Source organism: Quercus robur, chromosome 9, assembly GCF_932294415.1.
Source record: "Quercus robur chromosome 9, dhQueRobu3.1, whole genome shotgun sequence".
NCBI lineage: Eukaryota > Viridiplantae > Streptophyta > Magnoliopsida > Fagales > Fagaceae > Quercus > Quercus robur.
In genome coordinates this window covers 11003854-11073279 of record NC_065542.1, presented here as the reverse complement: position 1 = coordinate 11073279, position 69426 = coordinate 11003854, and the positions used below count along the sequence as shown (strand labels likewise).

The following is a 69426-nucleotide window of genomic DNA, read 5'->3' as shown; positions in this document are numbered from 1 at the left end:
TTACTATTTCTTTTCTCTTTTGTTCTTTCTTGCATATTTGAACAAGTTGAAGAATTAAAAAAAAAATTAAAAATTAAAAAAAAAAAATACTAGTTGAAGAAGACCAGGATATATATATATATATATATATATATATATATATATAGATTTGGGACTGTGACTGTTTGACTTTGACCATGCACCAGCACCACGTTCATTGGCTGAAGCACAAATGTAGGCAAGTGCAAGGAAACCGTAATAAAAACAGTGACTGGAAAAGAAGAGAGCATGCAGAAAATAATCTTAACATTGCTACCTGCCAAGTGCCTAGCTAGACAATTTAGCAACCGTGCATGGCTTTATTTATTTACATAGTAGTCTAGTATTACAAATTATTTCACAATTTTTTTGTTATAATTTTGACATGACAGATTATGAGTGGTTAACTATTATTTACACATGATTTTACTATTTTTTTTTCACCAATTAAATTCTGTCACATCACAGTTGTGGCAAAAAGTTATAAAAAATTTTGTGGTCTAGAATTTTTCTTATTTACATCATCACCCTTGCTTTCCTTAGACCCAATATCCACCACATGATTTAGGTTTGAAAAATTGAGATATATTCAAGCTTTCACACTCCACTAATTAATGGTTTTTATTAGATTCTTTAAAACCCCACCAGAATTTTCAATTTTCTAGTCAAAGAATCCAAGTAGTTTGTGATGGATTTTGAACCCTCTATATCACCTTTGTGAATATGCTTGTTTACTAAACCTCCCGGATATGATAGGTAAGAGCCAAGATATGGGACCTTTGAAGTGAAGTGGCCTTGATTAAGTCCCATATTTGCAATGAGCAAATTTCTAGTTTAGGAAGGAACATTGCTGCTAAAGAAAAACCTGAAGGTTAATAAAAATTTATAAGTTTAAATTTTCTTAAATGGAATGAGCATCTTTCTCAAATGCATGAGCAAACATAATTTTCTGTGCCATAATATTATTATTTATCTTTAATATTTCTACATAGACATCTCATTTTGTAACGACTAATGACATAGAACCACAACTACAATGATGAAATTATATCTATTTTCAAAATGGAAAGGGATAATCACTCTTAGTAAGCCCAAAACAAAAATGACTCATCAAGAGAACTCAATCAGAAAAGCAATGTGGAAAATTCAAGATATACACAGTCAAGCACATATCATTCCACGTTTAGATACAACTCACCTTGATTTCATTATAATATTGACCAATGTCATGTACGGAATGGAGGCCCCCCTCTTATCTTAGCACACTACTTTTTGTCTAGAATAGTATGCTTACAATAGGCTCTAAGCATTCTCATTAAGAATTGTAAATGCTAAATTTTAACATCAAGTTTGTAAAAAGCATATTCCATCAAGAATTGTAAATCCTATTAATTTGCAATCTAGCTATAGTGGGCTGCTATCTCTAGCAGCCCGCTAAAGCAAGATTGTAAAGTGATTTGTTTAATGGTAGTTGCTGAGTACAAAAAACATTATATGAATGGTAGTTATTTGAAAACATAAAGAAAGAATAAAAAAGAATATTTAAATAAAGTGGTAAAATAATAGAACCTTTGATATTTGGTGTATTGTAAAGTGAGATGTTAAAATGAATAAAGTAATTTTTTGAGATGCTAAATGCTAAATTTTTTACAATTCTTAATGAGAATGAAACCTAAGGTTTTTTTTTCTAATTATACTAGGCTACTCTCATGGTTAATTACTTGCCTATTAGGCCAAACACTGTGTATGCATTTGTGGGCAAAAAACTCTAAAACCACTTCCTATATAAGAAAACAATAAGCCAAAATAATGGGAGACCATGATTTTCTAAGGTATTTTGGGGAATGCAAGTTCTTCACCAAGCCACAAATGTCAAAGATTGTCAAGAACTTCTAATGTTACTTGTGTCATTCAATCACACTTTCACATCTTATGGACTGCAAAAAAACCCCCTAATTAAGTCAAACCAAATGTTAGAGACAATAACCAAAAACCTCCGCTAAACTTTTGTCTTTCAAAGCCCTTTTTTTCACCCATTAAGGTTTGCATAAAACTCTTAGAGCACGTTTGGTATACTGAATGTAGATTACAACAGGAATGGTAATCTTTATTACCACGAATAAAATATGTTGTAATGAAATAACTAAACCTATTCATTAGTTTGGTTGTGAGTTGTAATATTAGAATAAAATTTATGATCTATTTTAGGAAATATTTCACTCATACAATTATATTTCCTAAAAAACAATATATTTTAAATTTTAGAGAGATGAGTTATTTTTTTATGATTTTTTATTTCCATAATTGTTAAGTGGATATGGAAAGTTTATTTATTTGGAAATATATTAATGTTAGAAATTATTACATCTACTAAAGAATAGCTATTACAACCCTTTTAGAGAGGAATAGTTATTCCTCATTTTAAAGAATAACTATTCATAAGGAATAACTATTCCTTGTAATAAAAACATAACCAAACTATTTGTAAGAACCAAGTACAAGAACTCTGGGCCTTAGATCCCTTGGGCTCACAATTTATTTGTAGTGGGTTTAAGGATTTCCTACAATGGGTCGTTCTCGGCAGAGAGACTCAAAGCAGCATTCAGTTGAAAAGCTCTCTCCTTGACTATTTTCTCTCCATTTTTCTGAACCCCCTCTTCTCCCAACTTTCTTCTATTTATAGTCAAGGCTAGTGGGGAGATCATGATTACAATCACCGTTAGTGCTACTAAGGGTCCAGTATTATCTGGTTAAAGTGGCCGTTTAGGTGGAAGGGCGGTGCAGCATTTATGATCTTGGAACTTGTTTCCACTTGCGCCGATTATGTTCGGCAACTCGCGTCCCCGTTCATATCGTGTCCTTCCCGGGCATGACTCAAGCGCTCTTCCGGGAAGGAATAACCGGAAAAACTCCGGGAACATTGTGCTCAAAACCTGTTTTTACCTTAAGGCAGTTTCAAGAAGGGTCCGGGCCCAAGGACAGTACGGGCTTTGGAAGCTCGGCACCGGGCCTGCATCCAGGGCCGGTATGGGCTTGGGCCCGGGGCCCAGACGGATCTGGGCCCAAGGGAAGTATGGACTTTGGGAGCTCGGTGCCGTACAATAGCCCCCCCTTGATTCATACTCGGTTGCCGAGGAGAATCAAGGTGCTGTTTAGGGCCTTTTGATCCCAGGAGTCTTCTAGCCTTGGGCTTCTGGCTGTCACTTCTAATTAACATTCATCTCAAAAGACGCGCCGTTTCGCGGCGCCAGGCTCAGTCATCATTATTACCTGACGGTTCGCAAACCGAAGCGGCGCGCACGTCAGTTACGCTTGGCATTCGTTGGGTCGCTCGTAGGCTGTGCCCATTTATTGCTTGATAAAGCGTTTCCTCTCCCCCCGTTTCTTTTGGCTCTATAAATAGTCCTTCTCCACACATCATTCCATTTTTCCTTCGCCTCTGATCTTTAGCGTTTACTCTCTGCCGACCATAGTTCTGTGTGCTTGCTCGCTCAGCGCTCTTTTCCTCCTTAGAACCCACAGTAAGTCTTCCTTCCCCTTCCTTTTCCTTCAGCTTTGCTTTTTTGAGTTTATTCTTATAGTTTTAGGCTTTATAGATGGGTTATTCTTACCTCCTAGATACCCCGGCTGCGTTGGCCACCTTTAGGAGTAAATTTAGCATTCCCAGTGACGTGGACGTGGCCTACTGTCACGAGAGTGATATGGAATTCCACCGAGGGCAGGGTACAGCCTTCTTTCCTTTGATGTCCATCTTAGAAGGTGGGGTTAGGTTCCCGGTAGATCCCCTCCTGATAAACACACTCATCTACTATGGGTTGTGCCCCGACCAGCTTCCCCCCAATTTTTACCGGGTAGTTAGTTGTGTTAGCCAATTGAACCGAACCTTTAACTTACAATTAGACCAACATGATATTAACCAAATGTACAGCCTCTGTGGGAGCAAGTCCACAAATTATTATTTAAAGACGAGGGATGCTCGGGTACGGCTGATATCTTGCCTACCCGATTCGAACAGGAACTCCGCCGGGGAGTTCGTCAGGGTGCGCGGCAATTGGTTTGCCGGGGAGATCCCTTGCCCTCTCACACGCCGTGAAGTGGGTTCGTACCCTCCCCTTCTTATAGTTGTTTGAGTAAAAAAAATTTGTTTGTTAAAGGCTAACGCGTTATCTGTTCTTTCGCAGACGGCAAAGTTTTTGCTCAGGATCTCAGAGCAGTCCACGTCAGGGACCTAAACTTCGTCCTTCGTTCCGAGATCTTTGTGCATTGGGACGGGCAACTCCGGGCCTCCCACCTGATCCTCGGCGTGGAACCGGTTTACTCTACCTGGCAGCCTTTCAAGCAGGCGTTGATAGTAGACAGCCCCCTGCTATCGTACATAGACGTCCGGTACGTGAACTTCTTGCCGCCGAAGCTTACAACCGGGGAAGCGAGGGAATTTGGTCGGCGGTTCACTACCGCGGACGAACTAGCCCCCCTACGAGACGATTCCGCGGAACAGGTATCCCGGCGCCTTAGAGAGAGAGCTCACGAAGCCATACAACAAGGGGACCAAGCCCAAGAGCAGCCCCATCCCGAGGATCGACCTGCCGAGCACCATCAGCAAGTGACAGACGCGGCTAACCTGCTAGCTGAAGCGATCCAGCCCGGAGTAAGAATGGTGGCAAGGAGAGCAATGACCCTTGACAGGTTCGTGCCTGGTGCCCGGCCGACCAACCAGCCCCCGCCTACTCAGGGTCGGGGTCCAGTTTCTCAACCTCCTCCCCCCTCGCAGTCCGGACGTGCCCGGAAGAAACAGAAAGTTACCGAGCAACATTCCACGGGTCCGGGGGACGCCGTAGTTCAGACTCCTCCCCGTCCAACCGGCGGGATCGTTATCCGCGAGCCGCCAACCGAGGCTGGCACGGGGGGCGCGTCTTCCTCCCAAGTGGCTCCAGCTTGGGAGCCTAAGTTCCTTTTGGACGGCAAGCCATTGCCCTCAACCGCCTCCATCCGGATGTGGGATAAGGGCGAGGGCGGTCGTATCGCCCATACTTTGGCTGGAGCTCTCCAACTCCCCGAGGACGTGCATGCTTTCGAGGATGGGTCCGAGGAGTCTGTGGGGCGCCGGTTAGAGTGGCACGCCATTGCGGTAATTCTTTTATCTCTTCACTTTCGTATATATATATATAGATTTCCCCGGATTTCCTTGTTAACCCCCGTGCTTGCTAGGCCGCTCAACTGGCTCATATCGTGGCTGCCCGGGCTCGGGAGCTTGATGAGGAGAATGAGCGTGAGAAGGAGGCGCGGGAGGCAGCAATGAAAACTGCTAAGGAAAAGGCGAAGATTGCTGATTCTGCCGAGAAGAAGGCTGCAGCCGCGGAGAAGTTCCGAGCATCGGCTGAAAAAAGGTGTGCCGAACTCCTGGCCCGGCAAAATGAGACAGAACTTAAGCTGGCCGAAGCCCTCAGCCTCAACACTTCTCATGCTGATGAGATAGCCGATCTCAGGGCCGGCTTGGCGGCCGCGGAGCAGAAGTGGTACGATGTAGGTTTCGCAGATGCCGAGAACTCTGCAGAGCCGGTGGTTACTGGGGCTCGGCGTATGGGTTTTGAGGCCGGATGGTTTGCTGCTCTTCAGGCACTGGGAGTTCCTGAGGATTCACCGCTGAGGGACCCCAGCCAAGTCCCATTCCCGAACCCTGAACCTGCCGGCCAGGATGCCCCGGCCGCTCTTGACGAGGAGGAGACGGCTAGTATGAGGGAGTTGGTTGAACAAATCGACTCCCATGCTGAGCCCGAGGAACTGGAGGCGACGAGCATACCTACCGTGCAGGAACTTCTTGACGAGGCCCAGCCTCTCATCCTGACCGTCCAGCAGGAAGTGCCCCCGCCGACTCAACCCCTTAGTTGACTTTATTTTCTTTTTATTTCATTTTTTATTTGCCTATGTCACCGGGATGTGGTGACTGAACCGTTGCACTATTTTATTGGTTTTATTTTGCCCATGTCACCGGGATGTGGTGATTGAACAATTTGTTTTTACTTGTTTAATTGGTAGTCCGTTCCCTTTTCCTGTTTCAATTTGTTGAGTGAAATTACTTCCGTTTGTGCTTTGCTTGAATTATACCTGTGCTATGGCCGTTTGACAGAATGTTACCCCGGAGAACCTGTAGTTTTGAGAGCGCTATTTGGACTTAATTTTTGTAAAAAGGCATAGGTTTTTATTAGGTTTTGGTTTGACCGAGAATGGAGTTTTCGTTATCCGAGCATTTGTTTTCAAGGTCTTCATTTGTCCGAGTATTCGATTTTAACCGGGAACTAGTTTCGTATATTTAATTTGCAAGTTTCACACATGCTCGGTGATTTTGACTGGGCCGAGGGTCAGGTGTATGCCCTTAAGATTTATTCGTCAGATTTTCACATGCTCGGCGATATTGATCTAGCCGAGAGTCAGGTTTCTGTTCTTAGGATCTTGTTCGTAAGGTTTTCACCTGCTCGGCGATATTGACCGAGCCGAGAGTCAGGTTTCTGTCCTTAGGATCTTGTTTGCAAGGTTTTCACCTGCTCGGCGATATTGATCGAGCCGAGTGTCAGGTTTCTGTCCTTAGGATTTTGTTTGTAAGGTTTTCACCTGCTCGGCGATATTGATCGAGCCGAGTGTCAGGTTTCTGTCCTTAGTATTTTGTTTGTAAGGTTTTCACCTGCTCGGCGATATTGATCGAGCCGAGTGTCAGGTTTCTGTCCTTAGTATTTTGTTTGTAAGGTTTTCACCTGCTCGGCGATATTGATCGAGCCGAGTGTCAGGTTTCTGTCCTTAGTATTTTGTTTGTAAGGTTTTCACCTGCTCGGCGATATTGATCGAGCCGAGTGTCAGGTTTCTGTCCTTAGTATCTTGTTTGTAAGGTTTTCACCTGCTCGGCGATATTGATCGAGCCGAGTGTCAGGTTTCTGTCCTTAGTATCTTGTTTGTAAGGTTTTCACCTGCTCGGCGATTCTCTTAATGCGCGGCTACTGGTTCAAAAACCGCAATGACAAAAAGGTTCATCATACTCTTAATCTTCACAGAATACAAGTTTTGACTTACATCGAGGGTTACGCGTAGAATTTCTTCAGGTTGTTGGCGTTCCATGGTCGGGGGAGCGGCCTCTCGTCCAGGTCCTCCAAGTAGTAAGCTCCTGCCCCTGCGATGGCTGTGACTCTGTATGGTCCCTCCCAACTTTGAGCAAGCTTCCCTGCAGCCACGTCCCGCATGTTCCCTACTACCCTTCTTAACACCAATTCCCCAGCGCTGAATTCCCTGGTCCTCACATTTCGGTTGTACCTTTGCGCCAGCTTCTGTTGATACTCGGCAAGACGTACGGTCGCGGCCTCCCTGCATTCTTCTAGCCAATCCAACTGCTCCATCATAAGGTCGGCGTTCTGCACGGGGTCGAACCCGGCAACCCGCGCGCTGCACAAGCTCACCTCGGTTGGTATTACCGCTTCTGCTCCGTATGCCAGAGAAAATGGGGTTTCCCCCGTGGATCTCCTGGGGGTCGTTCGGTAGGCCCACAAAACACTGGGTAGCTCTTCTGCCCACCTTCCTTTCGCTCCATCCAACCTTCTCTTGAGCCCGTTCAAAATAGTCTTGTTCACTGCTTCAGCTTGGCCGTTGCTCTGGGGGTATGCCGGGGTCGAATACTTGTTCTTGATGCCGAGCTCGCTGCAAAATGTCCGAAAAGCGTTGCTGTCGAACTGTAGCCCGTTGTCTGTCACTAGGGAATTCGGCACCCCAAACCTTGTAACTATGTTTTTCCACACAAATTTTTTCACGTCGGTATCCCGGATATTGGCTAAGGCTTCAGCTTCAGCCCACTTTGTGAAGTAATCTACGGCCACCAGAACAAAACGGCGGTTCCCCGTTGCTCGGGGGAATGGCCCGAGGATGTCGAGCCCCCATTGTGCAAATGGCCACGGACTGCTGACAGGGTTTAGATGTCCGGCTGGCTGATGGATCATTGGGGCGTGCCTTTGACATTGTTCGCAACTTCGAACATATTCGGCGGCGTCCTTCTGCATCTGTGGCCACCAAAACCCCTGCGTCATTGCTCTGTGTGCTAAAGATCGTCCCCCGGCATGCCCGCCGCATACTCCTTCATGCAGCTCGGTTAGAAGTTCCTGGATTTTTTCAGGATGCAGGCACAAGAGGTAAGGGCCAGCGAAGGACCTTCTGTACAACTTTCGGTCCGAAGACAACCAATACCTGGGAGCCATTCGTCGAATCTTATTGGCCTCGGCCTCATCCTCTGGAACTTTATCTTCGGAAAGAAAGTCTATGATTGGGTTCATCCAGCATGATCCGGGCACCGCCACTTGCGCAACCCCTACTCCAGCTTGGTCGAGGGCAGTCTTCACACAGATGCTCGGTTCCCTTACCAGTTCAATCGTGATAAGCCTTGGTGTGTCCTCGGTAGCCGATGAGGCTAACGTGGCAAGAGAGTCCGCATGCTTGTTTTGCGACCGGGCTACCTGGGATATTTTTACCGTTCCAAACCGACCGATAATCTGCTTTGCCGTACTCAGATAAGCTTTCATCCGGGGATCCCGAGCCTCGAAGTCACCAGTGATCTGATAAACAACCAGCCGAGAGTCCGAGTAGACTTCCACGTCCCTGGCGCCCAGATGCAATACTGCCCTCAGTCCGGCCAACAAGGCCTCATATTCGGCTTCGTTGTTCGAGGCTTTGAACCCCAATCTGAAGGAATGTTCCAGTCGCATACCCTCAGGGGTGATTATGACAATACCGGCCCCGGCCCCCATAGCGTTTGCTGCGCCGTCCACAAATAACCTCCATGGGCGAATCTCCGCACTACAGATTACCTGGCCTTCGTTCTTAGGTGTAAATTCCGCGATGAAATCAGCGAGAATCTGCCCTTTCACCGAGCTTCTAGGTCGGTATCTTATGTCGAACGATCCCAACCGAGTTCCCCATTTAGCAATCCGTCCTGTGAAATCGGACCTCTTCAACAGTGACTGTAATGGATACTCGGTGAGGACGAACACTGTGTGTGCCTGGAAGTAGTGTGGTAACTTCCTCGTGGCGTGTACCAAGGCCAAAACCAACTTTTCAAGCGGCAGGTACCTTGTCTCGGCATCGACCAAAGTTTTGCTTACGTAATACACCGGTATTTGCACTCCCCGGTCCCTTAGTAATACAGCGCTTACGGCATGATTGGTTACTGCAAGGTACATAAACAGATCCTCCCCGGGCTCTGGGGCCGTCAACCTCGGCGCCTTTGCCAAATACTCCTTTAGTTCTCGAAAAGCTTCATCGCAGCTCTCGTCCCACTGAAACCCCTTCCACTTCTTCAAAAGTTGATAGAATGGCCGGCAGCGATCGGCAAATTTGGAGATGAACCGGTTCAGGGCGGCCAACATCCCGGTGAGCACCTGCACCTCCTTAGGGTTGTTCGGGGGTTTTAGGCGATTGATTGCCTCTATTTGATCGGGGTTAGCCTCTATTCCCCGAGTGGAGATCAGATAGCCTAGGAACTTGCCAGCCCCCCCGCCGAAAGTGCACTTCTCGGCATTGAGGCGCAGCCCGTGTCGTCGTAGTATCTCGAATATTCCCCGAAGGTCTTCAGTATGCTGCGACTCTTTTCTGCTCTTTACTACCATGTCGTCGATATAAACCTCAACCGTGCAGCCAATTTTTTCCCGGAACATCCTTGTCATCATACGCTGGTAAGTGGCCCCGGCATTCTTCAATCCAAACGACATGACCTCATAGTGATAGTTCGCGTTCGGGGATATAAATGCTGTCTTCTCTCGGTCCTCGGGTGCTAAGGCAATCTGGTGATACCCTTGAAAGGCGTCCAGGAAACTCATTCTCGGGTGCCCGTACGTGGCATCCACCAACTGATCAATCTTGGGCATCGGGAACGGATCCTTGGGACATGCTCTGTTTAAATCGGTGAAGTCCACACAGACTCTCCATTTACCGCTCTTCTTCTTTACTACGACAGTGTTTGCTAGCCATCTTGGGAAGAATATTTCTTTTATGACCCCGGCTTCTTTCAGTCGCTGGACCTTCAGGTTTACTGCATCGACGTGCTCCTTTGATGCTCTTCTCGACTTCTGCTTTTTCGGAGGAAATGATGGGTCCACATTGAGTTTGTGAACAATGAACTCGGGGTCTACGCCGGGAACTTCATACGGGTTCCATGCAAAGACATCTATGTTCTGCAACAGGAACAACAACACCTCTACCCTTTCCCGGTCACCCATGCTTGTACCTATCTGGAAGAATTTGTCACTATCTGGGAGAATTCTTACCTTCAGCACCTCCTCGGCAACGTCCGCCCCCTTTTCCTGGGGTATCTGTAATTGCTATGCTGTCTCCTTCTCGGCGTGCTCAGCTTGGCCGAGCTGTTCCTTTTCCCACTGGACCGCGGCTACGAGGCATTGCTTCGCCACCTTCTGACTCCCCCTTACCTCTGCAACCCCGTACTCAGTAGGAAATTTTACTTTTACGTGAAGGGTGGACGGAACAGCCCCCATGGCGTGAATCCACGGCCTCCCCAGGATCGCGGTGTAGGGTGCGAACGATCGGACTACTATGAACGTAACTACAACTTCCTTGCCCTCCATGTCCACTGGGAGTGAGATTTGCCCCTCGGGAATCACAATTCTCCCGTCAAACGAGACCAATGGCGTGTTATACGTCGCCAAATCCTGGGTTTTTAACCCGAGCCCTTCGAAGAGATCCGGGTACATGACGTCAGCCCCGCTACCCTGATCAATCATCACCCTCTTCACCAAGAATCCGCCTATCCGGGCTGTGACCACCAAAGCGTCGTCGTGAGGTTGGATGGTTCCTTCGAAATCATCTTCTCCGAACGAGATGTCCGGTCGTCCAACTCTCTTTTGTTTCTTGGATGATTCTCCCCCCGCGCAAGCCACTGTCATCACCATCTTCGCCGCTGCTGTCCCTCTCGGTGCGGCATGAATGACGTTGATCACTCCCCGGGGTGGTGGGGGGGGATTCCTTCTCTGTGGGACGCCCTGCTCGGTCTCCCGGTCAGCGGAATCTGCTACAAACTCTTTCAGGTGCCCTGCCTTCACTAACTGCCCGAGATGATCTCTCAATACCCTACACTGCTCGGTGGTGTGCCCCTTGTCTCTGTGATAAGTGCAGTACAGGCTTTGGTTCCTCCGAGATGGATCGCCCCCCATTTTGTTCGGCCATCTGAAGAATGGCTCGTTCCTTATCCGTTCCAGTATCTTGTGCACGGGCTCTTTAAATAACACATTAACCCCTTCGAACTGCACCTCTGGTTCCTGCATTCTGAAGTCCCTTTTCGGCTTTGGCGGCAAGATGTTTTGCCGAGATCTCCCTGAAAAAGGAGCTTTCCCCCTGCTTTGCAGCCGGTCATCCTCCAAGCGTTTGTACTCCTCTATGCGTCTCATCAGTTGCCTCATGTTCTCCGGGGGTCTTCTTGTCAACGACTCCCGTAGTTCAGAATCCTCGGGGAGCCCCATCCTGAAGGTGCTAGCCGCAATCTTCTCGTTTCCCCCACCAATCTCATTGTAGAGTTCCCAGTATCGGCTGGCATAACTCCGAAGGGTTTCCCCGACCCTCATTTTCATGGAAAGCAACGCGTCGACCGGTTGTTGCACTCGGCTGCATGTTACGAACCTGCTGCCGAACTCCTGAATCAGTTCGGCGAAGCTGTGTATAGAACCTTTCCGCAACCCATTGAACCACCTCAGTGCGGTAGAGCCGAGACTGGAAGGGAATACTTTACACATCAATGCGTCGTTGTGCGCATGCAACGACATCATGTGGATGTAATGACTGACATGCTCCACGGGGTCTGTCCTCCCCTCATAGGAATTGAATGGTGGGCGCGCGAATCTGCTCGGCATGGGTGCCCGTTCAATCTCATCCGAGAATGGAGACCGGGCCGCCATCCGCAAGGCCCTGCTCATGGCATCCATTGCGGCGTTGTGGTGCTGCTGCTCCTCTGGCGACTCTGACCCTTGGTTATCATACCCATGTGACCGGGAACGGTCCCGTCTACGACGAATATCCCGGGGGTGACGACGTGACTCTTGAGAATGGGATCGGTCTCGGCGTTGTTGCGTGATAGGTCGGCTGGAACCTTCCTCGCCACGGTTCCTCCTATGTTGGGGGTTGTGGTACCTTTCCTGGCGCCGACCCCTTGCCTCCAGCTCCAAGTCCATTACCAATCTGCGCAACCGCTCCAGCTCCCGGTCTCTATCATCAGGTTGCCGATGTGCTAAGACGTTTGAAATCGTCCGGTGCGTTTGATCCGATCCTTCTCCCAGTCCGGACCCTTCCTCTCCTCTTGAATGCTCCCTATCCTCCAGCCGCTTCTGCCTTCTCTCCCTCCACGTCGATCCCCGGGAAGATCCTGCGGAATTGCTCGGAACGTGCCCTCTTGAACGCTCCTCAGACATCTTCTTTGCTTGAGTCTCACTCGAACCACAGCTTCGTAGGATGGTCCCACGGTGGGCGCCAATTGTAAGAACCAAGTACAAGAACTCTGGGCCTTAGATCCCTTGGGCTCACAATTTATTTGTAGTGGGTTTAAGGATTTCCTACAATGGGTCGTTCTCGGCAGAGAGACTCAAAGCAGCATTCAGTTGAAAAGCTCTCTCCTTGACTATTTTCTCTCCATTTTTCTGAACCCCCTCTTCTCCCAACTTTCTTCTATTTATAGTCAAGGCTAGTGGGGAGATCATGATTACAATCACCGTTAGTGCTACTAAGGGTCCAGTATTATCTGGTTAAAGTGGCCGTTTAGGTGGAAGGGCGGTGCAGCATTTATGATCTTGGAACTTGTTTCCACTTGCGCCGATTATGTTCGGCAACTCGCGTCCCCGTTCATATCGTGTCCTTCCCGGGCATGACTCAAGCGCTCTTCCGGGAAGGAATAACCGGAAAAACTCCGGGAACATTGTGCTCAAAACCTGTTTTTACCTTAAGGCAGTTTCAAGAAGGGTCCGGGCCCAAGGACAGTACGGGCTTTGGAAGCTCGGCACCGGGCCTGCATCCAGGGCCGGTATGGGCTTGGGCCCGGGGCCCAGACGGATCTGGGCCCAAGGGAAGTATGGACTTTGGGAGCTCGGTGCCGTACACTATTGAATAGCTAAACCATAGGAATAACTATTACATTACAATACCTATTACAGTCTACCAAATGTGCCCTTACGTAAAAACCAAATGTCAAACACTATCGAAAACCTCGGACGCAACTCATGTTCATTCAAACTTACTTTTCACATCATAGGGACCATCGAAAACCTCCAACACAACTTGTGTCATTCAAATGCATGCACTTGTCACACGTTAAATACCGTTAATAAATTGATGCAGCTTGGATTGGAAAATGATACTCCCCCATGGATGACTAGAAATCAATTTTGATGTTGCTATAAAAAAAGACAAAAATCTATTAATAAGGATTAAGGACTAAAAAATGAAATGCCTTCCAACTTATGTATTGAGAAATTATACTTGTGTTTACTCTTTCAGATTCTACTTTAGCTTCAAACGAACGTTTTTTGCTATAAATATTTTCAAAACTATGCTTTATAATAAATCGAAGATCATTTTCCAACAAACTCTTTGAATTTGTATTACAAAATTTAATACAAAATCAATCATATATGATTTTTCAGGATTTAAAAAAAAAAAAAAAAATTAGAGTTCCATTTTGATAGGTGATTGTGTTAAAATGTATTGAAAATAATTACTTTATGTCTTTTTCTTTCATTTATATTTTGTTAGTAATGAGTTTATGTTAATTTTTTTTTTAAAGCAACGTATTTAGACTTCTTCAAATAATTAACTATTCTTTTGAGTGTACAACTATACACATTCCCCTAGTTTCATACGCACCATATTATTACAAGGAGAAATCCCTTAAGGGTGATCCCAAAATATTGGGTAAAAGTTTTGAACCCAAAACCTCATATATATCATGAGGCCCTAAATCTTAATTTCTACTTATTAATTTAGTCTTAAATCTTTATTCTAGTTTGATAGATTATTGAGTTAAAATGCATTTATAAGTAATTATTTTTGTGTCTTTTTCTTTTGTTCATATTTTTAAAAAATATAATCAGTAGTCTTTTGTTTATTTAATTTTTAATACAAAGTCTATGTTACTTTTATTTTTTATTTACTAATTCAATCTTGAATCTTAGTATATTTCTTGTTTTTAAGGAATTTTTTTTTTCGTACTTTAAACCCCAAAGATGAAATTTTGATTCCTTCCTTGCCTCTCTCCCTTTTTGTGGTGGTCTTAAAAATATTGTATATTGAAGGGTGCGAGAAAAAAAAACAAAAAAAACAAAAAAACAAAACAAAACAAAACACCAACAACAACAACAACAATACTATAAGCGCATGATGAACAAGAGTGCCTTGACCAAATCCAATAGTCCCCAAAACCAAAGAAAAGGTCATCTATAAAATATATATATATATATATATTAGGCAAAAGTTAATTCATTCTTCTATTCAACAATCCTTTCAAAATTATTTTTTAGAGAGCAATAATTATCCCATACATCTAATATATGCATATATATATATATATATATATATATATATAAATAAAAGTTCTCTCAAACATATGAGCCGACAACTATATAGACCATATATATTGTAAGAGAATCTGCATAGACAAAACACAAAATACCTTATTATGGGGGAGGAAAGAGGGAAAAGAAAAGTATTGAAATACGACCTCACAATCATTTTTCCCGTTCCTTTTTATTTCTCCCACTTTTTAATTGTACAAAGTACAAACCGTCCATAAAGTTTTCAATTACAGCCACCAATGAACTCTGGCTAAACTGGTCGGCACACACCAAAAAATATATATACTTTAAATATAAAAATAAAAAATAAACCCCTTCAATCACGGCCATTTTTCTAACACCTTTGACAGTTGGAATAAAATTAAGATATTGATCCAAACAGTTGTTGCAAGTTACATCAACGTGACAAGTGTAAGGCCTCACATATGTTGGGGAAGGGCCTGGCCCAATAAATAAAACATATGTTGGGGAAGGGCCTGGCCCAATAAATAAATAAAGGCTGTTCCTAAACTAGTAATCGTTTTTTCCTTTTTTTTTTTTTTTTTTTTTTTAATTCCTCCTTTTTCTGTTCTTTTTTTTTTTTTTCTTTTCTTTTTTTACTACAAGATAGATATTTTACTCTAATCTAATCTAAGTATATATGTGTAAAACCCTCTCCTAGAGACTTGAACACTGGTCCTTGCCCCCCACACCCCACAAACACTTATATTTATGGAGTAACCATCACACCAATGGTATGCGGTAGTTTCCTCCCCATTTTTAAATCTATAAATTATGATCTCCCCGTTTTTAAGTCTATATATTATGAAAAATGCAATTTCCACAATATTTCACAACACTTCCATAACAAATCTTAAGTGGTAAATTGTTATTGACTGTTATTAGTGGATAAAAAAGTAATTTGAGTAGTGGATTTAAATTAGAATCAATAACAACTTATTACCTATAATTTGTTATGAAAGTGTTGTGAAAATATTGTGGATATAACATTTCTCATATATTATTCAACCCATTCAATAGGCTTTCGAAAAACAAGATATTGATCAAATCTGGTTTCATGGTGCAAGAACTTGCCAAGTTGCAACAGAAAATCAGCTCTCTATGATCTATCACACACACTGCATACAAGTTTGAATTTAAGTTATTAAATGCATTTTTTAACAAATTCACCATTAGAATACATTGTCTTCTTATACTACATAATGCAAAATATCAAGATGATAAAAGATTAATAATTATGTCATCTATAAATTTTTAGATTTTAAGCTTTTGACTTTAAAATTATGTACAAAACATGACTTTATAGATCAAAAGGTAAATGGCATCCAATTGACATGAAATTTGGTACATATGTAAGAACATATGTAATCCAACAATGGTATTTTCAAAATATTAATATAATAAAAAGTGATTAAATGAAGTAACATTAAAAAAAAGTATACTAAACTGGAGGGAAGCACCCACCTTTGGCTCATGAAATGCCCAAGAACTCTGTACCATTGTCTACTAAACTATCTTTGGCTTGCAGAAAAGATCTGATGTTGGTATTCAGTATGGTCATGCATGAGCTTTATATGAAATTTAACTGCCACAGTATTATGCAGCTAACAAAAACCAAAACCAAAAAAAAAAAAAAAAAAAAAAAAAAAAAAATCTGGACCATTTCAGATCCATCAATAGCCAAAGAAGCAATTTCTGCAATGTCCAACAGGTTTACAAAATATTTTAAAAAAAACTCACCTAAAAGGGGTGTATCCAGCACTATCCACATCCTAAATCTTAGCTTTCTCAAGCATCAGTTACGCATCAGCTTCCTTGACTACCCTGCCAGCACCACTATCTATCATCATGTTTGGTTTGCTCACCATATTTTACTACCGTCTCTTCTTGTTTATCTGTTGAAGCAATCTCCACCATCTTATCTAAATCTATTACCGGTGTACTCTTTAATATTTCTTCCTCAAGTTTTCCACAATTCTCCTTTGCAGGCTCCTCATTAGCTTCTGTCATAACCTGGAGGAGTTCCAAAGGGGTAGCTGCAGGATCCAACTCCCTACAACCCTTCGGAGCATTATGAGCTTCTTGGCCTGTAAGCAAGTAATTAGGGACCTGATGAGAAAAGCGAAACATTTCTTCTTTGGAAATCCTCCTAACTTCCTTGGGGTCCATGTGCTTATTAAACACTGTCCTGAAACCAGCAACCTTGATAAGGGGGACAACAGACACACCTTGTTCCACATTAAAGTCATCAAGCACTTCCACCATGTCATATTTGTGTATCACATCATCTGACGTATGCTCATTCCAATCCGGGGACCAGTTTCTATAAAGAGCCCAAACTTCCCCCTTTCTAGGATATATGCATATGACCCCACGAGTGCCTTTTGTCCATGCAACCTTGTGAGAGAAAGAATTTAATGTTTCAGTAGTTTCCTGTTTGCCAATCCTGAAATCCCCACAAGTTTTAGAAAAACCGGAACCTATCCAGTCTAGTGGACCCAATTCACGGTTGCTTCTTGAGTTAAGCCAACTAATCCGCATCTTAAATGGCTTTAAAGAGATCACCTTGTGAACTCGAGCATAGTAACGAGGCATACCATCATCATTATCATACGCAGCCCAGACCTGGTCATCCCCAAAGGATCTTTCAGTTCTGTCCAGGTCAAAATTGTGAAAATCAGGATCTGGAACATTGATTATCATTGGTGCAACAGCCCCTTGAACTGTATTATTGTCCATATTGTTAGACAGAGACTTCTTTTTTTGCCATCTATTATTGGTAACATCTGACTCACGATCCTTGTGCAAATCATGTGTGTCACCATTCACCACACCCAGTTGTTTCTTAGTCTCTTTGTCTTTCACCTTCTGTTTCTCTTTGTTCGCAGCCTTTGCTTCAGTTACTGAGCTCCATTCTTTAAGTTTGTTGCGGATTTCAATCTGAGCCTTCCCCATCAGCATGTGTTTTATTTCAACTATTGATAATTCTCTCACACTGTTAGCCTTATTAAACATACCAGAAATAGTCCTTTCTGTTCCAAAATTACCCTTTGCTGGTTCAGATACACCTCCCAAGACAGCTCGTCCATTTCCCATGTGACCTCCATAACCATCATTACAATTATCATCTGGTTTTCTCTTCTTCAAGGAATTACCCATTCCCTGATACATATGACTCCTCCCCCATTCGGTAGTGGCCGACTGTGCTTCCTCACGTTCTCTCTTCACTTTCTCACTAGCCTGCTGAACCACAGATGCAGCTTGAGCAGCAGCAGAAGCTGATGTAACAGTGCAACCAATATTAGGAGCTGTGGGGAAAGGTCTCCAGGTGTAATTTGTGTTATTGAATGAATTGATACCTGCAGAACCCCCAGGTCCTGAATTTTGAGCAACTGAGGAATTTCTTGCAGTGCTGTGAGGGTCATTACTTGCAGCACGATGTCTTGAATTCTGATGCTGTTGGCGAGAAGAGCAATTGGAAGACTTGAAAACATTTGGAGGTGGAGGCTTCTCTAAAGCCATAAAGGCCTGATGGCAATTAGGACAAAGCAGAGTGTGATTTAAATACACCCTGAGATACTCATAATGCGTCTTGCATCGATTGCAAACAGTCCAGAAAGTATCTGCTTTGACCTGTGAAGGAGGCGGAACGGAGGTGGGACCAACCCGAGTATTGCTATGGGGATTCCTTGTAGTTGAAGCAACATTATGAAAGCCATTCGCTCTGGGTGGCACTGATGGACCACTCCGGTGTGAAACTTTCTGCTGCTGGGATCCTTTCAAATTCCTCTTCTGGTTATATGCTAGTCTCTGAACCCTATCAGATAACAAACTCCAGGCCTCAGAAACCAACTTAAATGCACCTTCTGCACCTAAGCACTTGTTTTTATCAGGATGAAGAACAAGAGCTAGCTTCCTATATTGTTTCCTCACAGTCTCTTCGTCAGCCATGGGATCTACACCAAGTACACCATACCAATCCACTTCCCCACTTATTTTATTTTCGCCAGCGATATAAACATCAAGTGTGGTCAACATTTGGGGGAGCCCATCAAGCCCAGGATACAAATTTTGGGCTTTCAAAGCAAATTTCTTTGCACCCGAATAATTTTTTTCTGTCAACTTCCTCTCAGCAATTTCTTTAGACCTGACTGCCTCATCTTTATTGCACTCCATAACACTTTCTTCTTCAGCTAGCAACTGTATAACCAACAACCACGAGTATCAAATTCTAAAACCTGGCACTCTTTTGCTTAAGATAGTACCTTCATAGATATAAACCTGACCAAAAAAAAGAAATAAAAAGTATAGCATTGTCATATTTAATAAAGAAACCAAGATATTCTTCTTCTTTTTTTTTTTTTTTTGATAGGTAAGAAAACAAGATATTCATATTAACTCTTGACCAACAGTATTTGAATGCAGCATTTGAAATCCTTTCGAAAAGAACAATCGGATACAGATCTCATTATTTTTAATTAGACTTTGAGGTCCATGAAATTTAATGTTTTGAATCCCAAGAAAAGCTTTACCATTTTGAGCAGGGAGATAAGTACAAATATTCTTCTCATTCAAGTAGATGATGTAGTGATACAAGTTAGTAAAATTCAAATATTTAAATGAAAATTTTGAGTAAGCCACAAACCACACTATCCTTCCTCAATGACAATTTTCCCTTTGACTTCTTGACAGAATTAAGCACTTCTTATTAGACCTCTATATCCTTCCTCAAGGTGAACTTGGGTTCAAGACCATAGCAGTTTATTGGTTAGGTTTTTCTTATTGGGGGGATAAGTGTTTATTGGTTAAATTTTCCCTTTTTTTTGGATAGGTAATAAGAATTTTATTGATAAGAAAAGAACAATGTGTTTACAATTGTAAACTCACCCACATATAAATCCTTAATGCAATAAATCTAATACAGCCCATCCTGGAAAGTTGGACCAGGATACAGCAAGGTCAATCTCTCTCCTTGTTTTTTTTAATAAGTAAAAAATATATAATTAGAAAAGGAGAAAGGGAATGGCACATATATAGATGTGAACAGGCCCAATTCAAAGAATGCAAATCACAAGGAAATCCAATAAAATCTATATAAGACATCGAAGGGATGCTGCCTAGTGCATGCATCAAATCTCTCTTGTATACTAAGCATTTTCAACTCAACTCAACTAAACAGTAGCCACAACTAATTCAGGTCAGCTATTTGGAATCTTGGATCCCTTAACCACTCAGCTATATCTACGGTCACGTCCCCAATTACCCCCAATCCACATCATATTTTGCCTCCCTTTTACTCTTTTTGCTCGTTGAACTTTAATATGATCATTCTTTCTTATGGGACTATTTGTAGGCCTCCGTTGTACATGTCTGTCCAAACCACCTCAAATAGTCTCCCTTCATTTTATCCTCAATGATGCCAACCCCACAAATTCATCTCACTACAGTCATTTTAAGGTCATGTTGCTTCTTGATTGTCAAACAGTCTGACCCATAAAACATAGATGGCCTTATGAGAATTCCATAAATTTTTTCCCTTTAGTTTCACATGGATCCTGTGATAACTAGAACCCAAATGCACCTCCCAATTTCATCCACCTTCCCTTAGTTCTATAAGAAACATCCTCATCAGTCTTCCCATCTATATGTACAATTGAACCAAGTTATAAAAAAATGACCATGTTTCATATCTCGACCATGCTGCTTGTATTTTCAAATTAATTATAGTAAATTGAAGGTAAGTGCCTAATGTATGATAACTTACCAAAGGGAACTTCAAGAAAAAAAAAATCATGCAAATATCACACCTATCAATCCTCACAAAAATATATATGAAAAAATCACAAATCTAAAAAATTTAGTAATCATTGCTACAAATAAATAATATAAGGGGCAAAGAGAACCCCCTTTTTTGTAGAAATGAAAAAATAAAGAAGCATTTCATGACATTTGTACCCCGTTTTTATAAGTACAATAACGACGACGACGACAACGACGACAACAACAACAACAAAAGCCTTAGGCCCAAAATTTTGAGGTCAGCTATAGATCCTCAATAGATTAGCTAGATTAGCTAAGGTATGTAATCTTTTCCTCTATTCTATTCTATTTGAAGTCATACACTCCGTTACTTCTTTAATTGACATGTCATTTTTTTATTAATTCTACTAATGTTATTTTTGGTCTTCCTTTTTGTTTTCTCAACTTGGATCAACTTACTCTTTCTTACCCGTGCATTAGTCACTCTAACATGACTAAATCATCTCAAGCGAATCTCCCTCATCTTTTCATCAATAGGGGCTACCCCTATCTTTAAGCAGATTTCCTCATTTCAAATCCTATCTTTCCTTGTATTTCCACTCATCCATCTTAACATTCTCATCTCAACTACACTCATTTTATGAGTATGTTTCTTCTTAACAGCCCATCTCCATTCCATTTTTATAAGTAACAAAGAAACTTATCAAAGAAAGGAAAGCTCAAATGGTGAGCTTTGAGCTAAATGAGTTATAAGATACCCCCAAGCATAGAACAACATTCATATAAAAGACACCAGAAGATAGAATTGATCTCAATGATAGATCTCTCAACTCCTTTGAAAGTTTGGTTGTTCTACTCCCTCAAAATCACCCACAGAAGACAATGATGAGCCACATTCCAAATAATGCCACCCATATAACCCTTTCTAGCAAGACTAGACATCTATCATCCTTTTCGCATACCCAATGCACCCCAAAAGTCACACAAAAAAGGACCACAAATCAGGAGCAACTGAGCAAAAGCAAGAGATGGTCTGCAAATTCACCACTAACCTTGTACATAAAACAGCAATTGATCAGAACTATATTCCACTTAATAAGTTTGTCTATAGTCCATGTCTATCCAGAGCAACCATCCTCATAAAAAAGGCCACATTCTTAGGCACTTTGCCACTCCAAATACTATTCCACAGGAAATGTTTTCTACTAGCCTTTTCAAAAAGTATTTACACCCTCAACTTTTAGGTGTTTCTAATCTTGGCAGGATTCTTCTTTGCCAAGTCTGAAATCTCAACTAAAAAGGAAAAACAAAATGAACACTAAAAAATCTCCCCTGGACAAGTGCTAACAAGGGGGAAAGAACAAATGAAAATAAACTATGTCTTTGGAAATCCAAGTTTCATGCGCTTAACAATAGCCATAAACCATATGACCAAGTGTTAATAATCTGCATCAAATTTTAAACACTCACTTTCTGCTAATAGTACCTTATATCATCCACCTCCACAATGTCTTCTATAGAAGATAATCTGATAATTCATTGTTGACATGAGCGTGCCCTTGAATTCAGTTAGGCTTTACAATTCTATTTGTATAAGGATTCCCCAACAATGCTGATTTATTTTCACTTATAGAAGTCCCTAATGCCAACTCTAATCATCTATTTATACCAGGCCAAACTTTAGTCTTGAAGAGCCTTTGTAATCTCCTATTTTCTTAGTGAAACTTTCTCCTCATTGCCATCTGTGGATGTAGGCAATTTGCCGAACCACATAAATTATTGTGTTCTCTATGTATGTGCTTGTTGATTTGTTTTTGTATTCACTGTGATTAGTTTAAATCTTGGGAGTGTCATTGCACAAGATACATTAAAGATCACAACAGTCCAATAGACTAAAATATCCAGTTGAAGAAAGGTTCCATGGTGTAGTGGTTAGCAATCTGGACTTTGAATCCAGCGACCTGGATTCGACTCCAAGTGGGACCTATTTCACTTTACTCATTATTTTTACTTATCATAAAAAATAAAAAAGGACCAAAATATCCAATCTCCAACACATCAAAACTTAAAATGGCAACAGTAACCCAAAATTCAATCTAAATTATGAGAAAATATGAAAAAATTAATTCATTCATACAAATACACAAAACGACCCTTCTAGTTTTATAGGCACAAAGACAAATCTATCATCATTGCAGGATTTTTCTCAATCTTTGTTATATTTAGAATTGGATCACAAATCCAGTCAGAAAATAAAGATTAATAAATCAGCTCACTACCCTAGTCCTATAAACTCAATACTCAATCCTCAACTCCAAAAAGTTTTTGAAATTACAACCAAAAAAAAAAACCTAGATAAGACTGAGAATCATATCAAAAAACAACTAAATAATTATTTTATACAGAATTATAGCAACCATGCAAAATGCCCACAAAATGTACCAAATCAAATCTCACTTTTTTCTCTTCACCATTTTACTTTCCCACACACCCTTTTCAACGTACTCCCCAAAACCACACAAAACCGAAGAGTAAAGAAACAAAGCTAAAAAGCATTTCACAGACTCAATTCACCAACTTCAAAGACTCAAACTTTTTTTTTCCAAAATTGAACAAAAAAATGTTGGCCATGGATCTACAGGAGCAGAGGATTCAGAATACTCTTAACGGTCAAATTTCAGTTACACAATTTGAATTCCAATCATTGAATGCTTTTCAAAAAAACTGAAAACCCTAGATTCTGTGATATTCTCAGACAGTACACACAAATTTAAAAGCCAAAAAAATGTGTTCTTTGAGGCAAAAATGGAAAAACAGAGAGTTTAGTAAATACCCATTTGGAGAAAGTACCTGTCTTGAAGAAATTTGGAATCTGAGAAGACCATCAACCATGCAGAGTCACCCATTTGTCAAAACCGGTTGAGAACATGGGAGAGTGAAAGGAATTCTCAAATGCCCAAATAACTTTTTTTTTTTGTTTTTTAATAAATAATAATATTAATAATAACAACAATAAATAGAAAAATAAAGTAAGTATGGGTTTGGTTTAATATTTTTATTTGGTTAACCCTAATGAAGTTTATTTTATGTAGTGTTGAATCTAAATGCTTAACTAGGGTTAAATTTTAACTCTGGGATTGAGTTTGCAGGATGCTAAAAATTGTGAAGCATTCAAGGTTAATTTTTTTACGAAATTGAATTGATAAATTTTTTTTTTCCTTTTTGAAGAATTATATTTTTTGAATTTTTAAGATTTTTTTATTAAAATAATAATACAATACTCATGTAGGGCCTTTAAAAATATATTCCAATCAAAGAATGTTTAGAAGCACATCTAATATCATAATTTTTATCACAACTCTAAAATAACTTATTATAAATTGTAAAGAAAAATAATTAACCCATATAAAAATGCCAATTCACCATTCACCTAAAAAAACCACATGATTAAGTTATAGAAAATTGTGCGGTCGTAGAAGAACCGTTTTAAATATATTTGTCATGGTTATATTGTGCAGGTATATGAGCCAAAAAAACCACTTGAGTAAGTTATATAATTTTTCATTTTTAGTACGTGTATACTGTTCTGATACTATTTTTTTTTAAAAGAAAAATTGATAATAAGAATGTTTGTTTTGTATAGATGTGAAATAATAGTATGAATTAAAAAATTATGTGAAATGAAAAATTATATATTTGCAAATATTATGATTGATGATTAATGTAATCAAAATAAATATTAAGTTGTATTTTAGAGTTCTTGAAATTTGTAAAAATAAAATTTTAGTCTAGGTAGGATTATAATTTTTTTGAAACTAGATAATTATCTCATATAATATAGTTTTAACTAAATTAAACCGTCTCAATAATTAATAAGACAATTAAAATTTAGTTGGGGTGGAATTTTTAATTTCTTGAAACTTAAGTAATAGAATTTTATCTAAATTAAACTATTATAATCATTAATAGAATAAAGTAATTTAATTTAATGATTAATGAGAGTATAGTTGCTTATTATAAAGATAAGATAATTATTTGGGGCAATCATGATACGGATTCTAAGTCTTAATAACTTCTGCAGCTTAAACTTTTACCCAAAAAATAGAAGACGTGTGCTCAGAGGCTAGTTATAGTATATGATGTATCAAAAATTTCGAGTTATCTCAACTGGTAAAGTTTCCATTATAAAAAAAAAAAAAAAAAATGAAGGGTAAAGTCTCTGATAGTTGAATAAAATATCTAGGGTTTAATCTCCACCTATATGAAAAAATCAATTGATATCTTGGTCTGATGATAAAGAGCTATCATTATCATCTTTGTCTGATGATAATGTCTCTAATGATAACTTTTTATCATCAAGATTGAAAGTCATTGGTTAAAATTATCTCAAAATATATATATATCTCAATTGAATAGGAAATTACGTAATTAATTCAATATGTTAATGAATGTGCCAAAAAGAAAGAATTTCTCAAAGAGTAATTATTCAATATTTTGAGAATAATGTTCCTCCGTGCACATAATAGTGAATATCATTAATTAAATTTAACATGAAATGCACAATTCATAACAATTAATAAGATACATTAATTTAATAACAAATAAAAAATAATGAATATGTTATCTTTTTTGTGGGTTTTCTTACATTAAAATATCACTTAATATACATGTGGGTTTCTCGGATGTACTGATTTATAGCCTTTGGCTTTTACACAGCATCCTTTGGAGTCTCACATCAAAAGAATCTTCCCCCACTTTCTGCCTTATAAGCTCTGAAGCGAAGGAGTAGTGGACCATCAGTCTCCAAAGGATGCTGTGTAAGAAGCGAAGGACTCCAAAGGATGCTGTGTAAAAGCCAAATGCTGTAAATCAGTACATCCGAGGAACCCACAATACACATAATTAATTTTAAATATTTCATATTTGTCTCAAATACCATATTATATTCACATGCACATGCACATATTTGTAAATTACTTTACCAATAGAGTCAAATCTTAACTCTGCCAATGATTTGGGTTACTCGATTTGAATTTATAAATAGATGCAAAATGGGTTTAATTAAGATACATTAATTTAATAACAAATAAAAAATAATGAATATGTTATCTTTTTTGTGGGTTTTCTACATTAAAATATCACTTAATATACACATAAATAATTTTAAATATTTCATATTTGCCTCAAATACCATATTATATTCACATGCACATGTACATATTTGTAAATTACTTTTACCAATAGAGTCAAATTCTAACTCTGCCAATGATTTGGGTTACTTGATTTGAATTTATAAATAGGTGCAAAATGGGTTTAATTAAGATACATTAATTTAATAAAAAATAAAAAATAATGAATATGTTATCTTTTTTGTGGGTTTTCTCACATTAAAATATCACTTAATATACACATAAATAATTTTAAATATTTCATATTTGTCTCAAATACCATATTATATTCACATGCACATGCACATATTTGTAAATTACTTTTACCAATAGAGTCAAATCCTAACTCTGCCAATGATTTGAGTTACTCGATTTGAATTTATAAATAGGTGCAAAATGGGTTTAATTAAGAGTGAAACTATATTCTTCATTGCGCAAGACTGAATGATTCTTAAAATATATATAATATTTTACCAAAAGTAAAATATATATATATATATATATATATATAATAAAATAAAATTGTGCAAGACTGAATAGCTCACTCAATCAAAAATCAAGGCTCGCTTGTGCAAAATTGAAATTTCGATAGAAAGTTTTGCTGGTCTTTGTTCAAGGATATTACAAATTTTATTATATAAATTTTACAAATTGATATGTAACAATGATAACCTATCAAAAAATAAATTCAAATATTAATTTATTATGTTATTAAAGTATATTTATCATATTCATTGTAACATTATAACATTTTGTTGTAAAATTTGTAATAATTAAATTTTGGCAATTTCCTTTTTATATTTATGAAATTTTTAAGTTTTAATTTATGTTATAAACCTTAAGTTTTTTTTTTTTATTCCATAAAATTGGAAAAATACTGTGAAGGACATGTCACTTTCGTTCACTTTCTAATTACTTTCTCATTCTTTACCAGACTTCACAGTTCACACCGCTAACCGCTTAAACTTTTCACAAGTGACAGTGTTGCACTTGCACACTTGCACCACTCGTAAACAAAAAACCAAAACCTGTTCTTCCATATTCATAATCATTACCAAAAACAAATTAAACCCAAGAAACAAAGAGAGAAAGAAAGTAAAAGCAGCCATTGAGTTCTTCTCCTTCTTTGCTTTGCTTTTGCTCTGAAAAACAAAGAAACAAGTACAGTCCAGAACAGAACTTTCCATAATATTTCCAACCCCAAACCCATTTTTCACTGAGCTGGTACATTCTTTCTCTCTTGACTGTGTTCTGTTCGATGTGTGCCTGTGTTTAGTAACTTTAGTTGCTTATATAATTAAAAAAGCTTGGGAAAAGAAAGTAAAAGATCTTTTTTTCTTTTTTTAAGTCATTGTTGAATTTTCTTATTCACAACAAGAAAAGGAAAAGAAAAATCACATTTCCTGGCAAGACAAATCTTGGTTTTAACTTTTGTTATTTTATTTTATTATTTCTTTTTTAATTTTAGATGGGAGCATGAGGTATGAAGTTATGTTATTCACAATGAGATTATCCTTACAACTTTAAATTTTGAGGAATAAGATTCGTAAATTTAGTGTTTTTATTATTATTATTATTATTTTATTATTTGATATGCTATTGTCATGACTAGGCTGATAAAGTTGCAGTTTGTGACTTTGTGCGATGCAAAAAAATTTTAAAATATTTTTCTTGGTTAGCCAGTGTGACTTGGCATAGAAACTTCACAGTTTTGTTCTTCGAGCTACCCAATTGAATTCAAAGCTTTTGGGGTCGTTTGGTATCTCATGGAAAATGAATGGGTCCAATTTGTGTTTTGCATTGCATTGGACGGTGTAATCTTGTACATCATCATCAAGAATGGTGCATAGATAATGAGAGTGCAATTCATTAATACAGGTGATGGTTTAGGATTAATTGGAGGTTGTCTTATGTAAATGCTGCCATTTTAATAATTGTTTTATTCATAGCAATGGGCAGTTGACTTTTAATGCTGTGTAAATTACGAGAAAGTATACCATATTTCGGTAATATCAACTCAGTATCTGTTTTGGTATTTCCTATCTAATAAATAAGTAACACCTGTTTCAAAAAACCATATCAAACTACTTCAATAAATTAATCACAATCTTCTATACTATCAGGAAGATAAATTAATCATTTATTGGAGTAGTCTGATGTTTTTTGAAACAGATGTCACTCATTTATTGGGTAGAAAATACCAAAACAGATGCTGAGTTGGTATTATCAAAATATAGTATACTTTCTCGTAAAGCACAGTGCAACCATTCATTTTTGTTGTGAAATTCAATTCGCTTTTAAGGCATCCCTTTATATTTCACTTATCTCTCTCCCACCCCCTCCCCCCCCCCCCCCCCCCCCCCCAAAAAAAGAAAAAGAAAAAGGGAGTCCCTTCGTATTGCATTACTTGCCCATGTGAATATTTCTATCAGTTAATTTAATTGGCAGCCAAGAAGAGATCAACTGCAAACATATCAGATTTTAAATTAGTTCCTCTGAAAATAGAAGGGATATTTTCTTGGGGTATATTTTTGAGTGCTTTGATGATAGGCCCAAAGAAGTAATAGCGGTTCCTGCCCAACTTTCACAATGATAATTTTGATTCCATGTCACCCATTTTGCTTATTTGCCAATTCCAGTGGATGGTGTTTTCTAATTAATAATCCATATTTGAAATCTCAGATAGGAAAATATGTTACTCTTTTGGTATATGTTGCTATTATGTGGTAAAGCCTGTTAGAGACTTTGTGCTCTTTAATTTCTCTCACAAAAGAAGGGAAAGAAAACGTCATGTTCTTTAGATTGTTCAGCTTTCCATTCTTTATGTTTCATAAGTAGTGTTTTTGGGATTGTCAATTTTACTAATATATTTTTCTTTTTAATCCACACATATTATGTATAGCCAACAATATTTGGCACTGATGCTTAGTTGAGTTGAGTTGAGTAGCTTTCTGTGTAAGGTAATATGTGTGTGTTCTGACAATCCTTATGTTCATGGTGTCTATTCTTGGACAATTTGGTTGAATGGCATAATTCATCATCTTTTTTCTAATATTTCAGGTAACAATTGACTTGCTGTGAGATTGTAAGTTTTTGTCATCGAATTATTTAGTCCTGGTTATACATCCTGGGCAGCTTCAAGGAGGATCAAGAAACAAGACATAAAGAAGCAATCCCGATGCTTTGAAGTGAAATGAGCACGTTAAAGGTTTTATTACCCTTATCTTAGAATTAGTAGAAGATATTCAGTTCTAGATTAATCAAGTGGGTACCGATCCCTATATTGGGTCTTTGGAACTACGACTTTTACTTTCAGACTGATGTTTATCTGTTATTTAGAAAATAATAAATGATATGAAAACCTGTTTTTTAGCCATAAGACAAGCTATGTTACTTAGTAAGCTAGCTGCTACTATTATTGTTTTTAAGGCAATTGTGCAATTGGCTTGTGGTGAAATCACACTGTGGCAGGAGTGCAGTAATTGTTATACAGATTTTTAGTGACTTGTAAAGCAGAAGGTTGGATGAAGTTGACTTGGTTTCTTGTTTTATAACCTGTGGTTTTTGGCATTGTTCAAACCTCTCTCCGGGAGTCACTTTTCTAAAGCTTTGGTATCTAAACCAATTGAAAATTTGAAACTATCCTACTACCCAGGGCCGGCCCTAGGCTTAGGCCAATTAGACCATTGGGCCCCTTACTAGAGAAGGCCCCAAATTTGAGGGCAAATTTATTTATTTATTTATAAATATTTTTAGGAGATACTAAAACATTTTAGTTTACATTTTTTTTCACTATTAAGAAGGCTCAAAAAATTAAGTAATGCTAAAAACAGAAATAATTAAGACAAATTTAAATAAATAGGTCTTACAAACAAACATGTTACTAATCACAAGTAATTCAAATAGAAAAATCTTAAAAATACTATAAATTTTATTTATTTAATTATTTTTATACAAAATAAAAATTATACTCTAATCTAATCTAAGTGTATATGTGTGCGAAACTCTTTTCTAGAGACTTAAATCTTAGTCATTGCCCCCCACATCCCATAAGAACTTATATTTATAGAGTGATCACTGCACTAAGAGTGCGTGGTGGTCTTTATAACTTTTATAATTTGATGTGACAATGAATATGATAAGTAGATTTTAACAAACTATTGAATGCATTTTTGAATGAATATTTGTGATTTGTGATTTGTGATATATCTTTGTAATTCTCATGTTGTAAATTTTATAATATTTCTAGTATCTTTGTTAGCCTCATGTCAGAAGTGCTCCTTTTTAAATTTACTGATTTGCTCCTTTTTGAAGTATGGGGATGGACAGAAGTGCAGTTTATAAAGTACCTGACATTCCTACTCGCGCTATCGAGTTAGAGAATCCTTCCAAGTTCCCATCAGCGGCATCCAATGGCCAATTTCCTTTCACTCAATCAGAAGATTCAGAACTCGGCATGTTCAAATCAGAGCCTGACACTATTTATAAATCTTACAAGGAAATTTTAGAAGAGTTACAGTTGCAACAGGCTATGGAATTTTATCATTCGTTGGATCAGATCCCTTGGAATTTAAACTTGCCACATCTAAATACAGACTGTTCAAACATGCAAGGTGAGATGTGGTTATCTTTGTCTAAAGCTTTGCATAAATTGTTCTGTTCCCAGCTGTGCAAGTTGTCATGATATTAAATTATAGATTACTTTTTTGTATTTCCAACCTCAAATCCTTCAGATGACTCTCAATATAGCACAAGATGGTCGTTGGGTACTTAATACATGTCATTAATTGGTTTTTCATCTGTCCAAAGTGATAAGAAACTTTTATAATTTTTAGAAAATAAAATTTCATGAATCTTATGTTGGAGAAAGCGGCAGATTATTTCATTGCAAGAAAGAGACGCAATATTGGTGCAGTACTGCAGTGTCTAAATAAGATTGTTAGATTTAATTTTTAGGATTCTAGGAAACTTGTTTTCATCTTCATTCTTGGCTGCAAAATGTCATCATAATCATTTATGCATGATGTTTGGTTTTGTTAAGGACTATATGCCTAATTATTGTTGCTTATTATTACATTAACTTTGGTTTCACTTACTTTTGGTTAACCTAGAGGACAACTTAGTCAAATTTCTTTTAGCTTGTTTTAAACACTACCAGTGTAGGATTTCTTTTGTTAATATTAAGGGGAATGTTAGATTGCAAATCCCATCATTTGCAAGGTCAATTCCAACCCCCAAATTGTATTATATAACTTTATTTGCATTAACTAACAAGATATATGATACGGAGCTTTTGTTCAACTTCCAAGATTCAATGAATGTATAAACCTTTATTTTTATATCATCTCTTCCATTGATGCTGATGGTCTTTTCCTTGTTTCAGCTGAGGATTTCATAATGTATGCTGACCCTGGCACTCAGCTGAGGAAAAAAAACCTTAGTTGAAGCTAACTCTTCTACATTTGAGCCTTTCAGTGAGGATTAGGTGGGATTAATGTCAGAGTACTACATTTCCTGTCATCATTTAGATAAGGTACTTGGCTTGCATCTGACTAATGAATCAATGTAAATTTTGAGGCTTAAGTTGTTCAATGCATAAGCCATAAAGTGCATGTCATATGCATAAATTACATGCCTGCATGGTTGTCAAAATCCTGATTTGGATTTTACGATCCTATGATTTTACGATCGCATCTGCCCAAAACGATCTAGATCTTTCAAAGATCTTTGCAATCGGTTAGGATCGGTAGGATCGTATGATTTTGACGATCTCAAACAATTATGGTTTTTTGCAATCTTTTTTAACTTGACAAAAGGTTCAGTTGAATCTAAATGAAAAATAAGATCCTAATAAACCAAGTTTTGCTATTCTAATGTAGAGAGATAGAGTGTCAGTTAGACCCAAATGAAAAATAACATCTCAATAATGTCACGTTTTGAGATTTTTGGCCTCTTTAAATGATGCTTACAAATGAATATAGTGATGTATAATAATTACATTAAATGAATGCAAATATTTGGTTTTTTTATAAATGAATGTATAATTTATGTGATTATTTAAAATACCAATATGTTTTTTTTTTTTCTCAAATAATGTAGGATCTTATAATCCACGATCCCACCTACCTCTTACGATCCTACGTAGGATCTCGATTTTGAAAACCTTGCATGCGTGAATGAGAGTCGAATTGTTGCTCTACACGGTGTCAGTGAAAAACATTGTTTAGAAAAACAGGTGTTCAAAACACACAAAAGTAATGACTTTTGCAGCTGGATGGCCTAGTCAGAAGGGGGGTGTTAGAAATTCTTTCATTTAATTCATTGTACTTTAAGAACACGTATAGTCTTATTAGTCTTCTCATTCTTTTTTGTATTTTGTCCCTTCGCATCGCTCTTTGGATATATAAGAGATGCTATACTTTGTAAAGAAGAACAACGAATAATAAAAGCTCTTTCATATTTCCATAGTTTCCTCTCTTTTTTTGATGAACAAAAAAAAAGAAGATATTCCATAGTTTCCTCTTTGTCTGTAACTGGTATCAAAGTAGAATATAAACATGTGTTACATATAGATCGTAAATCTGACAATAGTAGAAGTTGTATTAGTGATAGTATTCACTTATATTCTCACTACACTGACATTTAGCACATTGAACAAAGGCATGGAGAGAAAAATTCAACCAAAAAATAAAAAAAAAATCTCCCCACTCAACTCACTTGTGCCACCACTGGGTGATTTTAAGTCTGCTGACACATTCTACGAGACTACCATTGGCACCATTTTACTAAACGGCAAGTACATTTTTAGTTAAAAGTAAAAAAGTTAACGACTTGCATGTATTCAGCTAAACAAATACGTAGTAGTCCACTTTGAACGAACTTGCATCATGAACCTTAATACAATTTTTTTTTCTTAAACAACTTCACCCAAATTTCTTCTGCAATCCTTCTCCAAAAAAAAAAAAATCTTCTGCAATAGACTCGTAACACATGTTTTTTACCCAAAAAATAAAAGATGAATTGTTAGTAAAAATGCAAAATTTTACTTCCACATTATTATCCAATACCCTAAAACAACTAGCACTCCCTTCCCCATGACAGAAGGGCATATAGTGTAATGGGCACATATATATAAAACGCTCCTTTCACCTTTCACCTTTCACATACAAGAGAGGGCATATGGTGTAACAAACATATTTAACATTCCTCTGACATAAAAATAGATCTCACGCTTATGGAGTCTACTCCCATGTGAGAAAGAGCGGCATAACATTTGCCAAATACTCAATATTCTTTCTTCCGTTTAACTGGGGTAAAATTCATTTTCTCAAGTATGCCTCATTAAATGGCCAGTGTTACATACCCAGACCGCATCTATAGGCAGTGAAATTTCTATACTTGTCACAGTATAAACAGCAACCTGCGTGCCCAGGCTCCAAGTCTTGTCACCAGTATATATTTCCAAATTAAGGGGAATGTAAGTTGACCAGACATCTTGATGCTTGGAAGCCAAGAAATATGTAAAGACATGACAGTTTGTTACACCTAGTACCCAAGAAAATACCATACAACGTAAATCTCCTAATTTTTTATTAGATTCTAACAAAAGTTAAAATCTAACAAAAGAGAAAGCATTAGGCCTTTGTTATTAAAATTAAAATATCCAAATGACACCTCTACAGACAATTAACCAAACCAGTTCAACATACAAATATGTGGAAAGACCATGTTCTCAATACAAGCAGATTTGAAAATGTACCTAATGAATAAACAAATTGCCTCTGTTGATATGCACATTCAGCCAATATGCATGTGCAGATTTCAAATAATTAATCATCTAAAATGCTAATTAATCTGCACATGCAATAGAAAAATTTCTAATCATGCTTGGGGGCTGGCTGGATCTGCTGTGTCACGGTGAAATTTAACCACAATGCATGTTATATTGTCTGCACTGCCACGGGTAAAAGCAGTCTCTGTTAACTTCCGAGCCGCTGCCTCAGGTTCTTCTTCAGTTAGGGCAAGAGATACAGCATCCTGAACACAGCATGACATGTCAACTAGTTTCGAGTTATCACCCTCTTATGAAATGAAATTGAGAAACTTCAAGAGCCCTTATCTTTTTATTTTTCCCTTTTGCCAGTGTCTACTACACATTATTGGAAGACCCAGAAGACCTGTTCTTTGTTTATTTTAGGTAGAAAATTAAATGCAGGACCACTGATTGGGTATCTAATATCCATCAGGTCAATCATCAGTCACAGAAGCATGTGCAACCATGCACATGCAAACTCATGTGCCCTGTGTGTGTGGGTATGCCACAGAGAGAGAGAGAGAGAGAGAGAGCTGGGCTTACATCATTGGGTACGACATCCCATAGTCCGTCACTTGCCAGCACAAGCAATTCAAATTCTTCATCTATCTCTTGATCCTGGGGGAAAGAACATATATACATTAGGAATTGCTAAAATATTTTATCAGGATATCAACCCAAAATCCAAAATTATTATAACAAACTCTATGATTTAGGTGGATGCCAGTCATTTTGAGCATGAAAAAATATTTTCCTATCCAGGAGATATTCCTGGAAAAACTAGAAAGGCATCACTGCTAACAGTTGAGTCATTGGCAGTTCCCTAGAGAACTGCAAGAATTCAATGAGATCATTTATCCAAAAGATAACTGTAAAAAATCAATCAGATAATTTCAAGGATCACCTGAATTTCAGGCTCTGCAACAACAAATTGCTTCAACATACGGTTACCAAAAGCACGAGACATAGCTAATATGCCTCCTACCCTCCAAGTTCCTAACAACACAATCCAGCAGATTAAGTTCAGCTATTCAGAAGAATTATCACACCACCATATACAAAAAGTAGACAAATTTATACACATAAAATGGCATCTTTATACTGGACTATTCTTGAGATACATTCTATTGGCCTAGAGTTAGAAAAGAATAACACGACATGCAATTGAGTATTTGAAGAATGTCCTTTCCTTCTGGTGTGAAGTTTTGATATATATTGAACACCAAAAGTATCCCAAGCATGCAACAGAAAATGATAAGAAGACAATCAGAAGGTTGACAATGCAATTTGTCTTTTATTTATATATATATATATTTTTTTTGGGGGGGGGGGGGGGGGGGGGGGGGGGGGGGCATTATCCAGCCTACCTACCTAATACTTTTCTTTATTTCCCATTCTTATGGGAGTAGCTCGTCACACATAGAAGCTACAAAGGGATTTCTTGTAGGTGGCATTGGAGATGAGTTTAGGTTTCACCTGGTAAATTGGAGCAAGTTTGTGAACCACTCCTGGTTTAGGTATCAAAAATTTAATCTTGTTCAATAAGGCTTTACAAGGGATATGGCTTTGGAGGCATGCAACTAAGAGGGAGGCTTTATGGAGGAGGGTGGTAAATCACAATTATGGCAGTATGTCCAGGGTTCAAGGGCCACACGGGGTGAGCCTGTAGAAGAACATTAGGGCATAATTGGTATAGTTTTGACTGGTTCACTAGTTTTAGGGTGGGTGATGGCTCCCACAAAGTTTGGCATAACTCTTGGTGTGGGGGGAAACCGTTGAGGGAGGGAGACGTTCCCTAAATATTTCAAAATAGCACCTGATACTATAGATCATTTAGTTCTTTTTTCAGGGGAGACCCATCATTGGTATATCAATTTTGTTAGAATGGTATAGGATTGGGAGCTAGAGTCCTTTGTATCATTTATTCCAATCATGTAAAACAGAAGAGTGCATACACTTTGCTGGAATCAATCTCCAAGGAATGCTTTCAAAGTCGAATCCTATTATAAACTTCTTTTGATAAGTAAAGTTATTTATTCAAGATGATGAACACATAGTATCTTACAAAATAGAAAGAAATCATATAGGAAAAGTTTATGGAAGCCTAAAGTCCCAACTAAGGTAGCTTTTATTCTTTGGATAGCAACTTTGGAGAAAATCCAAACTATTGATAATCTTAAGAAGTGACGGGTAGTTGTTAGAGATTGGTGTTGCATGTGTAAGTTGGCTGGGGAAACTACAGACTGCCTACTTCTTCATGGCCTTGTTGCTCAAGAGCTATGTAGTATGGTGTTTACTTTGTTTGGGATCCATTGGGCTATGTCAAGAGGTGTGGTGAAGCTTTTAGCAAGTTGGCAAGGCAGGTTTGATAGATGCAACAATAGTGTGATTTGGAAAGTGATCCCTCACTATCTCATGTGGTGCATTTGGTGTAAGAGAAATGATAAAACTTTTGAAGGATGTGAAAAATCCGTTCTAGATCTCAAACTTTTATTCCTCAAATTTCAATTTGAGAGGATGACTGCTTCCAGTCTATTCTCTTTTACCAATACGTTTGAGAAGCAGTACCTTCTGTGCTTAATGTTGGTGTAGCTTTTGTACACATCTTGTATACAGGGGTTGTGCCCCTTTGCATTTAATCAATGAAATATTTACTTTAAAAAAAAGGTTATGTGAGGTTTCAACCCTAAATGCTACGTCATTTATTTATTTATATATTTGTTTATTGTTAGGTATACACAATGGTCACACTTGCCTACCCCTAATTTTGGGGCTAATGCTTTGTTGTTCTAACCACAATGGTCTCACTTGAACTTGGAAACAATGACCGCAGACTTCATCCTAAGTCCAGGGAGGAGGAGATGCCATTTGGTCCAAAAGTCATAAGCAAGTGCTACTTCATTTATTAATACAAATATGCATAGCTTAATAAGTGAGGTTTGCATATATGCTAGTTCATTTATTAATGCACATTATATGCAAATACGAAACAATTTTTTTTTTAAATATTAATATTAATGATTTAATTTTTTTTTATTTTTTTTTATTTTATTTTATTTTATTTTTTTAAATGGGGAGGGGGGATTTGAACCCTAGTTGCTTCCATTGGAAACACTAGGAGGTTCCAATTGAACTATAAGGCTCTTGGTTATGATATTAGTTATATGCAAGTTAAACTATATAAACAGGTTAGTTGAGAAAACTAGCTTCAATCCATTTCATCCCTATTAAGAGTTTGTAGCATATATGATGGATCAGGTTTGATATGGATGGGATTATCAGCCTGGTTCTGATTTGAGACTTGTATGGGAAGAGGAAAATAAAATCAGATAAAGCCATGGTTGAGTATCACCATATCAAACCTTCCATCTCTAGCTGCATTAGCTTACATCAGCTAAGGCGCCCATCAGCCAAAGGATACGACCATTGACTAATTAAGTAATAACAAGACAGAATTAATAGGGGAGAAAGGCTTGTCATTTGCACTCCAAACGTTAATGCACCAATTCATTAGTCAATCCAGTTATCCTAGAAATCTACAAAAGCTTCTATTTACAGATTACCGAACTTTTCTCTGACCATTCAGTAAAAGTACCAACATCTCCAATTTGTTTGACAAGCCTGACTCTCTGCAGCAGTAACTAACTTAGAGGTAACAATGGCAGCAACAAAAACAAAAAAAAAAGCCCTAGTCCTAAAATTTTGGGGGTAAACCCAAGGAACTCAAAGGTAAGATCCATTAAAATATTAACCCATGTTTTCTAGATCAGTTGCAGCACATACTGTGCTGTGAAAATTATCATCACAGCTAATACACATAGAATATCAGTTTCTTTGTTTCAATAAGATAGATTATATGCAAATAACCTTACCTGCCCACATTATCATGCCCCCAGCACTTTCAATTCTCTTCCGCTCATCAATTCTATTTGGTTTATGGTCTTCAGAGAAAGGGATTGCTGTTGAAAAGGAAAAAAGCAGCTTCCTTTAGAAGTCCCCCTCACGGCTCCACAGTTATTAATATTCATTTAGATGTACAGTTCATGGAGTAATTGCTAGAAATCATCAGTGTTACGGCTCAACCATCAAACTAGAAACTGGCTGCCATTAAAATTTCAATCAATATTTTACATGTATTAAGTGATGCAGACAGAGTTGTAAGTATTACCTTTGCCGGCCTTAGATACTACTGTCCTTGAATCTCCAACATTGGCAACATATAGATGGTTACCAACCAACACCGCTGTTGATGCGGTAGAACCATCATCCCTGTATGTATCTCTTTCAGAATCCAAAAAAGCAGCATCAGTCTGTTGATATGTTTCACCTGCAAGCTTAACCGAGTTACCAGTTAGAATAAAACAAACCCACAACCAAAAGGTGCAAAAGCATTCCATGCAGGACCCCAAACCCTGTGAACCAGTGGCATTGACAAAGAGAAGAAGCCATTTGCTTCATCCGGTCTGAATCAGAAATTGAACTTAACATCTCCAGCCACATGGGATCCTGCAACAGAACACCAACAACAAGGGATATGCAACAATTGCATAACCCTGTTCTTTCACATAGAATGGTACATAAAAATGAGGGATCACTAATCAGAGAACTTGAACTCACTAATAGCCAATTTGGTGTCAATTATAAATTTTGGATGCTTCATGAGATTCTCAAAAAGATGCTCCTTTAAATACTCAGCTGCACGAGAACCCCCATGACCTGTAAGACATGTCATATTTGTTAGAGAAATTATATCCTACTCATATACAAAGTGGCTTCAGTCTCCAGCTGGAAGTTATTATCCATAAACTGAAATGTTGGGATAGTGGATTATGTGAACAGACCCAGAGTCAATACCTTATAAAGCAGAAACTCTGAGGTCCATGACCAAACATCAGTGTGGCTTGACAATTCTAATGATAAAATATCTAGGATTTATGGTTCTTGGATGATTCTAGTTTATTAAATACATGGCTACTCAGACAGAAACAATAACTGACAGACGTGGCCAAAGTTTTATAAAAGGCAGTTTCTAGGTGAAAACCAATGAATAACCAAATCATGATCCAAAACTCTAGGTTCACTCCACATGTCCAGACATCCTGAGCTCAGATTATGATTCAATATGCATCAGTCAAGACAAGAACGGCAAGACACATAATGTCAATAATTTGCCTCGTTGGTAACATGCATATGGGAAAACACTCAGACAATAACTCCAATGTAGCAGTTTGTACTCATCCTTTAACATGGAACCACACAGGACACCTTCCGTATGTGCTAGACAATGATTTCCTACAAATTGTTGTATTTCTCTAAGGCAAGAATGATAAGAGAAAATCTAACCATCAAATATTCCAAATAGGCAGACTGTTTGCCCATCAATCTGGGATGTCTTAATGTCATAGAAATCCTCCATGGTTGCCCTCTTTCCTCTAAAACTTGAATATCCACAGCTCAGTTTTGCATCTTCACTGTCAATTAGACAAGAGACTCAAGATTAGTGCATTCTGATCTCACAAGATGATAGGTACACTGATAGCACAGAATGCAACCACTCAAGCATATTTAGATTGATCAGTAATAGAATAATTGTCCCTGAACATGAGATATTTGTGTCCATTCACTTCAGGGTCAGTCAGTCTGAGAGAAAAGCGAAGGTGATTTCATCAAAACGAAACATAGAGATCTGGAAAGATAACAAAATAATTCTCATTCCTTTTTAGGATAGAGAAAGAATGAATAGAATCATTTAAATTCTTATGATTGAGATTAACTTTTCTCCACAAAATTCTAATAATACCTCATTGTTTGCTAATATAAGAAATGCTATTTTCAGTTTTTTTTTTTTCCCTTTGGACGGCACCAATCTTACAACTTCTAATATTAAAGGTTGGTATTGGGCTAAAATCTCCACTTTTCTTATATGTACAAGTTAAAAGTGCAATAAATTGTAACCAACTCAATGCCTGGCTCGCCTGGCTCTGTAATAAAAATTTGGCCATTCAAACATGCCATAAAATAAAATAAACAGGTCAACAAGAAAGGCACATGCACTAGTGCATACAATTAGAACACTGCACATATTTGGTCTTAACTAGCAAAATATATGCAATCTATGATGCCAAAACAATGCTCGAATGGTTCTACTTAACCTCAATGAGTACAAAGAATGTTTGTCGCTAAAATTCAAAACAAGTACATGCAAACCACATATGGTAAAGAAGGACCAGTATTAACCTTTTCCACCCTCCGGTAGCAAATCCACCATCTTCATCCTTCTCATGCAACACGTCAATAATGGGTCGCCGTTCTTCCGTTGCACTCGCATCAACCATCATTCTTAAACTAGTACTAAACTGGCGATTCCACAAATAATTTAATCCAAGACCCACATGCAAACTCCTCCTCCTACAACACAATTGTACTATGCTTTTGGAAAATACTCCTATACACCCAGCTTGAGCAATCACATTTCTATGCAACAGTTGCATAATCAACCTATCTGGCCTCCAGCACCAGATTTCTCTTGTACACTGCCAATAAAATTATGAACATTACTAAATCATATACCAAATCACCCGAAACAATAATTGACTACAATGTAAGTACATGCTTTGGTTCACATACAATTCATTGGGTAATTGAAAAAGTAATGTACACGCAAATATATTATAAAAAAAAAAAAAAAATTGAATCTTTCATTTCTTACACACTTGAACATAAAATTATACAATCAAAATATTGCCTTCAAGCCCAATAACAGAAATATAAACATTAAATGAACTACGAAATGAGATCAAAAATGAAAAATCTCCACAAATGTAACACAAAATTCAATTCAGACAATCCTCCCAAAAAAATGATCTTTCATTCAATCAACTACGAAATGTTATTAATATTATCTCCCAGAACAGTAATCGACTACAATGTAAGTACATGCTTTGGTTCACATACAATTCATCGTGAAATTGAAAAACTAATGTACACGCGAAAATATATTATCAAAAAAGTTGAATCTTTCACTTCTAATGCACTTGAACATAGAATACTACAATCAAATATCTCCTTTGAGCAGAATAACACCAATATAAACATTGAACGAACTACGAAATGAGATCAAAAAGGCGAAACCTCCACAAATGTAACCACAAAATTCAATTCAAACACGATCCATGCACTTTAAATTTTCCATTAGAGCACAATAACAGCAATATATATATATATATATATATTTCATTCAAACTTGTTCATTTTGAACATTCACTAAATTGAGCTTCATAAAACCGACCTAGCATTATTGAGCTGAATTACACAAAAGCAAAACAGCATAAAACATTAACACTCCGCATTTTCACTCAGTCTATCTACAATTTCCAACAGTTTCTCACCAACCAAACATGAAACGACGAAAACAATTCAAAAGCAAAACAGTAACAAATTTTAAAAAATAAGTTAGAACTGGATTGAATTTCAATAAAGATACCCGAATTATTACGGGTTTATGGACGGACAAGACTCGTGGTACGGCTCCGATAAGGATGGATCGGATCGGATCAGATCGGATCGAAGAAACCGGATCGTGTTAAGCGGGTCGGGTTTGGAGCAAGTGGAATGGATCCGAATCTGAGAGGAGATAAGAGGAAGTGATGAGAATCAGGATGAAGAGCACTTTCTCTCTCTAAGAGAGAGAGAGAGAGTCGAGGAGGTGAAGATTGATTGATAGAAAGAAAGATATTATGTATGAGTGAGATTTCGAAGTGGAAGAGAGAGAGTGAGTGACACAGACAGCAAAAGAAAGAAAGAAGGAGAGAGAGAGAGAGAGAGAGAGAAGAAATGAATGGGTTTTGGCTTTTTATTTTATTTTATTTTATTTTTTAAGCTTGGCACTGAAGAGAAGTGGCAACGTGGCATTGCTCTTGAGTCACGCGTCCACCTATGCCCGACAGGGACTCATCTTGTGCGGCGTGGTTCAGGGTGAAGTTTTCAACCCATCAATTATAACCTGCCACGTTCTTTATAACTTTCGAAACTTTTTTTTTCAGCTCAATTGTGCATCATTTTAGGGTAAATATGGTGCGCAATGCTTACTATATACAAACGTACACATACTTCTTTGCAGCCAAAATAGTATAATAGCACCTTTTACTCAAATATATACCAATATACCACTGTTTTAGAAATATGTAAAAATTTATCATTTTTTGGATACTCGAGTTTGGGGAACTCAAGTTTTCCATAGTAATCAATAAATTTTAAAATTTTTTATGGTACTCAAGTTCCATGAAGGCTATTTTTTTCAAAAAACTCAAGTTCATGAAACTCGATTACCATGGAAAACTTGAGTTACATGAACTCGAGTACCCAAAAAGGGATAAATCCCTACATAGTTCTGAAACAATGATAGATTGATATATATTTCGATAAACACTAATATTTGGCTATTTTGGCCCACTTTTTGCATTAAAATCGTGACTTTTTTAATTGAAATTGTGATTTGATAGCTACTTTAAATTAAATGGTTATGTGTATATTTGTTGTCTTTCAAATAATAAAAATAATTTATTCAGATATTTGTTAAAATATCAATGATGTAAAAGATAATTTGTTACGGTAACAAGGTTCCCCCCCCCCCCCCCCCAAAAAAATGTATAGATTGAATATTGATCCTCAACTGCTAATTAAGGTTGAAAACATACGTGGGTTCCAGTTAATTCAACTGATAAATTTTTTTATGGTTGAATAAGAGATTTAGGGTTCAATCACCACCTAGCTACACTATAAACTGATCGGTGTCTTAGTCTAATATTAAATTATTAATAAGTTATCATTAGAAGCAGACGCCATATATTGAAACTCTAAAAAAAAAATATTGAGAACATATATTTATTTCATTTTACTATATCTGAAGTAGTTTTCTTTGTTACCTCTTTTTAAATATTATTATTATTTTTGTTTTATAAACAATCACAAAAATCTTGGTGCAAAAGTTGGGCTGAGAGGTGAGATTAATAGAGCGGGGGTGGCTCTCTCTTATTTTTGTTTGGGATCCGCTTATTTTGCTGAAACTGAAAACTTTTTGCTGAAAGTACTATAGATAAAGATAAAAGTTAGTTGAAATAGTATAGCGAAACCCATAAAATGGTATCAAAAAGTGCAGTGGGACTCATGAATAGTAGAAAAAATAAGTTGAATAGTAAAATAAGCTGGTTTTTTAAACTGGAGCCAAACACACACTCAATATGGGCAACCTCTATATTTAAATGAAAACTATCATTTCAAACTTTATCTTTCCTTATATTTCCACTTATCCATGTTATCATTATCTTATCGGCTACACTCATTTTATGAACATGTTACATTTTAACAATCTAATATTTAGTTGGCCTTTTAGTAATCTAAACAAAATTTATCCATAAACTAAATAAGTATTCTACAATCACATGATATTCTTGTTGTGCTTCTCTACTTATCTACCATGTTACTCATCATATGATTTACATAATTTTGAATCTATCTATTTTTATGAATTATTAATAAAAAATTATCAAATAATCTCGATATTTGGACTCTCTTCATCATCAAGTCTTACAATCTTTTTTTATACTTTAGATTTCATCTATCTTGTTTTAGTTATATATAACCAAAAACTTTTAGATTATAAAGTATTTCTCTAAATTTTTTAACATGATGTTAATTTCACGTTTAGTTTAACTAAAACTATATCATTGCAAAAAGCGTACAACAACGAACTTTTTGAATCACTGTAATGAGTCCATCCATCGTTAGTATAAATAGATCTCTTAATGTTGATTAATTTTATGTTTAGGTATGTATTGTATCGTATGCTTTCTCTAAATCAATAAAAACTATATGAACATATTTAAAGATTTATTTATATTTTTTCATTAGACTTCTAAATAAGAAGATAGTTTCCTTTGTAGATCATTGTGCCATAAAAAGTGCTTTTTATATGATAATATAAGTAGTCCTGTTTTTCTTTTTCTTTTTTTTGGGAGGAGTCCAAATCTTTTGTCTCACTTTTCCTACTCCACTCTATGCTCTACCAATAAAAACTTGTCACATGTTCACCTAACTAATTAAATATTACCATTATTGACATATTAATTCTACCATTATTAATTAATAGTAATAATTAATTAATTAGGTGAACATATGGCAAGTTTTTATTGATAGAGTATAAGGTGGAGTAGAAAAAGTGGGACAGAAGATTTGGACTCGGGGATGGTGGCGGCTTGGTGTGTATTTGATAACCTTCATTTATTATTTTCAGTAATGTATAATAAAACACCCTGAAAAAATTGTTAAACAAATTAAAATGTGCAGTAAAGCTTGCATTTGGATGAGAGCTTTTACTTACTAAGAGAGAGAGAGAAAAAAAAATAATATTATTATTATTATTATTATTTAGAAAAGAGGAAAAAAAATTATAGTTTAAAACAATCAAACATCACATGCTTAAAAAAATAAAAAAACATTTTGCTTTCATATTAGATAAGAGAATCTAGATAAATTAATCTCTTCATGTAACAGTACATGAAAACAATTTTCTATAAATATGAAAGAGGCACTAGTTTCATATATAATTGTTTTGGCTTAAAACGTCAATTTATTTTTTCATGTTTAAAGTTTTAGATACAACTCTATGTTTACGTAGCTTATTTTTGTATGAAATATACTAATGAAAATAAAGTTTTTTTGGTGAACATAGGACCAACCAATGGTGGCATGACAGCTTGTAGATAGCATTTTCTGACTTTAATGGAGTGAAGACAACCGTAGCCAATGGCCCAACAGATAATAGCAATTTTTTAAAATTTAATAAATATTGTTGTCCCCTTAAAGATAAACTCATACAGTAACACTGTGAGTCTGTGAGTGGATGCATGATTACATATTTATGTGCAAAGCTTATTTCTTTTTGGTACATTGCGACCTGTCTGCATCATGCAGAATTCATAGTGGAAATAAGAGTCAGACTTGTGGGGTTTGCGGATAGGAAGTGCAGACTCCGTAGTATCTAACTCAGTTCTCAAGTGAAAATATGAAATATCCTGTGCTTGTACATGAACTACGTAAAATGGCAGAGTAATTTAAGACCAAGACCTTTTTTTTTTTGGTCACCATTTTCCCACAGTTCAGATGTACTAGATTGTGAGTCGTCTTTCCCTTTTCAATGGCCACTCTAAGATTTTTTTTTTTTTTTTTTTTTAAGATAGTAAATAAGAAATATAAATTATATAAAATTTAAAATAAATGAACACTTAAAAAATATCAACAACACAAAAATAAATATATAAAAAATCTTAAATACATAAATTTTTATAATTGCTTTATACAATATTTCATATTTTGAAATTGTTGCATGATATTTTTATTATCAATCATAAGAGCTCTCTTTCTATATACATAACCAAGCAACCATTCATCCACTAATCCCCTACTTGATTGAATTTTTATTTTTATTTTTTCAAATTTATTAAGATTTAAATGTGCTTTTCTAAGGTTTAAGATTAACAAATTTTTACTTTTGTTGCTAGGCTAATTAATTTTTTTCCTAGATTTTAGATCAAATTGGTATGTGTGGAGGCCAATTAATCAGGAGGTACTGTTAAGACTGTGCTAACAGGGCCTATGGCCCGATCCGAGGACATTAGACCATCCGAGGAGGTCCAGATAAGATTATAAGGAGAACGGAGTAAAGAGAAAAGTAAAAATAATATGAGATAAGTCCAACAAGTGTTCGATGATAAAAGCCATCTCGGCAGCAAGTGTCCGAGGTCAGTAAGAGTGCCATATCATCATGGGTTTTCTTCAAAGTTACATCACCACTGAGAGTTAGACGTTGGACAAGGGATAAGAAAGGAGAAGGGCAACAAATATCTTCAAAAAGCTGCTACATCCGCATTAAATGATTCCCAACCAACTCTCTGGCCGCATTAGTGTGGAAGTGATGCCTGAACAGTGATCAAGCAGCCTTACAGCTACTATTTGATGGTTTTGGGAGGCACTGGATGAGATAGGAAAGAGTTCTCCGAATCTAACCTACACGTGTGTGGTAGGAATGATATCAAGATTGTAGTATATAACATGCGAAGATGTACTAAAAGGGGGGATCGGAAAAAATCAAGCATTTAAAGAACAAGACTGTGAACTCTTGTATAATTTTATTGATCAACAAGACAATATAATATAAGCTCTTCAAGTTACTCCGATGACAGATTTTCTCATCCTATTTGTATCTAACAGCCTTAAATTACCAAATTTTATCGTTTTTCTTCTGGAATAGATCTAGTTATTTTATCCACGCTCTATAAATTAATTGTTTGGGCTGCTTGAGCTAGAACCCAATCCTATATTGAACCCAATCCTATATTGCGTCCAATCCAACTTCAGTCCTTACAATTGGCGCCGTCTGTGAGAAGAGCTTGATCTAGTCTAAAGGAGATTCGGTTGCGATGTTCACGATGGAAGAGGCAGGACCACACCAGGTAGATGTTAATCTACATCAAGCAGAATCAAGGGGTTTTCAGCAAAGCAATCCGCGTGGGAGCCTTAAACGGAAAGGAGGCCGTGTGGAAAGTATGCACACAACTCACACCAATAAAGGTCAATCTCGAGGGAAGAGTCATGTTTCCCATGCAAAGAATGACAAAGACATGCAACGTGAAATCAACGAGTTGAAGAGGGAGTTGCGTCATGCTCGGCGAAGACGTTCACCGCCCAGCTTCGAACCGTCCTCTCAAGAGACAGATGGTGCTAGCTATAGACGAAGATCCAGAACTCCGCCCAACAAGACCTTTTCCTATGAAGAGGAGCACCACCATAGACGTAGGTACAAAAGCCCGCCTTGCAAAGGCTTGGGGAACGATGCCATGAACAAAACGCTAAGTCAAGTTTCTAAATCGCCCTTCACACGGAACATAGAAGATGCGAGTCTTCCTCGGTGATTTCATCAACCCACATTCACCATTTATAATAGTCAGACAGACCCGGTAGAACACGTTAGCCATTTCAGTCAAAGGATGGCTGTCCACTCCAAAAATGAGGCCTTGATGTGTAAGGTCTTTCCATCTAGCTTGGGCCCAGTGGCGATGAGGTGGTTCAACGGTTTGAGGGTGAATTCTATCGACTCCTTCAAGAAACTCACCTGAGCTTTTGGTGCTCGCTTTATTACTTGCAGTAGGGTTCCTCGGCCTTTGGGATCCTTATTGTCTATGTCCATGTGGGAGGGAGAGACTCTGAAGGCTTATTCAGATAGATACTGAGAGCTGTTTAATGAAATAGAAGGAGAGTACGATGATGTGGCCATTAGCACTTTCAAGGCTGGTCTTCCAACCGAGCATGATTTAAGGAAATCTCTAACTGGTAAACCTGTTACTAGTATACGCCAATTGATGGATCAGATTGACAAGTACAGAAGAGTAGAAGAAGACCAACTGTAGGGGAAAGGAAAGGCTAAGGTGATCCCTCAGGAGATGAAGGATTTCAGGTCGGACTAGTACAATAATAACCGACCTCGGAAAGATTTTGTTGGGCAGTCAAGATCTGCCAACACCCAAGCGGTTAACGCTGTGTTTCAAGAGCCAGTGCAACAAGTACTAGAGAAGATTAAGAATAAGCCGTTCTTCAAATGGCCAAACAAGATGGCAGGAGATCCTATGAGATGCAACCAGAACCTTTATTGCCACTATCATCAGGATCATGGACACACAATGGAGGATTGCAGAAATTTATGGGACCATTTAGACCAGTTAGTCCGAGAAGGGAAGTTGAAGCAACTCTTGCATCATTCCAGTGGTCGGTTAAGCCAGGCGGGCTCAGAGTTTCGGGGGGATGCTTCTTCAAGACTCCCCTTTGGCACAATAAACGTTATTTTTGCTGCCCTAGGAAGGATTGGATCTTGTCCTTCCAGGGTAATGTCGGAATCCCGTTCTCCAGCCGAGGAGTCTAGCTCAATGCCTAAGAGAGTCAAGATGGGCGTCCCGTTAGTGTTAGGTTTTTCAAATGAGGACAAAGTTGGAACAATACAACCCTATGATGATGCTCTTGTCGTTACGCTAAGAATTGGTGGGTACGATGTGAAAAGGGTGATGATTGACCAGGGCAGTGTTGCTGACACAATATACCCTGACTTGTATAGGGGGCTAAATTTGAAACCTGAGAACTTGACGGCCTACAGTTCTCCTCTGGTGAGTTTTGAGGGAAAGATGGTCGTCCCAAAAGGTCAGATTAGATTACCTGTGCAGACCAGTACGGATGTGGTGGAGGTGGACTTCATCGTCGTAGATGTTTTCTCTCCCTACACGGCCATTATGGGCAGACCTTGGCTTCATACCCTGGGGACTGTCTCCTCTACTCTACACCAAAAGATGAAGTACCCATCCGGAGACCAGGTTTTAGAGATAGTAGGAAGTCAAACTGCAGCCCGACAATGCCTGGTAGCAGCTATCCAACATCGGCCTGAGGCAGAGACCTCGGCCACCGCTGATAACGGTTTATAGCAATCACAAACCCCAGCGTTACCCTTCAACGGACCAGCCAACGAGGCGAAATGCGAAGATTTGGAAAGGATAATCATTGGCGATGGTCCGGAGAAGTTCTTTCAGATTGGAGCTAAACTGCCTCTACAGGAGAGAGAGCAATTGGTTGAATTCCTCAGAGAAAATATTGATGTGTTCGCGTGGAGCGCATATGAAGCCTCAGGTATAGACCCAAATTTCATCTGTCATCATCTAAATGTTAATCCTTCCATCACCCCGAAGAGACAGCCACCTCGGTGTCCGTCAAAAGAGCATGCCGAGGCTGTCAAAAATGAAGTGGCCAAACTCAAGCAGGCAAGGGCTATCAAGGAAGTTTTTTATCCTCAATGGTTAGCCAACACGGTGGTGGTAAAAAAGAAGACTGGGAAATGGCGAGTGTGTGTAGACTTCACGGACCTCAATAAGGCCTGTCCCAAGGACCCTTCCCTATGCCTAGGATAGAGCAGTTGGTGGATGCAACAGTAGGTCATCTTCGGATGAGCTTTTTGGATGCCTTCCAAGGATATCACCAAATACCGTTAGCATTGGATGATCAAGAAAAGACAGTTTTTGTTACTCCCATTGGAAACTATCATTACAAAATGATGCCCTTTGGTTTGAAAAACGTAGGGTCTACTTATCAACGGATGATAACTAAGATGTTTGAACCACAATTGGGCAGGAACATTGAAGTTTATATCGATGATATGGTTGTAAAGAGTAAAGTGGTGTCTGAGCATGTGGGAGATCTTGCAAACATTTTTGGAATTCTGAGAAAGCACAAGTTACGTCTGAATGCTTCAAAGTGTTCATTTGGTGTAGGTTCTGGAAAGTTCTTAGGCTACATGGTGCCTCACAGGGGAATTGAGGTGAATCCAGATCAGATTAAGGCCATTAATGGCTTACAAGCGCCTCAGAATCCCAAGGAGGTGCAGAAACTGACAGGGATGACTGCTGCTTTGAACCGATTTATATCTAGGTCAGCTGATAGGTGCAGACCCTTTTTTCCTTTTACTGCATTTTAGCAGCTGAACGAGTACCTATCTCGGTCACCTATCATGTCCAGTCCTAAGGTAGATGAGGTCCTGTTTGCCTATTTGGTGGTGGCCTCTCATGCAGTAAGTTTTGTTTTGATACGAGAAGACAGTGGCATCCAAAGACCAGTCTATTACGTAAGTAAGTCACTTCATGAAGCCAAGGTGTGGTACTTATCACTGGAAAAGGCTATCTTGGCAGTAGTACATGCTACACGAAAACTCCCCTATTATTTTCAAGCGCACACCGTGGTGGTTCTAACTCAATTACCGCTCAAGTCCATACTTCGAAGTGCGGATTATACTGGGAGGATTGATAAATGGGGCACGATTCTGGGGGCTTTCGACATCAAATATATGCCTCGTACCTCTATGAAATGCCAGGTCCTCGCCGATCTAGTAGCCGAGTTTGCTGAACTTCCAGAAGAAGCAAAGGTGAAGCGACATGGCATGGATGAAAAATCGGTTGGCCTAATCTCCACACAGGACACCTCATCTTGGAAAGTATATGTGGACGGAGCAGCAAACCAACGGGGAGCAGGAGTGGAGCTAGTTCTAGTATCCCCCGAAAAGATCACCATTGAAAAGTCCTTGAGGCTGGGATTCTCAGCTACAAACAACGAAGCTGAATATGAAGCTTTGCTGATGGGAATAACTATGGTCCAGAAAATGGGTGGAAAGGCATTGGAAATGTTCTCAGATTCAAGACTGATCGTGGGCCAGGTAAAAGGGGAACTAGAAGCCCGAGATACAAGAATGCAGGAATATTTGGGTTAAGTTAGGCGTGTACAAACGAAATTTGAATCCTTTGACTCGTCACATACCCCCAGAGGTGAAAATACCCATGCAGATTTTTTGGCTACCTTTGCCACCTCCTTAGCACGGAATATGCCCCGGGTGATAATTGTCGAGGATTTATGCATCCCCAACCCAACAAGGAAGGATTTGCTCCAGATCCATTAAGTCAACTTGGGGCCGAGCTGGATGGACCCCATACTACTATTCCTCAAAAGCGATATATTGCCTGAAGAGAAATCAGAAGCTGAGAAAATACGAAGGAAGGCTCCTCGGTTTTGGTTGTCCGAGGACAAAAAGTTCTATAAACGTTCTTTTTTTAGGCCATATCTGCTTTGTGTACATCCCGAGATATCAAAGTCACTCTTAGAGGAACTGCATGAAGGAATTTGTGGAAATCACACGGGGGGAAGATCCCTATCTCACCGGGCCATTACTCAAGGATACTAGTGGCCAGATATGCAGAAAGAATCACAAGAATATGTTAGAAAATGTGACTAGTGTCAGAGATTCGCTCCAAACATCCACCAGCCAGGAGGAGTTCTTAATCCTCTTTCCAGCCCTTAGCCTTTTGATCAATAGGGCTTAGATATTGTAGGTCCTTTCCCTAAAGCGCTAGGATACAAAAAGTATCTGCTGGTCGGCACAAATTATTTTACTAAGTGGGTCGAAGCTGAACCTTTGGCTAATATCAGAGATGTGGACGTGAAAAGATTTATCTGGAAGAATATCGTTACTCGATTCAGGGTTCCTCATACCCTTATCTCGGATAATGGCCTTCAGTTTGATAGTACAGCCTTTAGGCAATACTGTTCTGACTTGGGGATAAAGAATAGATATTCCACTCCGGCCTATCCTCAGGGAAATGGGCAAGCTGAAACTGTCAATAAGGTTATAGTGAATGGACTCATGAAAAGGTTGGACGAGGCAAAGGAAAAATGGGTGGAGGAATTACCACATGTCCTTTGGACGTATCGAACAACGCCTCGACAGTCAACAGGAAAGACCCCTTTCTCAATAACATATGGGGCCGAGGCTGTAATCCCTCTAGAAACAAGTTTCCCAACGTTGAGAACTAGTGCATTTACCCCGGGCGGTAATGACGGGCTGTTGGAAAAGAGTCTGGACTTGATCGAAGAGCGAAGGGAGAATGCAATGGTCCAACTGGCTTACTACCAGCATAAGCTCAAGTAAGGTTACGATACCAATGTAAAGCTAAGGCTGTTGGCTGTAGGAGATCTGGTACTGAGGAAAGTTTTGGGGACCACCAAGAATCCAGCCTGGGGAAAATTGGGACTTAATTGGGAAGGACCATATCGGATCACTTCAGTGGCAGGAATAGGTGCCTACTATTTGGAAGATCTAGATGAAAAAACTGTACTCCACCCTTGGAATATAAACAATCTAAAGAGGTATTATTATTAATAAAAATAATCCTGTTTAGTTTCCCTTTAATTTATTCCGATCATATGTCATGTATTTCCTCATCTATTGAAGTATTAAACAGAAACTAAGTTATGTCAGATTTCTCGGACCATAAACTTAGTGGAAATTAGTACCATATGACATCTATTGAAGTATTAAATAGAAACTAAGTTATATCAGATTCCTTGGACCACAAACTTAGTAGAAATTAATACCCTATGACATCTATTGAAGTATTAAACAAAAACTAAGTTATGTCAGGTTCCTCGGACTACAAACTTAGTGGAAATTAATACCCTATGACATCTATTGAAGTATTAAACAGAAACTAAGTTATGTCAGGTTTCTCGGACCACAAATTTAGTGGAAATTAATACCCTATGATATTTGTTGAAGTATTAAACAGAAACTAAGTTATGTCAGGTTTCTCAGACCACAAACTTAGTGGAAATTAATACCCTATGATATCTGTTGAAGTATTAAACAGAAATTAAGTTATGTCAGGTTTCTCGGATCACAAACTTAGTGGAAATTAATATCTGTTGAAGTATTAAATAGAAACTAAGTTATGTCAGGTTCCTCGGACCACAAATTTTGTGGAAATTAATACCCTATGACATCTGTTGAAGTATTAAACAGAAATTAAGTTATGTCAGGTTTCTCAGACCACAAACTTAGTAGAAATTAATACCCTATGACATTTATTGAAGTATTAAACAGAAACTAAGTTATGTCAGGTTCTTCGGACCACAAATTTAGTGGAAATTAATACCCTATGACATCTATTGAAGTATTAAACAGAAATTAAGTTGTGTCAGGTTCCTCAGACCGCAAACTTAGTGGAAATTAATATCCTATGACATCTATTGAAGCACTAAACAGGTTCAATAGAAATTAATACACCCTCGTACTATTAAAATGCTAGTTCAACACAAACTTGAACATTTAAAGGGAGTAAACCCTTAATTCCCATCCTCGGATCACAGGGTTTGTGATCACCTAGTAAAGATATAAACCTCAATAAGCCTATGAGCATCATTTAAAGCATACTGAGATGCCCTGGACTTGACTTTATTTAATCAAACGTTTGGATGTTATCTTGAGGTTAAACTTGTTAGAGTAGATATCTATGTATACAAAATATGTCTATGTGATGTTATGGATTCAATGGTTATCGTCCATTTTAACTACCGATTAAAAGCATGTGTAAACTATGTTTTTTCTCTTGTATAAACAAAGGGCAGTCAAGATGAAAACTACTTAAAACCAAAGTAACAAAATAGATAAAATAAAAATGAAATAAATAATAACTCAAATGAATTCAAGAGGGTAAAAATGTATACTTCATTAAAATAAGTCTAAAAAAAAAGGGGACAAAATCCCTTACAAAAGTCATAATTAAATTACAAAGGAAGGCTCATTTTTTTAACTTGATCTAAAGCTTAGAGGTTTTGTTGGCTGGGTTATCTGCCTCTGAGGTAGTTGTTCCTTCCTTATCTTTGGAGGCTCCCTCAGCGGGCATAACAATTGAAGCCAAGTCTTGCTGAAAGCCCTAGGAAGCTACTCCTACCTTCGGAACCACTGCAGCCTTGTTCGAGGGTACTTCTTGGGAAGCACCGGTTTCTTTTGTTGGCCCTTGCTGGTTAGGAAGAGAAGGGTCCTGAAGCTGTACTTCTTTATTTGGATCAGCAACTGTGGAAGCCACTTCGTTTGGAGCAGAAGGAGGGTCCGAGGCTTGTATTGCAGAAGGGTAAAATACATTTTCAGGTTTCCTTAACTCAGAAGAAGCCTCAACCCCAGCACGGTTAAGGGCTTCATCCCAAGTCTGGGCGTAGTAAATATGACACACAGCTGGGACCTCCGCCTTAAGGGTTTCCTCGGTTTCAGCTACTCCAAGGTCGTAACCCTTCTACTCAGCCTTGTCCCTAGCCTTCTCGGCCTCAACCCTTGCCTTCTCAGCTTCAACCTGAGACTTTTCAGCCTGATCCTTAATTCCTTGGGCTTCTTCCAGTTGTTTTTTGAGTGCTACCATCTGCTCCCTGGCAGCAGTCAGTTGATCAGTTGTCTCGCGCAGGCGTTTCCTCTGGTCCTCGGCTTGCCTCTACGCGCCATCCAAGGCCGAGTCAACACTACGGCAAGCTTGCACCTCCTCGGCCAGCTTTTTCTTTAGGTTAGCATTGCTATTTTCAGCAATGGTAAGTGTTTGCACAACTGCCATTCGTCTTTTCCTTTCATCTTCCAACTGCTGGTAGCAGTTATTGGTAATCTCCTCAAGCTTGAAAGTGGCTCGGACAGCCTAAAAGAAAAGGATTAATACCATAGCCAACAAAAAGTATACGTTTATAAATAATAATTATAAGTAAAAAAAAAAAGGGGGTTAACATTATACCATGCCCAAATATCTTTTACAATTGAGGAAGACCTCATTCTTCCTCATGCCTCGCAGCTCGGACATATCTTTTGGGAGCAGTAAGGCCTCCTCCACGGCCGAGGCAACGTGGCACCCAATGCCCCTGTTGAAGTCCCTGAGTGATACATCATTTCTCAGGGGCTCCCCGCCGTGCATAGGTGCTGGGAGCCAGGCTTGTGGCTCTGGAGGCTGAGTGTCCAACCTCTCCAGGCCTAGTTGTGATTCGTGGTTGACCTTTTGCTGCTTCGCAGCTCGTTGAGCCTCATCTTCACGGGTCGGACGAGCTCTTCCAGCCTCAACCACATCTTTCCCTTTCTGCTTCCTTTTCCTTTTTGGATCAGCAGGTTCAGGTCTGATAGGTTGAGGTGGGTGAGGAGCAGGAGGAGGAGATTTGGGAAGATGAGGGGGAATTTGAGACTATGTGGATTTCCCCGATGCACCTTTTCCAGGTTGATTTTCTATCAGCTCCATTAAACTCCTCTGGGGTTTCCTCTGGACACCCATTTCGTCAAATACGTCCTCGGGGGGTAGAGTCTGGTTAAAAACCTCGAATTCGCCCGAGGAGTCTGACAAATCTACAACCTCCTCTGGGTTTCTTTCTTCTTCTTCTTCTTCTTCTTCTTCTTTTTCTTCTTTTCTTTCTTCCTCCTCCTCGAGAACGAGCTGGGATAAGGATGCTTCTATTAAAGGAGTGGCCACAAAAAGTGGTTGGGTGTAGGGAGTATCTTTAGGGATTGGGACACCCTCTGGAACAACGAACCCTTGGTAGGCAACACTGATACGGTGGAGCCGAGGGTCGCGAGTTTTGATTACGTACTTAGGGGCTTGGAAGGCAAACGAGAGGGGTGTGTATCTAAGGATTAAATGAGCTGCTCGGAGTTGACCGTCAGCTTCATTCACATACACCTCGGCTTGCAAGATCCTATCTAAGCTCGCTTTGTTAACTAAGCTGAGCTTGGGTTTGGTAGCACACTTATCTGCAAAACCATTGAATTAGAATAAAGTTTCGTTAGAGACAAGGATGTTGGGAAACGAAAGAGAAATGCAAACCAAAATTCAAAAACCTACGACTATACCCCTACTTGGTTCTCCCTCCTCAGTCGGACAGGGTAGGCCATTGTGCCATTCCCCAGAAAAGATTAGGAAATCCTTCTTTAAATTTTTATTTGAAGTAGGGAGGCATTGTATCAGCCTCACTTCGGGATGCCTCGACTTGAGGTAATATCCCTGCCCTTTCAAATGGTGAAGATTGTATACCCAATTCACATCGTGGTGGGTCAGGTTTAAGTTCATTCTATCGTTTAAGGCTTCTATACTTCCCAAGACCCTGAACATATTTGGAGCGCACTGTGTGGGAGATAACCTATAAAACCTAAGGTAATTCCTAGTGATGGTACCATGGGAATGATCATCCCTCCCTCCCTCTATGAAGGCAATCATGGGAATGACCACCTCTCCAGTTTTCCTAGCACCGACCCACTCCCCCTGGGCAGCGTACCTCATGCCTACTGTTGGTGGGATCCTATACTTACCCTTGAAACTTCTTATACCTTCCTCGGACTCAACCAAACTTTTGAACTTACTCATTTTCCTAAGAGGTTTCGAAGAAAAATTAACAAGTTTAAAATGAATGCTAAAAGGGTTTAAGAAGACTTACAGGTTTGGAAAAGGGTCCTTGGACAAATTTCTAGTATTTGTAGACGCATAGGGAGATGAAAGAGAGAGACAGGTTCAGTGTATGAGCTCTAGGATTGTGTGATTGCTGAAAGTAAGAAAAAGATTTGATTTGAAAAGTTATTTATAGTGGCGCAGAAGTTACAAGCGGGAAAGTTCCTGCTCGTAAAACAAGAAAAACCCTCCACCATTAGATTTACATCTTACCGTTGAACGTGGGGGACAAGGGCGTCGCCAAAATTTAATGCTGGCGCGCTCTGGACGCCGAAACGTCAGGAACGTGCCTTGAGCAGGTAAAAAGACATATAGGAGGTCAGGAATACAGAATAGGACCATAAACAAGATGGCCTGAGGACGTCAAAATCATCCTTTCCTCTCAAGGAGTCGAAAAGCAAGATTTTGAGGGGCTATTATGGGGGCCAATTAATCAGGAGGTACTGTTAAGGCTGTGATAACTGGGCCTATGGCCCGATCCGAGGACATTAGACCATCCGAGGAGGTCTAGATAAGATTATAAGGAGAACAAAATAAAGAGAAAAGTAGAAATAATATGTAATAAGTCCAACAAGTGTCCGAGGATAAAAGCCATCTCGGCAGCGAGTGTCCGAGGTCGATAAGAGTGTTATATCATCATGGGTTTTCTTCGAAGTTACATCACCACTGAGAGTTAGATGTTGGACAAGGGATAAGAAAGGAGAAGGGCAACAAATATCTTCAAAAAACTACTACCTCCGCATTAAATGATTCCCAACCAACTCTTTGACCGCATTAATGTGGAAGTGATGCCTGAACAGTGTTCAAGTAGCCTTACAGCTACTAGTTGATGGTTCTGGAAGGCGCTGGATGGGACAGGAAAAAGTTCCCTAAATCTAACCTACACGTGTGTGGTAGGGATGATATCAAGATTGTAGTATATAACATGGGAAGATGTACTAAAAGCGGGGATCGGAAAAAATCAAGCATTTAAAAAACAAAACTGTGAACTCTTGTATAATTTTATTGATCAACAAGACAATATAATATAAGCTCCTCAAGTTACTCCGAGGACAGATTTTCTCATCCTATTTGTATCTAACAGCCTTAAATTACCAAATTTTATCGTTTTTCTTCTGGAATAGATCTAGTTCTTTCGTCCACGCTTTATAAATTAATTGTTTGGGCCGCTTGAGCTAGAACTCAATCCTATATTGGGTCCAATCCAACTTCAGTCCTTATAGTATGTTATTGAGCTTTTTTTTTTTTTTAATATATATTTTAATGTCAAGATATTGTTTAGAGGATTATATTCAAGTTTATTTCAATTTGGCTTTAAAAAAATCTATGGTTAGGGTGCTCAAATTTTTATTTTAGGGAGTCTAAACAAGAAAAAAATTAAAAAAAAATTATATATAATTTTTTTTGTCCAATTCAAGGGGTTCCCATCCCTGGAGTCCAATTGAAGCTGCCCATGTCCCTTTCACATGACTCACCACTTTTTTTTTTCACCACTCGCAATTTCCTACATCACAGTCTTCGAATTTCTCAAAATGGCAAGTAAACTTCATCCTTAAAAAAATAGACACAAATACGTACAATGAGAAACATTAAGGATGCCTTTGGCCTATGTCTATATATGGGGGCCAACAACAAGAAAATTCTACTAATAAATTTGGAGAATTAAAAGATAGTGTAAAGACACTCATAAAACTCAAATCTCAAATACACCCAAATAGTTTTCTCTCACAAATACAAAGATTTGGGGTATCTCTCCTATAGTCTTATTCTAACAAACACTTTGCCAGTTGATCCATGAGCTTTTATACCACTTGTAGGGGAGATAATATGTTGGGAAGACTTCAATTGGTTCATATATTATATTAACCATTACTTTACTCAAAAGTTTAAGTTAATGAATTTGGGTTCAATTATCTATAATACTATTTAAGGGGCTTCCCCTGTTTGGATTCCACATTTTTCATGCCTAAGATACCCTCATCATACCCACTTACAAGTTTTCAATCACCGAGGATAGATATGTCTATACTACTATTTAAGGGGCTTCCCCTGTTTGGATTCCACATTTTTCATGCCTAAGATACCCTCATCATACCCACTTACAAGTTTTCAACCACCGAGAATAGATATGTAAATTAAAACAACTATACTTTAAAACCACAAACTCACGTACGCTTTACAGTTTCTATCTCACTTTCTCTCTCTCATTCTTCTTCAAATTAAAGACATTTAGTTTAGCTCTACATCATCTTCTCTTTTTCTTCAGATTAAAGATATTTACTGTCAGAGGCTTCAACAAATTTTCAGGTTCTATCTTTTGCAAGTTCCTCTTTGTTTTATTTTCTTTTGTTTATGATTCACTTTCTTTAAGTTCTACTTTTTTTTTTTCTTATATGTATCACGTTAACTCTTTTTTTTTTTTTCCCTTCTTCTTTATTTTAAAATGTAATTTTGAAATAAATGGTTCCTTCATATACTCCACCATTGTACTTCTTAATGAATTGTCATTTCATGCTGTAGGTATTGTGATCCAAAGACAGGGCTGTCTTATGCTACAAAAGAAGTATTCAAAATTATTCTCCAACAGTTAAACAGTATGACTTCCCTTACCTCTTTTAATAGCCTTTGTTTACATTTTAAGAAATTATAACCATGATCACCTCATGAATAGATAGTGAGTTTTTTTTTTTAAAAATAAGGTCAACAATGTCCATCACTCTCTTATTAGGTTTTTAATTTTATTATTTCTTTTAAAAAAAAAAGGTTTTTCATTTTATCAAAAGGTTAATCACAATCATCTACACGTCTATCACTACTAAACAGCTACTAAATTTTTTTATTTAGAATGAAATTTTTTTTTTTAATTTGTGTAACTTTTATGTATATCTAAATTATCCAATTAAAGTTGTCTACATCTCAAAAAAAAAAAAAAAAGGTTATCCATCTCAAATTTATGGGCCCACATGCATTTGGTCATCAGGTGGGTTCAAGAAAAAAGAAAAAATCGTCAATACCAACTTGCATGTTATTAAAGAGAAGTTGAAAATTTTAAATTTCATAGTAAAGTAGTTTCTTAGGAGTAAAACATGGGAGAGTGGAATGCAAACAATTTGTTAGGAGTAAAATGTGGGAGTGGAATTCAAACGTGTTAAGGTTTTTTTTTTTTTTTTTTTTTTTTTAATTTGGAAAAAAAAAGGGTCGGCTAGAGTTTTTTTTTTTTTTTTTTTTTTTATACAAAAGTGGGATTTTTTTTTTTTCAAAATAAAAACATGGTAGATAATTTTTTGTTAAAAAAAATTATAACCATAAAAAAAAAAAAACGTTTATGATTATTGACTCATACGTGGTATTGATGATTATCACCACCAACATTTTCAGATAACTACTATTTTATTCAAATGTTTGCTTTATTCTTTTTTTTTTCTTTTTTTTTGGGAGAAGAATTTTCTATTTCTATTTGAATTCAAATATTTCAAACACAAACTCTAACAAAGGTTAACAACATATACCTTCAAACGTTGGTTGGTTAATTAAAGTTTTTTTTTTTTTTTTTTTAACGTGCATGTTATTAAAGAGAAGTTGAAAATTTTAAATTTCATAGGAAAGTAGTTTCTTAGGAGTAAAACATGGGAGAGTGGAATGCAAACAATTTGTTAGGAGTAAAATGTGGGAGTGGAATTCAAACGTGTTAAGGTTTTTTTTTTTTTTTTTTTTTTTTTAATTTGGAAAAAAAAGGGTCGGCTAGAGTTTTTTTATTTATTTTTTTTTACAAAAGTGGGATTTTTTTTTTCAAAATAAAAACGTGGTAGTTAATTTTTTGTTAAAAAAAATTATAACCATAAAAAAAAAACGTTTATGATTATTGACTCATACGTGGTATTGATGATTATCACCACCAACATTTTTCGGATAACTACTATTTTATTCAAATGTTTGCTTTATTCTATTTTTTTTTTTTTTTTTTTTGGGAGAAGAATTTTCTATTTCTATTTGAATTCAAATATTTCAAACACAAACTCTAACAAACTTAAGCTATTATCTTTAACAACATATACCTTCAAACGTTGGTTGGTTAATTAAAGTTTTTTTTAAAAAAAAAAAAAAATACTTGGTTTAACCCTAACTCTTTTATCTCTCTCAGGTTCACGTACGCACAAACTTTTTGGATTGCATTGAAGAGTCATTGGAATGGAATATTAGATAAGTTTGGGTGAGAGACTTTACAAGAATTATTATATGTATTAAACCTCAAGGGCACTTTATTTTTCAGCATTTTCAGTGTGTGTGTATCTATACTACTATTTAAGGGGCTTCCCCTGTTTGGATTCCACATTTTTCATGCCTAAGATACCCTCATCATACCCACTTACAAGTTTTCAACCACCGAGGATAGATATGTAAATTAAAACACCTACACTTTAAAACCACAAACTCACGTACGCTTTACAGTTTCTATCTCACTTTCTCTCTCTCATTCTTCTTCAAATTAAAGACATTTAGTTTAGCTCTACATCATCTTCTCTTTTTCTTCAGATTAAAGATATTTACTGTCAAAGGCTTCAACAAATTTTCAGGTTCTATCTTTTGCAAGTTCCTCTTTGTTTTATTTTCTTTTGTTTATGATTCACTTTCTTTAAGTTCTACTTTTTTTTTTTTCTTATATGTATCACGTTAACTCTTTTTTTTTTTTTTTTTTCCCTTCTTCTTTATTTTAAAATGTAATTTTGAAATAAATGGTTCCTTCATATACTCCACCATTGTACTTCTTAATGAATTGTCATTTCATGCTGTAGGTATTGTGATCCAAAGACAGGGCTGTCTTATGCTACAAAAGAAGTATTCAAAATCATTCTCCAACAGTTAAACAGTATGACTTCCCTTACTTCTTTTAATAGCCTTTGTTTACATTTTAAGAAATTATAACTGTAGGGTCACGATTCTCAAGCGGCCCAATAATGACGTTGGGCTCGCGCGTGGTGGATCCCTCACAATAAAATTTGTAGAGAGTGGGCTTGAAAGGCTAGCGTTGGGTCACGGGGCGTTAGTACAGGCCACACTTTAGATAAACCTAGACCAGAAAAGGCTTTAGTCTGGATATCCAAGCCCTATAACTTTATAATTTGAGGGATTGGGCTCCTCGGATTATGTCCGAGGAGCACTAATGTTTTTCTCCGGTTACCCGACGGTGTGTTTTCCGTGGTGGTGCGCATATATTGTCTGGGCATTCTCATTCCTGAAGTTTTTTCCCCAGGAAATGAGATGAGGCCCCCCCCCCTTGGTTATCTAACGTTTTCTTTTATACTAGCCTACGTTCGTTGTCCCTCGTCCACGTGTAGGGTCGACCTTTCCAGGACAGATATCTGTCCCATCAATCTAATCCCGAAATTGTTGGAGATGATCAATAAAGCCTAAGAATCCGGCTCTGTTAGGTGCAGTGTCATATCAGTGGAGGGTATTAAGGACAACTTCCCCAAGATATTTTATGATCTTTCTAGTTAGCTTGTATTCCACTCTGATCCATGAGACTTTGGGTCTGCCGAGGACTAAGCTGTCCTCGGCTGTATCTTCGGGCCACTTTGGGCTTCCTATTTTTGGACTTGGGCCCTGGCCTCCTTTAGTTTGGGGCCTGTGGACTCCCCATAAGTGAGCGAGCCGGGCCCCTAAACTATTGGGCCCCACATTAGCCCCTCAAAACCCTGCTGTCTAACGTCATGGTTGGAAAGGTGGGTTTTGATAATATCAAGCCTTCATTGCAGTTCATTTAGTTCAGCCCTTGATCAACGTTGGCGACTCTTCACCTCCCAGAGGAATGTACTGGTCTATGAGCCGTTTTCCTGAATTTGCGTACGTTGCCATTATGACGTTTGGTTATCTGCAGCGTGTCTTTAATACCTTCCCATTTACGAGACCTCCCAGATCTAACGGTTACTGATGGCGTGGGGGAACGAAGCGGCGCATTCTTCTCTGCAGATTTCCCTGGGGATCTGATCGTGGTATATATCCCTTTCTTCGTTCCCTATATAAAGAGAGAAGACAAAAGGCGATTTTCTCATATCTGAATCCCTCAGGCCCTTCTCAGAATTCACTTCCTCCATCTGGTTATTCCCTATCCCTTAATACATCCACCATAGTAGTCAGCCATGAATAAGCCCCTCCTTCCCCAGAAACGCCATGTCCTAACAAAACTTGAGATGGCTCGGTCGGGGCAAGGGTGGCGGAGACTCAAGATTTGCCTCCCAATTCTTTTAGCCAAAATCCGAAGCAGGGACTCGTCACATCTCACCTCCGGTGTGACTGAGTCGAAAACCTCCCTTGTCATCTCCACCCGCTCTCTCATGAGCATACCTAATATGGCTCCAGTATGCTAAGAGTTAGGATTGAGGCAGGGACTAAACGCCCTTGCTTCTTCCTCTCTTTGTTCACTGGCGCCATCCTTTGATTCCCCTTCTCCCTCTTTTGCTCCTTTTTATTTTCTTCATCTCTTCCCTCTTCTTCTCCTCCTTCTTGCTCATGTCCTCCATCTTCTTTTCCCTTTGCCCTCCTCGGCGGCAAGAGCTTGCTGAAGTGCTTCCATGTGTTTCAATTCTTCTTCCTTCTCCTTCTCCTTTTCTATACAAGGTTCTTCTTCCGATAAGAACAGTACTGAGACAGAGATTTCAGAGAGACATTGAAGGCGAGTTTAAAGGACACCTGACGGTTTACTTATCTGTATTACGGATATTATTACTGCTTCGGCAGTTCATTTTTTGTATAGGCTTGTTTAAGCCCTTCCTTGTACGTTGTAATAATTTTTTATATTAATAAAAGTTACTGTTATTCTATTTCGCATGTTCTGTTTATATGTTTTAATAAATTTGCAAGCTCTGCTCGGCACAGTAGTATAGTATTTGAACCAATGACAACTAAGGCCAAAATACTCGTTAATAAAAAGACGCCATAATAACTTTAACAAAATTATTATTCGACATAACAATCCGACCAGTGAGGAACGAGTCTTACCTTAAAATTAGTCGAGATGGGGACTAAGTGTTCGATAAGGCGTAAGAAGTAGTTATCCGAGGACATATCATCCGTAAAACGAACAGTTTCCGTAGGCTATTGAATAGGGGGTCATTTTGCCATCTCAACATACTGGCCTTAACATTTCACAATATTTGAGCCGAGAAAACTTCTCCATCCGAGTAGTTGGTCTCCCAAGAGGCCTGAGTCCGAGGACTTCGCACAGCCTGGGTTTTGTTTAGGGCTTATACTTTTTCTTTTAGGTGCTGGGTTTCTCCATAGGCTTGAGTCCGAGGACCATGCAAGTCCTAGGTTCTGTCCAAGACTTATGAGATATGTTTTTTTTTATATTCCTGGTTTCCCTCTAGGCTTGAGTCCGAGGACCATACAAGTCCTAGGTTCTGTCCAAGACTTATAAGATATCTTTTTTGTACTTGGTTTCCCCATAGGCTTGGGTCCAAGGACCATGCAAGTCCTAGGTTCTGTCCAAGACTTATAAGATATCTTTTTTTTGTACTTGGTTTCCCCATAGGCTTGGGTCTGAGGACGATGCAAGTCCTAGGTTCTGTCCAAGACTCTTTGAGTTCAGATTCTCCCTTTCATCAGGCATTTCCCAAGGCACCGAGCAGGGGTTGTCCTCGGCAACGGCCATTTCTCGGCGTGGGCCACAGCACCTGGGCCTTCACGCAAAGCGGGCCTGGGCCGCGAATTCAATTTCCCCACGAATTAAGAGATATTTCTGCATCCTCTGGCCATGCAGTACTCTCTGACGTCCCAATGATCGAGGTGCGGCTTTACGAGGCTTCTTTAATCTTGTGGTTGCAGTTGGCATTGGAAGTTGAGCCAGAACCATTTTATCTGTAGCGTTCCTTGGGACGCTGCGTGAGTTGACTGCCACCACCTTGTCTTTTCAAATAAATGGGAGGGAGAGAGAGTTGCTTTATATACGCACCAGTCCTTCAGTTTTCTCCCATATCATAAATCCCATATCTGGTGCTATCCTCCCTTAGCACAGCATGTTTAAGGCGAGAGTTGGGAAGAAAGAACCCTCTCCGCCGCAGAAGTACCGTGTCCTCATGAGACTCCAAATGGTAAGGTATGGGCACAGGAAGCATAAGTTCGGGAGAATACTCCATTTCGACCGAGGGGGAAGGGTGTCTCTCCCTCTTTTAGTCAAAATCCGAAGCAGGTTCTGTTCATGCCAGAATTTTGGTATGTCAGAAGAAAGATTTTCCGCCATCAGCGCCTCTGCTTTGCAGCAGGCGAATATTTAGAGAAAGCCCCTCAACTTCCCACTCCCTGTACCTTTCCTTCAGCGGTGTCAGGCCCAAGTTGGGTCTCTTTTGCTGTTTGAGTTGTGGGCATGCGAAAGCATTGAGGAAGAACAAGATCTTGGAGCTGTAGCCAACCTCTCCTCTGATCTACTTTCTCAGCTTTATTTTATTCTCTTGTATCTTCCTTTCTTTTTGGTTATGTAGTGAGCTTTGGCATAAACTTATTCCAGTTTTTTCATTGTACGCTGTACTATTTCTTTGTTTTAATAAAAATGGAACCTTCTTTACTTGTTTTGAATACTGTTCCTTTGACAACGCTACTTCGTGAATGGGTGTGCCCTATGTGTGTGTTTCTTCAAGAATATTTAAGACAAAATAGCTTGAAACATAATCTAACTAACTCCAATTTACCAATACTACCAGGCATTATATCGATAATTCATAGTAAATCAAACTTAGGAAACTAACCGGGATAACATTTGAATACTCTGTGATAAGCGCGTGAATACTATCCGAGGTTGGTAATTTCCAAATAATCCATCCGAGCAGTCGACTGGGAAGCAGGGAACTCCGATTATGCTTCTGTGTACTTGGTTTCCCCATAGGCTTGGGTCCGAGGACCATGCAAGGCCTTGGTTCTGTCCAAAACTTGTAAGAGTTCTTTTTTGTACTTGGTTTCCCCATAGGCTTGGGTCCGAGGACCATGCAAGGCCTTGGTTCTGTCCAAAACTTGTAAGAGTTCTTTTTTGTACTTGGTTTCCCCATAGGCTTGGGTCCGAGGACCATGCAAGGCCTTGGTTCTGTCCAAAACTTGTAAGAGTTTTTTTTTGTACTTGGTTTCCCCATAGGCTTGGGTCCGAGGACCATGCAAGGCCTTGGTTCTGTCCAAAACTTGTAAGATTTCTTGTTTGTACTTGGTTTCCCCATAGGCTTGGGTCCGAGGACCATGCAAGGCCTTGGTTCTGTCCAAAACTTGTAAGATTTCTTGTTTGTACTTGGTTTCCCCATAGGCTTGGGTCCGAGGACCATGCAAGGCCTTGGTTCTGTCCAAAACTTGTAAGAGTTCTTTTTTTGTACTTGGTTTCCCCATAGGCTTGGGTCCGAGGACCATGCAAGGCCTTGGTTCTGTCCAAAACTTGTAAGAGTTATTTTTTGTACTTGGTTTCCCCATAGGCTTGGGTCCGAGGACCATGCAAGGCCTTGGTTCTGTCCAAAACTTGTAAGATTTCTTGTTTGTACTTGGTTTCCCCATAGGCTTGGGTCCGAGGACCATGCAAGGCCTTGGTTCTGTCCAAAACTTGTAAGATTTCTTGTTTGTACTTGGTTTCCCCATAGGCTTGGGTCCGAGGACCATGCAAGGCCTTGGTTCTGTCCAAAACTTGTAAGAGTTCTTTTTTGTACTTGGTTTCCCCATAGGCTTGGGTCCGAGGACCATGCAAGGCCTTGGTTCTGTCCAAAACTTGTAAGAGTTCTTTTTTGTACTTGGTTTCCCCATAGGCTTGGGTCCGAGGACCATGCAAGGCCTTGGTTCTGTCCAAAACTTGTAAGATTTCTTGTTTGTACTTGGTTTCCCCATAGGCTTGGGTCCGAGGACCATGCAAGGCCTTGGTTCTGTCCAAAACTTGTAAGATTTCTTGTTTGTACTTGGTTTCCCCATAGGCTTGGGTCCGAGGACCATGCAAGGCCTTGGTTCTGTCCAAAACTTGTAAGAGTTCTTTTTTGTACTTGGTTTCCCCATAGGCTTGGGTCCGAGGACCATGCAAGGCCTTGGTTCTGTCCAAAACTTGTAAGAGTTCTTTTTTGTACTTGGTTTCCTCATAGGCTTGGGTCCGAGGACCATGCAAGGCCTTGGTTCTGTCCAAAACTTGTAAGAGTTCTTTTTTGTACTTGGTTTCCCCATAGGCTTGGGTCCGAGGACCATGCAAGACCTTGGTTCTGTCCAAAACTTGTAAGATTTCTTGTTATGTAGTTTTTTATTTATACTCATTTATTTTTCGAAAGTTAGCCCCTAGGCCAGGGAGAGGAGAGTTGGCTTGAGGCCGGAAGCCCCTAGAGCTGCCCGCGCCGTTAGCAGTGCAGGGCGTAGCCCCTAGCAGAGGCTTATGGCGGAGCAACAATTGCACGTCGCCGGAGATGGGAAAAACTCGTGAATCTCCGCTTGCTAGAGAGCTGACTCACGCGCCACCCGTGCCAACGCGCAAGCCTTCCCACAGACGGCGCCAATTGTAGGGTCACGATTCTCAAGCGGCCCAATAATGACGTTGGGCTCGCGCGTGGTGGATCCCTCACAATAAAATTTGTAGAGAGTGGGCTTGAAAGGCTAGCGTTGGGTCACGGGGCGTTAGTACAGGCCGGACTTTAGATAAACCTAGACCAGAAAAGGCTTTAGTCTGGATATCCAAGCCCTATAACTTTATAATTTGAGGGATTGGGCTCCTCGGATTATGTCCGAGGAGCACTAATGTTTTTCTCCGGTTACCCGACGGTGTGTTTTACGTGGTGGTGCGCATATATTGTCTGGGCATTCTCATTCCTGAAGTTTTTTCCCCAGGAAATGAGATGAGCGCCCCCCCCCCCCTTCGTTACCTAACGTTTTCTTTTATACTAGCCTACGTTCGTTGTCCCTCGTCCACGTTTAGGGTCGACCTTTCCAGGACAGATATCTGTCCCATCAATCTAATCCCGAAATTGTTGGAGATGATCAATAAAGCCTAAGAATCCGGCTCTGTTAGGTGCAGTGTCATATCAGTGGAGGGTATTAAGGACAACTTCCCCAAGATATTTTATGATCTTTCTAGTTAGCTTGTATTCCACTCTGATCCATGAGACTTTGGGTCTGCCGAGGACTAAGCTGTCCTCGGCTGTATCTTCGGGCCACTTTGGGCTTCCTATTTTTGGACTTGGGCCCTGGCCTCCTTTAGTTTGGGGCCTGTGGACTCCCCATAAGTGAGCGAGCCGGGCCCCTAAACTATTGGGCCCCACAATAACCATGATCACCTCATGAATAGATAGTGAGTTTTTTTTAAAAAAAATAAGGTCAACAATGTCCATCACTCTCTTATTAGGTTTTTAATTTTATTATTTCTTTAAAAAAAAAAAGGTTTTTCATTTTATCAAAAGGTTAATCACAATCATCTACACGTCTATCACTACTAAACAGCTACTAAATTTTTTTATTTAGAATGAATTTTTTTTTTTTTTTAATTTGTGTAACTTTTATGTATATCTAAATTATCCAATTAAAGTTGTCTACATCTCAAAAAAAAAAAAAGGGTTATCCATCTCAAATTTATGGGCCCACATGCATTTGGTCATCAGGTGGGTTCAAGAAAAAAGAAAAAATCGTCAATACCAACGTGCATGTTATTAAAGAGAAGTTGAAAATTTTAAATTTCATAGTAAAATAGTTTCTTAGGAGTAAAACATGGGAGAGTGGAATGCAAACAATTTGTTAGGAGTAAAATGTGGGAGTGGAATTCAAACGTGTTAAGGTTTTTTTTTTTTTTTTATTTGGAAAAAAAAAGGGTCGGCTAGAGTTTTTTTTTTTTTTTTTTTTTTTTTTTTTTTTTTTTTTTTTTTTACAAAAGTGGGATTTTTTTTTTTCAAAATAAAAACGTGGTAGATAATTTTTTGTTAAAAAAAATTATAACCTTAAAAAAAAAAACGTTTATGATTATTGACTCATACGTGGTATTGATGATTATCACCTCCAACATTTTTGGATAACTACTATTTTATTCAAATGTTTGCTTTATTCTTTTTTTTTTTTTTTTTTTTTGGGAGAGGAATTTTCTATTTCTATTTGAATTCAAATATTTCAAACACAAACTCTAACAAAGGTTAACAACATATACCTTCAAACGTTGGTTGGTTAATTAAAGTTTTTTTTTTAAAAAAAAAAAAATACTTGGTTTAACCCTAACTCTTTTATCTCTCTCAGGTTCACGTACGCACAAACTTTTTGGATTGCATTGAGGAGTCATTGGAATGGAATATTAGATAAGTTCGGGTGAGAGACTTTACAAGAATTATTATATGTATTAAGGGTCCGTTTGGATACAGCTGAAAACTGAAAACTGAAACTGAAAACTGAAAAACACTGTAGCGAAATAATTTTTAAATGTGTGAATAGTATCGTGGGACCCATTTTTAATGAAAAAGTTGCTGAAAAGTGAAATTTGTGGGTCCGTGAACAGTACACGATGTGCTGTGATTGGTCCAAAAAAATTTGAAAAGTCAAAGTTTGCGGCTACTGTTCATTGAACAGTGCATGAACAGTAGCCGCAACACCCAAAACGCTCCAAAACGCGTGAAAAAAAAAAAAAAAAAAAAAAACAGACAAGACGCAAACGCAGGGAACTTTCAGCCGAATCCAAACGCACTCTAAACCTCAAGGGCACTTTATTTTTCAGCATTTTCAGTGTGTGTGTATATATATAAACAATGTGAAAGGATGTTACTGTCTTTCTCGAGATTTTTTGGTCCAAACGAAGTAACAGAAATTTTTTTATAGAAAGTTTGAATAGATTAAACAATGCAAACAAACCTTTTAGTAAATGTTATCCCAATGGTGATAATGCCCGTTTATTCTCATCCACCAATTTGAAACGAAACCCATTCATTCAAAATGGCATTGAAACGTATTAGATCAAAACTTCATTTCCATGAGCACATTGATAACATCTGTTTCCTATTCAATAAAACCATTTCATAAAATTAAACCAAAAGAAGAAACCAAAGCAAATATCATAGGAAATAGGAATGAGATCAAACTTGCTAGCACTATTGAAAGTATAAGAGAGCTCGCAAAAGGGGAGGGGAAATGATGTCCATAAGGGTCACAAAGTCACGGCTCAAACTCTTGAAACCAATGTCATTAACAATTTAAACGATGTAATGAGAATGGAGACGATGATGAAAGTAAAAAGCTGAAAAGGAACGTGGAAACATGGAACATGGGAAATAGAGGAATTTTGAATAAGAGAGAATTATATTTTTGATAAAAGAGATATTTTTGTTTTTTTTTTTTTTTTTTTTGGGTTTTATATGGGATAAGAGAGAATCCTAAGCATTTAGAGCATTTATTATAATTTGGGATTATTATATTTTTCAATCACAAAAAAAAACCTAGGGGTGTGATGAGTGTCATGTGTGGAGAAATAATTTTCCAATCACAATAATTTTTCATCACAATAAAATCTAGGGGTGTGATGGGAAAATTATTTCTTCACACATGACACTCATCACACCCCTAGTTTTTTTTTTTTTTTTTTTTTTTGTGATTGGAAAATATAATAATCCCAAATTATAATAAATGCTCTAAATTAACTCTTACCCAAAAAATAGAAGAGCCTCTGAGCACGGGCGTGAGCGCGTGCTCAGAGGCTAGTGTTATATTAACCATTTATTCTTTTAATTAGTATCCAATATAGGACTAAGGGACTTTACTAACTGCACTACTCACGTGAATATTCCAACAATTTATAAATATAATTCAATAAATTTTTTAAATAAATAACTTATTTACAATTTATTTTTTGTATATTTTCTATTACCATTACTCAAAACACTTGGTTTCTATTTCTTAAAGCACTCTTATGAGCGTCCCCCCCCACCCTGCACCGGGGGTCTCATAACTACCTTATTTAATGTTGAATTCCTTTATTAAGAATGGAAAAATACCTTCAATCCATCCCACCCCTGACCAACTCTCAAACCCACAGTTAGACCTTGCCAAATTGGACCTAGACCCAATAACCCAACCAAAACCTCAAAGAAATTCCCACGCAGGTTAAAGATTTTTTTTTTCCTCAAAGTAAAAACAAGTCGACCAAACCCAACATGTTTAAATCCGGGTCAAGTTAGGTCAACTTGCTGGTCAAACATGTAGACCCGTTTTTTAAGCATTAAAAAAAAAATCAGACCAAATGG

At 38.3% G+C, this 69426-nt stretch overlaps 2 protein-coding genes and 1 long non-coding RNA gene across 8 annotated transcripts; 1 reads left to right on the top strand and 2 right to left on the bottom strand.

Moving 5' to 3' along the window:
• Positions 1–16250: 16250 nt before the first annotated feature.
• LOC126698452 (uncharacterized) lies at positions 16251–23369 on the bottom strand. Of its 5 annotated transcripts, XM_050395682.1 has the most exons (3): positions 23220–23368; positions 17969–18809; positions 16251–17887 (listed from the first exon to the last, which is right to left on the bottom strand). In XM_050395682.1, the coding sequence occupies exons 1-3, from the start codon at positions 23259–23261 to the stop codon at positions 16446–16448; spliced, it is 2325 nt and encodes a 774-aa protein (XP_050251639.1). In that variant the 5' UTR covers positions 23262–23368; the 3' UTR covers positions 16251–16445. The 5 variants fall into 5 exon arrangements, with proteins under 5 accessions (XP_050251639.1, XP_050251636.1, XP_050251635.1 ...); XM_050395679.1 differs by having other exon boundaries at positions 16251–18890; positions 23220–23369; XM_050395678.1 differs by having other exon boundaries at positions 16251–18809.
• A 9785-nt stretch (positions 23370–33154) lies between these two features.
• On the bottom strand, positions 33155–41153 carry LOC126700583 (probable protein phosphatase 2C 76). Of its 2 annotated transcripts, none has more exons than XM_050398774.1 (9): positions 40846–41153; positions 39588–39883; positions 38694–38821; positions 37968–38066; positions 37519–37677; positions 37223–37309; positions 34255–34346; positions 33894–33968; positions 33155–33574 (listed from the first exon to the last, which is right to left on the bottom strand). In XM_050398774.1, exons 2-9 carry the CDS (start codon positions 39839–39841, stop codon positions 33419–33421), a joined length of 1050 nt encoding a protein of 349 aa, XP_050254731.1. In that variant the 5' UTR covers positions 39842–39883; positions 40846–41153; the 3' UTR covers positions 33155–33418. The 2 variants fall into 2 exon arrangements, with proteins under 2 accessions (XP_050254731.1, XP_050254730.1); XM_050398773.1 differs by having other exon boundaries at positions 40834–41152.
• A 16278-nt stretch (positions 41154–57431) lies between these two features.
• On the top strand, positions 57432–67538 carry LOC126699368 (uncharacterized). The gene is made up of 3 exons (XR_007646782.1): positions 57432–57529; positions 60016–60089; positions 67436–67538. It is a non-coding gene; the product is annotated as an uncharacterized LOC126699368 (long non-coding RNA).
• Positions 67539–69426: the final 1888 nt, after the last annotated feature.

Excerpts from the sequence above, each read along its gene's own strand:
- LOC126698452 (XM_050395678.1), bottom strand. The coding sequence starts at position 23,261 with ATGGTTGATGGTCTTCTCAGATTCCAAATTTCTTCAAGACAG. Across the intron at positions 18,810-23,219 it reads TCCAAATTTCTTCAAGACAG|TTGCTAGCTGAAGAAGAAAG; the intron begins GTACTTTCTCCA and ends TTGGTTATACAG.
- LOC126700583 (XM_050398774.1), bottom strand. The coding sequence starts at position 39,841 with ATGCAACTGTTGCATAGAAATGTGATTGCTCAAGCTGGGTGTATAGGA. Across the intron at positions 38,822-39,587 it reads GCTACCGGAGGGTGGAAAAG|TGAAGATGCAAAACTGAGCT; the intron begins GTTAATACTGGT and ends TCTAATTGACAG. Across the intron at positions 33,969-34,254 it reads TTGCAGAGCCTGAAATTCAG|GATCAAGAGATAGATGAAGA; the intron begins GTGATCCTTGAA and ends TCTTTCCCCCAG.